Source organism: Carcharhinus amblyrhynchos, chromosome 13, assembly GCF_965287045.1.
Source record: "Carcharhinus amblyrhynchos chromosome 13, sCarAmb.v2.hapA, whole genome shotgun sequence".
NCBI classification, from domain to species: domain Eukaryota; kingdom Metazoa; phylum Chordata; class Chondrichthyes; order Carcharhiniformes; family Carcharhinidae; genus Carcharhinus; species Carcharhinus amblyrhynchos.
In genome coordinates, this window is record NC_137336.1 from 56,851,387 (window position 1) to 56,923,475 (window position 72,089).

Genomic DNA, 72,089 nt, shown 5'->3' on the forward strand with positions numbered 1-72,089 from the left:
TGTGTGTTAACATGCAATATCCTTTGCTGCACCTCGAAAGTAACTGCACTTCTGTGACTCGGATACCTTCTTGTGCATGTAAGACAGTGAATTCTATGTTGGCACTTTCAGAGTCCAATTCATAGCTCTGTAATCTTGAGCAAAGTTAGAGTGCCTGTAGAGTTGAATGTTTCTGTCTCTCTGTTCTCTATGGATCTCATCATAGTTGTTTCCTCAACAACCGTCACCTATCCCTAACAGTTCCTGACTGATTTTACACAGGTTCCCATTTGGCTGGAAGAAGGAAACAAAAGCCATTAAGATCCAGAGACACTGGGGGCAATTATACCATTTTGATTCTAAGTGCTGAATCTGGGCACAATTCAGATCTGACTTGGAAGCCTGTTCTCAGGTGCCCCCAAGTGCGCACAGCCTGAACAAAAAAATCGCAAGTCTGAATCATGCTGTGGACAGAACTTATCACACCCAGAATGCTGCCTCTCTAATCAGAGCCTTCAATTACGCATGCGCAGTGAAAAAAAAATTTGAAAAACGCTCCCCATCACAGTGGCCTGGGATCAATGGCTCCCACAGATATCGCTCCACCACCACAACATAACTGTCCCCTTTACCCATCCGTCCCCCCATCTACGCAGACCGTTCACGACCTCCTGCCCCCTGCCCCCAACTGATCACCTGCAGAGTCGCAGCGGACTCCCCTGTCCCTGCCCTCTGTGCTCCCCCCACCAGAGACCCACCTGGCCCGCCTCCCTCCTCCCTCCTTCCCCCCACCAGAAAACGATCTCACCCTCCCTCCTCCTGCCCCCACCAGAGAATGATCGGGCCAGTCTCCCCTCCTCCCCTCCCACCAGAGATACATCTGACCCCACCTCCTCCTCCTCCCCTCCCACCCCCACCAGAGAATAATCTGGTCTCCTCCCCCCCCCACCCCATTCCCTTCCCCCCCACCAGAGAACAATCTGGCCTACCTCTCCCCCCCACACCCACCAGAGAGCAATCAGGCCACCCTTCCCCTCCCCCCCCCCCCCACCGCCCCCATACCCTCCCACCACCAATCTGAGGTAGACAGCCATTGGAAGCTCTGAACTTATCTCTTCAGAAGCTGGACACATCCGAAACAGACCTTTGCCGAGCATGTCTGTTCGCGCTGAATCTGGACGTGCGAACGCGATGGTAAAAGGGAAAATGCAGCTAAGATTGGGCGTCCAGCTCATTCAGTCCTCACGCCCGCTTCAGGCACGGTTCCAATCGTGGCCATTTTTGGGACACGATAAAGTGGGAATCTGTGCGGACACAGGCGCGGATCGCACTATTCACCTCAAGCCCGATTTTACCAAGTCTTCGCGCCTGAAAAAGGGAACAACGCAATGGTAACGTCAGGCCCATTGTGACCTTTATCTGTTGCAAGCAGTTGCTTGTGCACTGAGGTCTTCTTCCAAAATGTCCAGGCCCATGGTTTCTTTGGAGAGCCCCAGTTTCTTATCGCACGGCTCCTCAAAATGGTCTTGGCGTGACCTACATACAGTGAATATCCACTCTCTGCCAAGGGGACAGCGAGCGGACTACTTACTGCCGTCTACCACCATGTCTCACTCACTCTTGGAACTTCTTCCCTCTGCTACTTTCCTCCCTCCCCCATGAGAATCAAGTGCATAGACATTAGTTCGTTCTTGCCAGTTGGTCAATCATTCTCTACACGGCGGGGCGGGGGGAGGGGGGATGCTTGACCTCCCAAATCAATCTTGTATGCAGTAAATGGTGAGATTAACATACCTGTACCTGTGTACAATGCAACTCAAAAATAAAAGTATATTTTTATATACCACTGAAAAGCTCGAAAATAAACTGCCAACTGCCTATACCCAATAACGAGGAGCATTAAATTCCTCCGTTACATCAAAATATTATCATATCCGGATGTATATGTCTCCATTGCTCACTTGTGACATTAGATGGCTGGGGTTATGTACTTGTAATGTTGAATATTAATTAGAATGAAGGGAGTGTCTGAAGTCTGTAATGTATGTGTCTGTCACAACGTTCAGTCAATAATTACACACATTAATTTGTCCAATATTAACGCACAGTCCACGGAACCAACCAATCGATTGGATGGGTCCAGCACTTAGAAATCACGCTGTCTTAGTGAATTCTTGGACATTTGAGGACTCCACTGACAATAATTTCGGGAAGTTGTTAGAAATCCTGATTTTCATTTCCTTCTGGTGTTTTTACAGGACCTGAAACGAACCCAGAAAATGTATCTGTGCTTGTGAAGATTATTAGAACGAAAATCTGGATGTAATAATCTCCGGCAAGTAAAGCTTTAGCACAAAGCTCAGCAAATACATACATAAATACAGCGAGACATAAATACAGACCCCGTGGACACACACGTGCAGAGACATTTATATAGTACATATAATTAACACTTATTTGCAAAATACACATAGCAAGTGCGTATGAAGTATGATATGAACAACACTCGGCATCAAAGTGCTAATGTTGTCCAGGAAACGGCTGATTTTCTCATTACATTCTAAGTATTAATTAAAGAAAACTAATTATATCAATTGAAAAAAAAGCTGATGCAAACATAAAATCTAAGTAGCTGCAACTTTTGAAACTGTCGTGTATGATGAGCAATTTAGGGTGCAGTTATAGCGTCACTTTCCATGCAAAGTGGCTTTGACTGTGAAAGTTCCTGTATAACTCGGAATTTACACTGGCTGTCTTTACACTGAGTGCACTAAAACTCTGTTCACAATTGAAACACATCAGCCGGGTGAAGAAGTACTTGGCCAGTGTGTACCATGTTTAATGTTAGTGGAAAGTAGGCGTTCCGCCACATTCGTCCCCCAACATTCAAAATGGGCTAAAATCCAGGCGCTTATTTGTTGAATTTGAAGTTAACCTAACAGCAATCTTCGCAAGGAACGTGACACTTCACAGGTACCTGTCTCTGTAGCGTTGCCTAAGTAACAAAAACAGAAAATGCTAAAAAATCTCAGCAGGTCTGAAAGCATTTTTGGGGAGAGAACAGAGCCAACGTTTCGAGTCTAGGTGACCCTTTGTCAGAACGGTTCTATTCTCTCCCCACAGGTGCTGTCAGATCGCCTGACATTTTCCAGCATTTTCTGTTTTTGTTTCAGATTCCAGCATCCGCAGTACTTTCCTAAGTAATCCCTGATTGTACCTTACATCTTCGTCGTGTTAGAAAAACAGTTATCCGTCTCGCACCACCAGCCCCACCCCCCGCCCCCCAACGGAACCTCCGGAACCCCCGTAACTGTAACTTTACAATTCTGCAGCCAAGACTGTCCTGGGAGTTTGAGGTATGTTGAACATGCAAATTAGAACTTCGCCCTTCTCATATCTGAACGGCGCAAGTTGTAGAAAGCAGAAAAGTTCCAGTTTGGAGTCCCCCTCTGTCGCCTCCCCCACAGCGAGTATCAGAGCTGACCTCGCCACTCCTGCGATTGGAAAGAAAAAACTCACCACAATTTCCGCGGCGACCCCTCTTAATTCTCTGGATTGTCAAACCAACAATATTAGCCATACAATCTTATCCGAGCTGCGCAGAAACTGTCAACCCTGGAATCACTGCTACTCCAGCCCTGACTGCACTGTAATTCTCTATAATAATCACAATGTTAGTTTAAAAAATCGTTTATGAACAGTGAGTGTGTTTTTAAAAAAACTTGTTTTGTACACGTCTTTATGCAAAATACCTTGTTGTATCTGACTACGATTATTTTACCCGCATTCAATACAATACTAGAAATTGCAGAAAATGAAACGATATTATTGAGATGTTTGGAATGGTTGCCGCTAAAACAAAATGTAAACTGCAATATTAAAGGCTTCCCTTTTATTAAGTGGAATATTAAGGACTCGCAGATATGTAATTAGTGACTGTTCCTCCAGTATATTCCAGGCATCTTTCTGTTACTTCCTGACAAAGGTATCAACCTTGGCTCTGTGGTAGGTAGCATTCACCTCTACTTTCTCAGGAGGCTAAGAAAATTTGGCATGTCTGCTACTACTCTCACCAACTTTTACAGATGTACCATAGAATGCATCCTTTCCAGTTGCATTGCATCACAGTTTGTTATGACTCCTGCTCTGTCCAAGGCTGCAAGAAACTACAAAGGGTTGTGTATGTAGCCCAGTCCATCATGCAAACTAGTCTCCCATCCATTGCCACTTTCTACACCTCCTGCTGCATCGGAAAAGCAACCGGCATAGTCAAGGACCCCACAGATCCCAAACGTACTCCCAACTTCGGAAGTCAGGAAAAAAGTACAAAAGTCTTAGGTCAAGTACCAACCAACTCAAGAACAATTTCTTCCCTGCTGCCATCAGATTTTGAATAGATTTACTTTATATTAAGCTAATCTTTCTCTTCACCCTAGCTATGACTATCACATTATATTCTGCACTCTCTCCTTTCCTGCCCAATGAATGGTGTGTTTCATCTGTATAGCATACAAGAAACAATACTTATCATACTAATACATTGACAATAATAAATCAAATCAAATCAAATTGAAGTATGAAAGTTATGGCTACAAATGCTGTTCTAAGACACACTAAACATTAAACATGGATCCCATTTACCCTTTGCCCTTTTAGGTGGATGGCAAAGATTTCATGGAAGTGTTTTGTAGAAGGGGCGATGATTTCTCCCATTGTGCTCGTCAATCTTTATCCCTCAATCAACTCCTAACTCAGGAGATCTGGGAATGTATTCCAGTTATTGTTTGTGGGATGTTGTTGCGTGCAAATTGGCTGGCATCTTCCTTACTTGATGGACTGAATGGCCTCTTTCTGCACCGTAACTATTCTATGGTTCTATTACAACAGTTGGCAGACTTGTAAAGCCCTTTATCAGTTATAAAGATTTGAGGTAAATTTGAGGTCATGAAAAGTATTATATAAATGCAAGTCTTTTCTCTTTTATGACACATCTCTGGCTGCTTCATAATGTCAGGCTCACAATACTTAATGAGGTTCTGAAGAGCAGTATTCAGAAAAACCAAGACACTGATTATGTGGATTCACAAATTGCATGATTTCGTTCCAATTGCATATTTCTTTCAATTTATCAAACTGGCATGTGAAACTTTGCAATGAAATAATTGAAAAGCTTTGCTCTTCTGAACCAGATTTCCTTGTGAAGCTGTTTTACTTTGAGCTGCAGATTAACAAGAACTACATGCTTTCACTAATAGCAGAGGAGTCTCTTGGAATGTGAACAAAAATGTTTAATGATCTACAGATCTGGCTGGAAACCATACAAAGAGCAGAATGTACAGGAAATAATCTCTAACTTCAGTATGCACAGTGTTTGAACGTTATAATTAAGTGTTGTTGAAATGGAAATTAAGAATAGGTATATTTTGTATAAATAATGGCATCAGGCTAATGAGAAACAATTCCCAGTAAAGTGAGAATGTATATTACAGGCAGTGATTAATGGGTTTGGACCCACAGTTATCATTTATCGTCAATTCTAATTGAGTTTGTTTATTTGCATATGTAATTCCCCTGGATTTCCAATAGTTGTACCATACTTGGCTAACTTTGGGATCCAACAGTAGCTGAAGCATGACTGGCTATTAGGAGTCCATTGGTATCTCCTCCAGAACTGAAGTGATCATTTGGATATGCTTCAGGAGCAACACTTCAATAAAAGACCTTATCAAGGAGGGTAGGGAGAACACTTTCAATGAAAAGGAAAGCTTGCATTTATATAGCACTTTTCACAATGACAAGATGCCTCCAAAGTGTTTTACAGCTAATAAAGCACTTTTGAAATGTAGTTACTGCTGTAACATAGGAAACATGACAGCCAATACATAAACAATAAACTCTCACAAACAGTAATGCAATCATGACCGGATAGTCTGCTTTTGTACTGTTCATTGAATAATAAATATTGGTCAGGACTCCAGGGATAATTCCCCCTGCGCACTAAAAAATAGTGTATGTGATTCTTTTCATCAACAGAGAAGACAGACAAAGAGCCTAGGTTTAAAGCCTCAAAGCCCAAAGATGCCACCTCTGACAGTGCAGTGTTCCCACAGTACTACAGTGCGGCATCAACCTAAGTTTTTGTGCTGAAGTCCTGTACAGGTGAAGGTGCCAACAATTGAACTATGGCTGATACAACAAAGAATAAGCAGGTTGACTGCACTCAATGGGGATGGAAGAACAGATTGATGAAAGGAAGAATGCAAGAGTTAAGACCTGACCCTGAAGCACTGCGCAGACTTGGAAGGAGTTATAAAAAGAAAGTCATATAATGAGGAGAGCATAACATCCTTGGGGTTACCATTGACCAGAAACTCAATTGGACTTGCCACATAAACACAGTGGCTACAAAAGCAGGTCATAGGCTAGGAATACTGTGGGGAGTAACTCACCTCCTGACTTCCCAAAGCCTGTCCACCATCTACAAGTCACAAGTCAGGAGTTGATGGAATACTCCTTACTTGCCTGGATGGATGTATCTCCAGCAACACTCAAGAAGCTTGACATCATCCAGGACAAAGCATCCTGCTTGATTGGCACCATATTCACAAATAACCATTCTCTCCACCACCAATGCTTAGTAGTAGCAGTCTGCACTATCTACAAGATGTACATACAGCACATTTGAACTTCACCAAAGACCCTCAGATACCACCTCTGTAGGCACAGCAGGATGAGCTGAAGAGTTAAAGAGGAACTAAAATTTATGTAGACAGAGAAATGCAATGATTATAGGCTAGAAATTATTTTATGTCCCATATTAGTGGATGAAAGCTTGGTGCATTCAATGGTAATTTGTTGTCCAATAATTTAGCAGAGGCAATAACACATTTGAATTAATTAAGTGAACACATACTTTGAAATAGCTGAAAAAGAATGTTATACAGTTATAGTGTGTGTTCTCTATTATTGGAACCAACAGTGCCTGATATAGGAAAGGTAGTCAGTATAAACTAGTGCACTTGAGCCTGGGATAGGGGAGATGGGGAAATGAATATCTAGCTAGGGATTTGAAAAAACAAAACAGGAACATTTAAACTATTTCTTGTGAAAAGTCTGTAAAGCGAGGGAAAATAGGAATCACAGAGCACTGAGATTGAAATGTTTAAAGGAGAAATATTTTTATTGTCTTCCTTCTGTCAACAATTTGTATAGAATAAAACAAGGGGTTACATGATAATTGAAAATATTTCTCAACAATAATTTGATTTTTAAAATAGTTTTATACAATCAAACTATCAATGTGTTACCACACTTCATTAATTACTTTGTGAAAGTTAGTCACACAAGCAGGCGTTACAGTGTAGCTATCACTCTTCTCTACTGAATAGATAGATTTTAAAACAATTATTAAAAGGTAGCTGAAAAAGTGCAATATGAAAGTGGAAAATGTTCCGCAGAAAAGACTCAAAATAACATAATAGAGAAAGCTACCTTCCCTTCCCCTACCTGTTTGTTTCTGTCTTACTCCTTGCAAGTTAGTTATAATAAATAGCTCGTACCAACAAATTTACATTAGCTGAAACTATTTAGTGTGATGTAGATGCGGAATAGAAGGAATAGAACGCATGTGACCACATCCTGAGGCAGTGCTGATGCTGCCAGGCTAGAGATACTTGCCTTTATGTAGAGTGTGATATGCATCAGACAGATACACAAAGCGCAGGTGCAGGGGTCACCAAGCTCAGTGACAATGACAGTGTCCAAATGTATATTTGCAGCACCTTCAGCATTGTGCACTTAATTCTAATATTATTGAAAATTGTGTGTTGGAGAGTCTACTGTCTCTATTTTTTTATATTCCATACTAGATTTAAACAGTTCTTGTGAGACTACCTTCTGAAATCAAACTCACACCTACATGATTAATGGTTCTCTAGATGATTAAGCATTCACTCACTACTAATGTTGCTGTTTCTTTATAATCATTTTATACCTAGACTGTTTTACTTAGTGATCATCAAATGACATTCCAATAGCAGCATTGTGGTTTTACACTGGCTACAGTAATTTTAGTTTGGCACTTCCTGCAACATATGATTGCATTTGGCCACATTACTGAGTTACCTGTGTAATGCTATCTGCATGTTTCTGTGCATATTTGTGTGTATGAATGTAATGTATGCATTTTGTGCGTGCATATATGTGTAGGAGGAAAGGTTCTTGTATTTTAACACTGAATACAACAATCAACAAATCAAATACTGTTGAATAGTAAACTTGTCACAGGATGAGATAATCAAACTGCACAGTGCACTTGTCAGCCCCTAATTTGAGTACCTTGTACAATTTTGGTCATTGAAACACAATAGGCAAAGCTTTGGAGATGATGCAAAGAAGAACCACAAGACTAATCAAGTGTTAGAGGTCTGAATCATAAATGATTGAAAATACTTGGGCTTTGCAACTTTCAGTTATATCTAAGTGGAATGAGTTAGTCAATGGTACCGGAAAAGTAAATCTAAAATGTTACTTTAAATTGCAATATTATCATAAATTATCATAAATTTGAACAAGTAAAAGACAAATAGGCATTGTGAATGGAATTGATTCCGTATAAACCCAGCCCTTGTCACCCAGCATTCTGCCCCTGTAATCTCCTCCTACCCTACAAATCTGCCAGTACTCTTCATTTCTTCAGCTGCGTGGGCCTTCAACTCTGGAATTCTTACCTTAACCTCTTTGACTTTCTGAATAGCTCTCTACTAAGAAGCTGGTTCAAAGCTACTTCTTTGACTGAGCATTTGGTCATCCATCCTAATGGTTCTATTTTGGGGTCTGTGCCAATGATTGTGCTATATATAAAGGCAAGATGTTGTTGGATGATTCTGTAATCATCTCAGAAGGAATTCAAAACTGCAATGGGGGAGGGGGAATTCTGAATGAATTAATTAATTAAGTAGCAGGAATTTACTGTAACTAGCTGGTCATTTGCAATGATACTCCTGTGTTTTGTGTGTGTGTTGATTAAAATACAAGCATGTGATCTGGTAGATTATTCTCCCTTTCTGTCAGTAGACCAGAGTTGGAAATCCCACTGATTCCAGAGATAACTTTCAGTCTGATTTGAATTCATGCAAGATGACCACTGTAGGTATTGGAGATTCTCCAAACGGTCACAAGGTTTATTATTTTTCATAATCCTATTTATGTTTTGAGTGAGATTGAGTTTGAGTGTGTATGTTTTCTGCAAGACTGTGCGCATTTGTGTGAAAATGTGTTTGTATATGTTTGTGTGAGACTGTGTTTGAGTGTGTGTTTTGTGTGAGACTGTGTTTATGTGTGAATATTTTGTGAGACTGTGTTTATATGTTATATGGTGAGACTATGTATCTGTCTGTTTTCTGTGAGACTGTGTTTGTGTGTGTGCTCTTTGTGAGACTGTATTGGTGTGTGTGCTTTCTTTGTGAGACTGAATGTCTTTTGTATGAGACTGTGTTTGCATGTATATGTTTTGTGTGAGTCTTTGATTGTGTATGTGCTTACTTTGTGAAACTGTGTTTGTGTGTTTTATGTAACTGTGTTGTATGAGACTGCTTCTGTGTGTATGTTTTGTTTGAGACTCCTCACTTTTTGTGTGAAACTGTATTTCTGTGTATATATTTTGTGTGAAACAGTGTGTGTGTGTTTTGAATGAGACTGTTTTGTGTGAGTAACTTGTGTATGAGTTATTGTGAAACTGTACTTGTGTGGGTTTTTGTGAGGTTTTGTGTATAAATGTCTTTTGTGGTTTTATGTGTGTTCCATGTGAGATTGTGCTTTGGCTGAGATTAAGTTCTCTATGCATGTTAATGGGTGCGAGAGAGAGAGAAAAAGAGAGACTATGTGAGTATTTTGTATGTTGGGTCAGATTGTGTGTGATTTGAGTTTGATTGGGTTCAATTGTATGTGAGTATTTTGTGTGAAATTGTATGTGTCTTGATTATATTTATATGTGCTTTTTGGTGAGATTGTGTACGTTTATTTCTGCATGTTTTGGTTGAGATTGTGTTTGTGTGTTTTGAGTGAGACTGTGTGTGTGTGTTCGCTTTGGGTGAGATTGTGTTTGTGTTTTGGGGGATTGATAGTGTCTGTGTGTGTAATTTTGGCAAAATATTGTTTGTGTTTGTGTATGTGTTTTGGATGTGATTGTGCTTGTGCATTGTTCTAGGTAAGACTGTGTGTTAGGGAAAGTGTCATGTGGTTTCACTGAAATTCTGTTCTGTTCTGTGTATGTGTGTATTTTGGGTGAGATTCTGTGTGTGTTTGGGTGAGTTTCTGTGTGTGTATGTGTTTACTTTGGGTGAGATTTTGTGTGTGTTTGGGTGAGTTTCTGTGTGTGTATGTGTGTTTTCGGTGAGATTCTGTGTGTGTTTGGTTGAGTTTCTGTGTGTGTCTGTGTGTGTGTTTGTGTGTGTGTACGTTTTGAGTGAGATTCTGTATGTGTTTGGGTGAGTTTCTGTGAGTGTGTGTGTGTTTTGGGTGAGATTCTTTACGGGTTTGGGTGGGTTACTCTGTGTATGTGTGTGTGTGTGTGGTTTGGTTGAGTTTCTGTTTGTATGTTTCTAATGTGATAGTGTTTATGTGTGTATATTTTGGCTGAGATTGCTTGTGTGTTTGTTTTCTGGGTGAGATTGCATACAAGTGTTGGGAAAAGTGTTGCGTTTGTATTTTGGATCAAATTCTGTGTGCTTGTTTGCGTGCATGTGTTTTGTGCAATTGTGTGCATTTCTCCTGAGATTGTGTTTATGTGTGTGTATATTTTGGCTGAGATTGTTTGTACATCTGTTTTCTGGGTAAATTTGGGTGTTTGCTCTGGATGAGGTTGTGTATGCACGGCTGGAATTTTACAAGCTTGCCCACCACAGGAATCAGAGTGGGTGAGAGAAAGCACATGGGAAGGTCTATTGACCTTGGGTGGGATTTTACGGTTTTGGGACAAGCAAGGCAGAAAAATCCCAACCCATGTGTCTGCATCACTTGGGTAAGATTATGTTTGTGTGTGTCTGTTTGGATGAGATGATCATGTGTGTTTTGGATGAGATTGTTTTTGTGTGTGAATGTATTGGGTGAGATTTTATTTGTCTCAGTGAGTTTGTGTATGTGTACCCTTTCTGTGAGATTGTATGTGTGCTTAGAGAAAAATTGTGCATGTATGTGGGGGTGTGTATACCATCAGATTGTTATTGCGTTTAATGGGTGAGACTTTTTGCATGTATATTTTCAGGATAAGTCTGTGCTTGCTTATGTGTGAGTTTTAATCAAATTGTGTTGTGTTTCTCTGTGCATATTGTGTGTGAAGTTATGTGTATTATTTGGTGTGAAATTGCATTTGTGTATGTGTTGAGTGAGATTGTGATGTATCTGTGTTTTTTGGATGAGATTGTAGTTGTGTATTGAGTGAAATTGCGTGTGTTTTCTGCATGAGATTGTGTGTACATGTCTTGGGTGAGATTGTGTTTGAGTGTCTATTTTGGATGGGATTGTGTTTGTGTGTGTTTTGGATGAGATTGTATTTTGCGTGTGTTTCCTGTGACGTGTTTTGTGTATGTTTTTGAGTCAGTTTGTGTTTTCCGTATGTGTTTTGAGTTATTGTGCTTTGTGTGGAATTGTATGCATTTTGCGTGTATGTTTTGTGTGTGTTTCATGGGAATGTTTTGTGTGTATGTTTTGTGTGAAATTGTGTTTGTGAGTATATTTTGTGTGAGATTGTGTCTGTGTGTGCTGTGGGTTTCATCTTGCATGGAGGAAGTAAGATCGTAGCTTTTTTTTGATCAGTGCAATCGCCACAAACCTGTTGAAATTTACCTGCATGAAGAGGATTGGCCTAATGTTATGTTTGAATGAGTCTGTTTTGTTTCCATCTGACCACAGTCAAAACTGACCCATAGCTCTCTGTGTGTACATTGAAGACAAGCTGTCACTGAACAGGTCAGGCAGCACCTGGTCTTCCGAGTATTTTCCAGCATTTTGGGTTTTTTTTCAAATTTCAGATTTGCTGCATTTGTAGTATTTTGGATACTGATAACACTTGTTTCCAATTCCTAACTACTAGAAAGCATGTTTTTTTAATATATTTTATTGTGGAAAAAATATTTCCTTATTATTCTGTAGTACAGACACGCCATTCGTGACACACATATATTTACAACTGACAATGAAGACCATTATAAAACAGATCTATGGGAGGGGCGAGATCAGACATCAACAGGTACATCAAGAAACAGGAACCGCATAGTGTCAGTCATATACACGAGGTCCTCGGCGCTAAACTCCTACAGACCGTCCTTTTTCCTCTGTTTAAAAACCCGTAGAAACGTTTAAATCACTCACACTTTCACGTGTGTTTAGCATGAGGCCACTTTCAGTCCTTTAAGAAAAAATCCTCCGACCTAAAATGTGAAATAAAAAACACACCGACCCCGTGGCTCTATCTGAATGCTGGATACTACTTGTCAACTTTAATCAAATCCGTCTTTTAAAAAAAGAATTAAATGCTCAATGTGTAGCGAGTGGCGAGGCGGACTCCTCTCATCCCCCGCCTCTTGGTCCCAAGGCATTTCAAGAGGGGGCGACTCGTCTTCAAATTGCTGCAGTTTTTTTAATATAAAAAATCTTTTTAATTAAAGTATAATCACACGTTTGAAGTTTTGTTTTGTAGTCCGTCTTTTGTCCTAAGACTTGATTAGAAGTGGACTCGATAACTCCACATTGGGCCAGTATAATAAAAAGTGTTGGAATATATATATATATATTTATATATCTGCGTAATGATCTCTGTCCATGTGTCCGGCTGCATGGCGTGACCATTGCACGAATTATACTGAGAAGTTTGTCTGGCTTGTTCTTTGTGTTTTTTTAAATCCAAACACCCTCTAGTCTTCTGAGATGACATCAATGTCCTCTGGGCTGGTTTGTCTGGTGGCCATTCTCCACCTGTTAACGTGCTGTGTCCCTTTCCGTTTCTGCTGCGTGTCCGGGCTCTCCTCTTCCAGTTTCTGCCGCTTGTATTTAGTCCGTCTGTTCTGAAACCAGACTTTCACCTGTCGAGAGAAACAGGAAAATGTGTGAAGCTTTCCACTTCCCTTTACTGTGCATCGCAGTCAGGAGGTCACATCTGAAGACTATTTGTAACCCCCGTCCGCCACCCTCCCCGGTACTCTCTGTGATGCCGCAGTGCAGCCACGCGTGTTAACTTTACCTAAAGCTGGCTGGCTTTGAGCCCATTTTGACCTCATTTGTCCCCGTCACTTTCCCCATTCGCTTTAACGGGAGGACAAATTAGAAAAACAGAAGCAGTGTAGGCCATTCGGCTCTTTTGACCTGCTCTGCCATTCATTTTGATCATGGTTGATCAACAAACTCAGTATCTTAATTCCAGAAGGGGATAAACCCTGGGGCCACCAATTTCACCCACCCCGCAGTTGTAGCCACTCACATCCGCTTTATTTCACGCTACATCTTTAATGTTACTTCTGAAGAGATCCCACTCGCTCCCATTGACTCTCCGTGGTGAGCGAGTCCAGAAATTCACAGTCCTGGTAGCAAAGGAGAAGTGTTTTAAAAGTAAACCTACTTCTTTTTCCCATTTATACTTAAATCTCCTATACTCACATGTCAGTTCGAATAGGCTTGATTCTCACAACCTCGAGTCATACTCATCTGGCAACCTCAATCGTATCTTTCCTCTCCCTACCTTCTCATCAATGAAGGCTCCAGTTCTTCATATCTCTCCTGTTCTGCTCATCCTTTACCAATTAAGGTTTTTCTTCTCTAGTTCAATGGCATTCTCGCTGTAGCCTAGATTCCAGAACTGTGCACAATACTCCCAGTGTGCCTGATCAATACTTCATAACAGGATGCTCCATCGGACTGCTCTCTATCTTTTAGATAGCCTAACCGTCCATTCACTCTTTGTTTTGGTAGCAACCAAATATTGACTTGGTGTGCTGATGGACCATGGTCATGTACAGCACAGGAGGGGGCCATTCGGTCCATCGAGTCCGAGTCTGTACAGCAAAGCAGTCCAACCGACCTGTTCTCGCTTTCACATCCCTCCGTTTAATATATTCCCCCAATAATCGTGCATCCGTCCTAAGAACGGGGCTTTGCTATTCTACATGGAATTATCCACACAGCTCTCTACAAAGTCTGAGTCCCCTGCTGCTTCCCTTTATCTTTCACCATAACAATCAGTCCTGATATTTTCACAGACCCGGTTGTCTCGATTGTGCCGGGCTCCTCTATTCTGTCTGCAAATATCTGCCCGAGCGATAGGAAAAGGAAAGGATTTGTATTTGTAATGTAAGGCGGCACGGTGGCACAGTGGTTAACACTTCTGCCTCACAGTGCAACGACCCAGTTTGCACGTTCACCCGGTGTCTACGTAGGTTTCCTCCCGGTGTTCCGGTTTCCTCCCATAGCACAAAGATGTGTGGGGTTAGATTGATTGGCCATGCTAAATTGACCCTAATGTCAGGGGGGATTAGCAGGGTAAATGTGTGGGAATAGGGCCTGGGTGGGATTGTGGTCCGTACAGACTTGATGGGCCGAATGTTGTCCTTCTGTACTATAGGAATTCTATGATTCTTTTGCAACTGCAGAGTGTCCCGGTGAAATTTGCAGTAAATGGAAGGACTTTGGAGATCACTGTTGTAAAGTAGAAAACGTGGTAACCAATCTGTACGCAACAAGATCCCACACTCAGGCATGAGCTAAATCAGCAGAGTCATCTGTCTTTAGCGATGCTGGCTGAGAAATAAATGTGTTCAACGCATTTGAAGATCACCCTGATCTTTTGTCTTGGGTACCCTCTGGATAAGAGCTGATCTTAGCCCTTTGTGATATCTTCATATTCAACCCTGTTTCCATCTCACAATTCTGCAGATCGCCTCCTCCTTAGCCAGGTGAAAAACATTGTTATTTTTCTTCCTATCCTTTAGTTGACTGAGATTATGTATTATATCATTCCAGTTACCAGTCTCTTCTGGAATTTTCCCCAATTCCGATTCCAATCCCTGCACCCAAAACGTCAACTCATCCCGTCTCTCTACAGATGCAGCTCAAGCTTGCAAAGCTATTTTTTTTCAGATTTTTTTTTGGTTCATAGGGTGGGGCGTTTAAGATTCAACTATACTGCTGTGGATCTGGACTAACTTGTAATAGGCCAGACCATGTAAGGATGGCGGATTTCCTTCCCGAATGGGCATTAGTGAACCAGATGGGTTTTTACGACAATGCACAATGGTTTCATGGCCATCATAAACTACTATTTCTTAAATTCGAATTTCACCATCTGCCATGGTGGAGCAGAGCATTAGGCTGAATCTCTGGTCCAATGACTATACCACAATGCCATTACCTTCCCTTAAGGACTAGTTGGTTGAAACAAACATGTTTCAGCGATAAAAGCAAAATATTGCGGATGCTGGAATCTGAAACAAAAATGGAAACTGATGGAAAATCTCAGCAGGTCTGACAGCATCTGACAGAGCACTGACCAAGGGTCATCCAGGCTTGAAACGTTGGCTCTGTTCTCCCTCCAAGACCCGCTGAGATTTTCCAGCATTTTCTGTTTTTAGGGATTCCTTTTGTCATACTCTACATCCGGGATGTTTTCCTTTCGCACATTCTGTTTCTTATATCAATCCAACTCAACACACTGCTGTCAATGACCTGGCTACAGAACTCCTTTTCTCAGAGAGCATAAAACATCTTGACTAAAAATCCATCTTTCTCCGATGCACTTACTTACCCTCTATTTCATCTTTAATTATCAAGACGTTTATCGTCCTTTTCTGCAATGGAGTTTTATTTCATTAATCCATGTCAATTCTTATCAATCGACTTCCGTCTCCCTAATGACTCTTCTGCCTTGATCATTCCTTCTGGAGTGTCCTAAAATTTACTATTAATGTGAAACTAATCAATCTAGAGCAATCCAGATTCTCCCTGCTCGTTTTATTTCAGTAAGAAATCTCACAACACCAGGTTAAAGTCCAACAGGTTTATTCGGTAGCAAACGCTACTAGCTTTCGGAGCGCTAGCTGCTTCTTCCTCAGGCGAGTGGCTACCCCCAGTCCAACGCCGGCATCTCCACATCACATTTTATTTTAAACATATTATCGTTTCCCCAGACCCCCATAGCTAACCAGTCACTGTTTTTTCGTGCTAACGTTTCTGTTTGTAGTTCTTTGCGTTTCCGGGAACCGGGAGGGAGGGGGGTCGGGGCTGGGGGAGGGAGGGGGGTTGGGGTTGAGGGGGGAGGGGGTTGGGGGTGAGAAATGAGTCATCCCTCATTTATTTCCTTTTTTAATCAAGCACCCAGACCTTGGCTGGATATTAAGGTGAATTGCAACGCTCACCTCAATCTGTTCTGGAATATCAATGTTCTTGCTGATCCTAAATTGTTCCTTTCCCTCATGGAGCTAAATTATGTATTTTTTTATTTACTGGGTTTAGTCAAGCACTTGAAATGAAACTGAAACTAAGCGTTTTTTGCCGTAACGGGCGGGCGGTCGGGGATTGCGATGGCATAGTGGGAATACTTCTGGGCTAGTATCGAGTTCAAATCCTGCCATAGACTCTGGAGGAATTGAAATGCAATTACTTTCTAGAACTGGAATGAAATATTGGTCTCATTACTAATAATAATCTACTGGATTGCCACAAAAAAAGTCTGGTTCACTAATAGCCTTCAGAGGAGAAATAACAGAATCTGCCGTCCTAATAGGGTCTAACCTATCGGTGTCTCCAATCTACAGCAATAAACCGGCCTCTGGAAAGACAAACCATTCTGTTCCAGGCTGCTCACCTGCCACCTATTCAAAGGGCAATTAGGGATGGACAATAAATGCTGGCCTGACCAGTAACGACCACATCCCAAGAAGAATAAAATTAAACTTGCAATCCTAACCTAATAAAGAATCTTGTAATCCTAATTTTCCACCAAGTTTTTATTCACTTATGTGCTCGTTGTAAAGGTCGCAATGTACCTCCTCCATTCTAATTCGTTGTCCTGGACTAAATCCAAACACATCAAATCGTTCCTCATCCACTTCATTCAATTCGACCCAGATGAGATCAGAGTGGATACTCAAAAGTTCACACAATTTCCTTTTCCAGTATGCAGCATGCTGGAACTAATTGATCCGCGGCTCCCAACGTAACTTCGGCAAAAACCTTAGAGAAACGTCGTAAATTGAGGGAGCCATAGCGATATGTGGATGTCGCTGACATATATAACAAATAGTTTGTCCGCGGTGCCTCCCTTGTAAGGAACCGCCTTGAGTAAGATACAGAACGAATGTTTACGATTGGTCTTAGCAAAGTCGATGGGCTGAGTGGCCTACATCTGCTCCTATGTCTTATGGTCTGACTCTGAGGGTTTTTAACATGCCGTTTCCACAGGTCAGGTTTGTATTATTGAGAGCTGGCCATCAAATATGCAAATACACATGGTTCAGGAAGGAGTTTAAGATGGAGGAGTAAGGGGGTGGGGGGGGCGTCTCTTCATTGTTAACCAGTCTTAGAAAGCTTCATGATCGATCCAATATTAAGTAAATGGAAAGTAAAAGATTCACTCTCCCAAATCGACCCCTCCCGACCTTCAGTATCTAGTGTGAATAGTCTCATTGCTGCTAATGCGTTCATTTCACAATACATTCCTCTTGGACGTCACTTTCAAACAAAAAGATCCAAGTGTCACTTGAGATCATCTGAGAATTGACCAATCCTCCTTTGTGTCTGATATCACCTCCTGATTTCACTTTGCTGGAATTCTTGGTCCTGCCTTTTCCCCCGGAATCTGAGAGGGTTCATCAGAACCGCAGTAAACGGAGTTTTGCTAAACTCCCGAGAGTTCTGAAGCAGAAATAAATACCATTTATCTTCTGTACAAACATCTCACTCAGGGACCCGCAAGTACATTTTAATTAATAGCAAGCCGACATGTTTTCAGTTTCATTTGCACATAGAACCCAGGGCGTCAACACTCAATTTATGATAATCATTAAAAAAAATACCGCATCGAGGATTATTCGTACCAACATACACTAGTTTATTTATTTTCTCAAATAGGCAATCCAATAGTTGTATTCTGCTTTTGTGCGTCCATTTGCCCCATTATCTGACATAGCCTAGAAAGTCCTGCTAACTGACCGGTTTGAATGCACCGTTTATGTTTAGTGCATATTGTATATAAAATACTCTGGTACTTAACATCATATATATCTACCGTTGGTGAATCGGGGCTTCTATTCATCAAACTATACATAATATATATATCAAGCCCAATTCATATATTATCCAAGTGTACGTATATATAAATGCAGATCTGGGGCACTGTTTAATCGGGATTTCTGTGGAGAACGCCGAACAAGCCGAAACCGTGGAGTCAAACAAAACTCCGCACCGCAGCGAAATAATCCCCGCAGAATGCTGTGCTGTGGCGCTGGCAGCTTCAGAAGGAGATAGCGGCTCCTCTGCCTGCACTGAGAGGAACAGTTGAGAATGAGTAGAATGTGAATTAAGAGTTGTATCAAACAGACGCGTTTGAATTCCGCGTGCTTGAATTTCGAGAGTTGTACAGCTGGAGTGAACAATCTGAGTTTAGGCAATTTGCTGATCAGTTAGTGGAGGCAATACACGCAGACATCACGCTCATTGCAGGGAATAAATAGCCTGATTGTCTTTCCCAATTCAATCAGAGCCCGATTCATCCTGTAAATGTCTACCTGGAGAGATGAAAACGGAATCAGAACGGAACCGCTGTAGCTACCCGCGCTCAGTGAGAGGGCTCTGAGCTATTTTCTCAAATGTGTCGCGGAATACAAGGAACATGTGGAGAACCACACAAAAAAACTGCAGAACGCGTTGTGTGCCTGAACAATTTACAATGGACTTGCGCGGATGAGTTTTTATTACACATAAACATTTAAATATTGAACCCATTATAAATATGTCATTACACATTTACGGATGCTGTTTGTGTGGATCGAATGACACGTTTCATATTGTATTTAAAGGGCTTTGAAATTTCACGGGGGGGTGGGGCGAACGAAGTGTTTGATAAACGCACATATCCCTAAAGCCTTGTCCTGTAAATGATATTTTTCCCAGATATTAAAAATTCGAGTGTGCCTGCGCACAGTTATTGGTTGTTAATTTAGGAGAATTGTTCCACCGTTGAACAGAGATGGGTATTTTAATCGGCTATGTCGAGTGGTGGTGAATTCTCCTTAGAGTGTTTTTTGTACAACCATCGCTTCCCTAAAGGGTATTTTTTACAGGGTCTGGGAAAGACCAGGCCGGCTGGACTAGTGAAATATCCAGTAATATTTAGACGCTATTTGATGGAAGCCCACAACTGAAATAACAGCGAGCGGTATTATTGAAGGGAGGGAGGCACACAGACTGCTGCGAATGAGCCCTCTGGAACTGGCAGGTGATTCCGCAAGGAGCCTCCAACTTTATCCGAGTTACTTTCAACCTTCTCCCCCAGCCAATACCTTTTTTTATGACACGCGGAATTTCTTGCATATTATTTTTCTGTCAAAGCCAGCCAAAAATACATTCTCCCACCTCTATGCCTTTTAACTCTACTTTCTTCTATTCATTCACAGGGTCTTCCCACCCCCTCCGCAGTATCCGTGTTGTAAAGAAATTGAACTGCAGGGAACCCCGGCGTTTTATTTGAAGAAGGGCACATAACCATTGCACCGAGTGAATGGTGAAGGGATTAGCCTTATCCCCCCTCTTACTTTCATTACAGAAGGGATCTTTATTTCACACACTGCGCCGAGCATTTCTTTCAATCCCCGGTACTCATGCACAACTCGAACACTTTTTTTTTCTGTTCTGTTTAGGGGCTAAAACGCGATCGGCCTCCCGCTCCCAGAATTAACCGAATCGGAGCCACCTTTAGTTTGTTTTGGCAGACCTGAAGTGGGCTGTAAAATGAATGCGGTTAACAGTCAGGAGAATAAGCAGAGCTCCGGCCTGTGGGCTGCTTAGCGGTGCCCCCGATATAGACTTCAAGGTCTTTTGCCCCAGTCGAGTGGACACTGGTTTTCCCCTGTGGCATTCAGCCTAGAGTGAGGGTAAATTAATAACCCAGTGAAAGTTTTCCGTTCATCTTCTAGCGGCATTTCAGTTGCTCGTTTTATTTATTTTTAACTTGTCCCAGAAAAGCGGATTAAAGCATAAACCAATTGAAGGCGAGAAAGCCCATTCCTCTCAGGAACTTTGCTTTTCTCAGCAGCCGAACCGAATGCCCCTGATCCAATATCCCAAAACATGCCTATGTCCCATCCGGCATGTTCCTGGGCGACTGTGATATATCTGTAGGATATATGTCAAAATATGTGTCTCTGGTAGTGTTATCGACAGTACAGCCTTACTAAGGGAGTATTGTAGGCACCTTGAGACGGAACGCGCACACATGGAAAGTTTTGAAATCCGATTTGGGTTAGTTTCGTTCGAAGGTTTTGTAGCATTAGCCCATTTGCTCAACCGGTGGCAAGTTAATAAACTGGTGTCAGAGTGCTGGATAAGAAACTAGTACGTTGCTGGCCTGAGGGCAGAACGTCTGGGTTGATTAGTTTTATTTTGCATTGTACCGATTTTTCAAATAGAGATGAGTAGTGGCCGAGTTGGCATTGCGGCTGCACGTAGCAACTGTCCCTTTAAAGGGAACAGAAGGTCTATTCCGTAAATGCTGAGCCAGAACAGACCTGTAAACGGATACGCCCGACAAGATTAAGCACTTGGGGGTGGGGGGGGGGGGGGGGGGGGGCTTGATTCGTTCTTCAAAAAGGCTTCCAGATATTGTACATTTTCAACTAATCAGGGGCAGAAAGTGGATCAAATTTGCCCTCGCATGAAAGGAACCCCAGAATCTCTACAGTACAGAAGGAGGCCATTCGGTCCATCGAACCTATACCGACAACAATCCCACCTAGGCCCTGTCCCCGTAACCCCACATATTTATCCTGCTAATCTCCCTGACAGTAAGGGGCAATTTAACATCTTTGGATCGTGAGAAGAAACCGGAGCAGCCGGAGGAAACCCACGCAGACACGGGGAGAATGTGTTAACTCTACACAATCGAGGCCGGGTCCCTGGCGCTGTGAAGCTGCAGTGCCGCCCAATGGTCCCTCACCAGCTTTCTAGTGTCAGCAGCTTCCTGTTGGACTTTTGAGTCCATGACATTGCAAAAGTTCAACGTTTATTACCACAAATGCATGTTTGAACATACTGTTGTTTGACTTCCAATAACGTCGGCTCTTTAAAGCAAACATTCAGAGTGACCCCCGCGGTTCTGTATTCCAAATGTCATTTTATTTGGGGGTAATATTTATATTGAGTGATTGGGCCGACTCGTGTATGTGCACTCAATTCTGTTACAACTACAGGGGCAGTCAATAATATTCCTTGGTTGATATTTGGCCACACCACGTAAACAGCAGTGAAACAAAGGTGTCCCTTCTTTATTGCTGTACATGGCGTCCTGATCTCCTTTTATTTTGGTCATTAGTACTGGGTACAACAACCACATAACCAACCCCTTACAGCTGGACAAGTTGTTATAAGATCTCTGTCAGATGGGGTTTTCTATCACTCCTGATGCCAATAACTTATTTGACATTCGTTCGTTTTCCCTGACAACTGGTTCTAGTCAAAATTAAATACAGATAATTTATAAAATAAATGCTGAAATATTAATTAACCAGAAACAGAAATAAATGCTAAGAAAGTATTGGTGGACCAGTGGTTAGAATTGTAATATTTAGAAGCAATTGAGCCTTGATTGACAAGTGTGTGTTTGACCCACACGAAACACCGGAAAATAGACTTGGGCCTGACACCGAAATGGTCTGAACATCTGAGTTAGAATTCCTCATGAGTCCAAAGTCATTTCCTCCTTTTTCTAGCCCATGAGTTTGAAGTGATTTTGGATCTAGTTTGTATAATACAAGTATAAGAATAAATATGATGGAATTGAAACCTATAAATAAGGGTGTGAATAGCCATGGGCGGTGGTTTGATCTAGTGCTGACCTGGGATTCCCTGTCAAACGATAATAATCTGACTTCTGCTGTTAAAGCTAAAAATCCACAACATATCTGCAAACTGATCGCTTTTTGTAAATGTATTAAAATGAAAGTCATTTATTTTAAATATGTGCATTGCATAATACGATTCCCTACAACTGAATTTTCCAATTCGCTTTGAAGATTGGGGGGGGGGAGGTGGGGAAATGTGAATGAAATGAAATGTAATTCGGTTCCTGTGTCTGTGACTATGGACCAGTATATGTAAGTCAGTTCATTTCCGCCACTGTGCCTGGGTACATGTGTGTTTTGTGTTTCTGGATTTCTATTTATAAGTGCTTGTGTCTATACATCTGCGTCTGTTTATTCCTGACCCTGTCTTTGCGTGTTATGTCTAAGGATTTGTATTTGGACGTCAGTGTATGACTGTGCCCGTGTCTCAGTGTGTGTTACCGTGGATGTGTATGAGAGTCAGTGTCTGTCTGTACCTGTGACTCTGGCTGTGTTTAAGGATCTGTATGTACGAGTCGATGCATTTCCCTGTGTTCGTATTTTTGTATGGATTTCCATCTGTGTCAGTATATTCCTCTACCTGTGTTTGTCTCAATCGGTCTGTGTATGCCAGTTTATTTCTCTGTCTGTGTCTAGGATCTATGCATGTATGTCAATGCATGTTTATATCAGTATTTGTGTGTGTGTATGGGCTTCTTAAGTGTGTGTTTCTCTGGGCCTGTTTGTGCATGTCAATATATATTTAAATCAGTATTTGCGTGTGTACATGGGTCTGTTTGTGCATGCCAATATATATTGACATCGGTATTCGTGCGTATCTGTTGACTTCTATGGACCGGCATATATGTCAATAAAAATTTACATCGGTATTTACGTGGGTGTGTATGGACCTGCTTGTGTATGTCAATATATATTTACATAGGTTTTTTGCAAGTGTGCGTGTGTGTCTGTACGTTTGAATCTATATATTTCAGCGGCTGTGTGTGCACTTCTGACTCTGAACGGTTTTGTCTTTGTCAGAAAAAGTCTTTTTGAAAACCCCTTCAGCCTGGCAATATCCATTTGGGCGATGTTAAATTAACTTCTAAGCTCCTTCTACAAAGTACAGCCCTCCCAAAGAACACACTTGCAACATTTTGGCCTTTTTTCCCCAATTAGATTCCTTGGAACTACTATCAAACCAGAATTCTGGGATGGATTTTAATTTCTTTGTGAGACAGGTTGGGAGTTGGTTAATATTAGCATATAACTTTGTCCTATGTTCTCTTTTCTCTTCCAGATTCTGGATCGCCGACAAGGGGAGGTTAAAAGCAGCTCACGTCTCCTTCAAAAGGCGGCTGGTCTTTCAAGCTTTCATCTGAAAGCCGTTATAGACGAACTCGCGTCCAGGCCGTCACAAAAGGGCTGGGCGGCAATTTAAATAGATCACAGACAGACACGGGACCATCCCCACCCTCACCACCGCTACACTGTCTCCTCGCCTGGCTCATTCTATCCTTGATAGCCGCAGCTGAAAATGTGTATCGGAAATGTTCCATCGGACATGCCCTGCCTCTATTCAGAATACTGCTGACCCATTCCCAAAATGACTGAAAATCATTTACAAATTTCAACCCTCTTTGGGTTAGATTACTTGAAATGTGATCACTGTTAGTGATCCGCACGGATAGAGGATGGAAGCAATTCGCGGTGTTAATACATTGTTTTATGTATCCATTATCCTTTATTGATAAATGGAGAGTAGATAACTTGTTCATTTCACATTCCTAAATGCTGAAGTGCCCCCGGTATTAATATATTATGGTCCCCATGTCGTTGGCGCTGTGACTATGGTGTATGGAAGGTCCCTTTTACAATTACAGTCAGAATCAACAACCACTCGATCAGATTTTTTCCCCTAGTTGATCTTCATTGCACTAGCTGACTTGGGACAACTACTGCAGTGTTCATCATGCAGAGAACTGCTATCGATGTGTCCCTCAGTTTAGTGCAAGATTAAAGTGACACACTATTCGAATAATTTGGTCGTAGAATTGCGGGATAAATATTTCAGCCAATGTTTTTATACGGGCGCACAAATGTCACCAGTTTATATTAATTATCAATGCAGCTCACTCCAAACACAGGCAACCGTGATCTCGGCAACTATCACGCAGCTTTCTTTAAACAAAATCCCAATGGGCCACCCATGCCACATGGCATCATGCAGAATACCAGGGCAAAATCAATTGCTGTATTAAATTCCAATAAAACGAGTTATTTCCCATCCATCCTCATTGTAGCGAGAATGCTAAGCATTTTAACGCACAGTCTGGATACAAACAAACCTCTTGATTATTCATGTTTACAGTATTCAACACACTGAATATTCTAAATCCTCCCCCATCCCTTTCACTCGAGTACTGCAATGCTGTATCCAATAAATTTACACATTAGCGCCTTCTGCAACTTATCCTCTTTTTGGATCATTTTATCACACTACAGTTTTGATTCAGACCTTGTTGCAGAATCGCTGTTTAAACAGACTGAGGAGTACATTCTAACACATGTATTTGTTCATATGCAGTCTGTCCAAACGCCAAGCCAACTGATAAATACTGACATTGCTTTTGTCAGCACTGTACAATTCTAGGGATGCGGATTTAACTGTATCCGAATGTTCCACCCGTTTTCCTATTCTGACACTTGGTCCTTAGTAAGAGGCGAATCATTCCTGCTTGTCATTTTGATGGTTAGTGCTTTTATTTTGGAACATGTGACCTGTTACATTAGTAAAATGTGAGAGTTTCCATTTTACATCGGGCTGAGCATGGAGATGGCACAATGATCACAAGAAACCCATGCTACAGCAACACTTGCACATGTCGACAGAATGTTCCATTTATTACCACTGGTATGTAATTTGTCTTCCCGGTTTGTAACAGCGTTCACCATTAAACATGATACACACAGCGTCCACCATTGAACATGATACACTTCCCTCTCAGTTTAAATCGAACCGTCCTCATGAAGGGCATTTTTAAAAATCGTAAATGCAACAATCTGAAAGACCGCAGGTATTCGGGTATTAAACAGGTGCAACGATAAACTCGTTGCCTGACACTTGACACATTGCTGACAGGGTCTGTACATACTAGGTTAGTTCTGCGTTGCCCCTCCCATTAAATCCAATCATGCCATCGAACGGCAATGCTCGGATATTTGTGGAATGTTCTCTTAATTTAACGGGAACCCCCCGGGTATTTTCATTGAATTATTTGGATTTGTTTTATGTTCTGTATAAAGAATAACTATTTGATTAGTTAACCAATACCTATATCAAGCTGTCTGCAAACAACTGGGGAAGGAGTAGTGGAACATTTACTCAACAGGCAACTGCTTCACATTATACAAACCCGCCTGGGTGGGGGGGGGGCGTCTTTGTGTGGAATCATACAGCTTAGAAGAGGGGTATTCGGCCCATCGCCCACGTTAGCACTGAGAAAGAATTCTCCAATTAGTCATAGTCCAGTGCACTTCTCCCATCGTCCTGCCAATGTCTCATTTTCAACTAAACATCCATTCCCTTATGCAAGTTGTTGTTGAGTGTGCTGGCACCACCCCTTCTCCGAGTGCACTCTACAGCCACAAATCGCAGCCTGAAATAAACATTCTCAATACACCCTCCCTCCAACCACGTTTCTTCCTGCCAAACCCAAGTATCAATCCGCCCCGCTCTCTCTAGCTGTCTACTTCAACGTTCTTACCTGGGTCTCTGTAAGACACAAGCTGTTTGCTAATTGTTTTCTCTCGGCTCCCACCACATAGTGATTTTTCTCGAAGGCTCGCTCTAATCTCAGGAGCTGGGACGGAGAGAAGGCCGTTCGAATCCGCTTAGGTTTTCTGGTGAAAGGGCCGTGAAGGAGCAAGCCCTCGGCTCCCCCCTCACTACCTACAAACAAAACAACAACAAAAAAAATGATAAGTGTATTAGGAGGAATTCGTTTCCGATTGCTCCAGCGTGAGATTTTTCTTCTGCTTGGAAAATATGATCAAGAATAATGACTGGATATTTATTGTGTGTTCTGTACTCATAAGTGATTGTAATTGCACACAGACTGCTGTCACTACACTTTAACATATTGGGAGCCATACACTAGCAGAAATCGCACTTCAGCCAATATGCTTTATTTCTGTGCCAATCCGCGTGCTACTTTTAATTTATCACCTCAAATTGTTCCACAAGCATCATTAACGACCGACCTGTTAACAGCAATACATCGCTCTAGTGTTGTACGGTTCAAAATGCTCTTTCCAGGTATCAGCCACCTTTGGAGGGACAATATCGACAATTACATCGCTGAGTCTTTCCCGGGGGCTAAGTGGATTTGATCCCGATTTTTCACGCGCTGCGCTTCACTCAAATCTCGAGTGGGCGACACTGATATAATTAACTCACCATCGACCTGATATTAATATGTATCTATGAATTCTAAACCGCTAAGCTTATTTACGTAGCTCTGTATTAAGCTGTCCTGTCAAGGAGACAAATGAAACGGGTCCAACCAATATACTTTTTGCAACAAAGCAATTAGCATTAAATACGAATGGTTATTAATTGTATGGTTATTAATATCTGGGCCGTTGCTGTACCATTATAAAAGTGTTATATATTAGATATGCGCAGTGTAATTAAACACTATTACACTGCAATATGCCAACAAAATTCACACCTTAAAAGGAAAAGAAAAAGAACACTGGTATTGGCACAGTTCCCATTTAATCAACAACATCACTACCAGATTTAAGATCAGCAGAAACTGTAATCTTACTTTGGACCTAAACTTAATTAAATCCGCAACCGTTTGTTTAGTGAATATAGTTAGGGCTCCGTTTTGGATGAGTATAAATTATGTCTCAGTTTGTGAGTTCAGAGTTGTCTCGTTGAAAATTATCAGGGAGTACAGGATTGCATTGGGATTATGATAAAGAATAGCGGTGCACATATCTTTGGAATTCGTTAGCTCTAAATTTAGGGCTAGCGGAAACTATAGTGTGGGAATTAGAGAATAGCTTGACACAAGGGTTGGATTCGGTTTGAAGGTTGGAGTTGGAGTTAATGCTTGATTTAAGAATTGGCATTACGGAATGATTTAAGGGTTAGGGTCGGGGCTGGTTTAATGGTTAGGGTCGGGGCTGGATTAAGGGTTAGGATTACGATTGGTTTAAAAGTTAGAGTTCAGATTGGTTTAACGGTTAGAGTCGGGGCTGGTTTAAATATTAGGGTCAGGATTGTAGCTCATTTAAGTTTGAATGTTAGGGTCAGGGCTGGTTAAGAGTTAGGGTTGGGGTTGGATTAAGGGTTAGGGTGCGGGCTGGTTTAAGGGTTAGTGTTGGGGTTGGTTTAAGGGTTTGGGTTTGGGTTAGCTAATGGGTTAGGGTTGGGTTAAGGTTAGGCTGATTTAAATGTCAGGATTAGGGTTGGTTTAAGGGTTAGGGTTAGGATTGGGGCTCATTTGAAGGTTAGGGTTTGGGTTGGTTTAAGGGTTAGGGTCGGGGCTGGTTTAAGGATTAGGGTTGGGTTGTTTTAAGGGTTAGGGTCGGGGCTTTTTAAGAGTTAGAGGCAGGGCTGGTTTAAAATGTCATGATTAAGGTTGGTTTAAGGGTTTGGGTTAGGGTTGGGGCTTGTTTAAAGGTTAGGGTTGGGATTGGTTTAAGGATTAGGGCTGGAGTTTGTTTAAGGGTTGCAGTTGAGATTGGTTTAATGGTTAGGGTTGTGGTTGGTTTAAGGGTTAGGTTCAGGGTTAGGGTCGTGGTTGGTTTAACGATTAGGGTCAGGCTGGTTTACAGATTACAGTTGGGGCTGGTTTAAGGGTTAGGGTTCAGATTGGTTTATGGGTTAGGGTTGGGGCTGGTTTAAGGGTTAGGATTAGAGTTGTTTAGGGTTGGGTTAAGGTTTCTTGTTGGGCTGGTTTGTTTAAGGGTTAGAGTCGGGGCTAGTTTAAATGTTAGGGTCAGGGTTAGGGTTAGGATTGGAGCTCATTTAAGGGTTAGGGTTCGGGGCCAGTTTAAGGGTTAGGATCAGGGCTGGTTAAGAGTTAGGGTTGGGGTTGGTTTAAGGGTTAGGGTTGGGACTGGTTTAAGGGTTAGCGTCAGGGCTGGTTTAAAGGTTAGTGTTCAGATTGGTTTATGGGTTAGGGTTGGGTTAAGGTTAGGGTTGGGGCTAGTTTAAGGATTAGGGTCAGGGTTGGTTTAGGGGTTAGGGTTAGGGTTAGGGCTGGGTAAGAGTTAAGTTTGGGGCTGGTTTAAGAGTTAGGGTCAGGTTAAGGGTTAGGATTAGGGCTGGTTTAAGGGTTAGGGTCAGGTCTGGTTTAAAGGGTTAGGGTCGGAGCTGGTTTAAAGGGTTAGGGTCGGAGCTGGTTTAAAGGGTTAGGGTCGGAGCTGGTTTAAGGGTTAGGGTCGGAGCTGGTTTAAGGGTTAGGGTCGGAGCTGGTTTAAGGGTTAGGGTCGGAGCTGGTTTAAGGGTTAGGGTCGGAGCTGGTTTAAGGGTTAGGGTCGGAGCTGGTTTAAGGGTTAGGGTCGGAGCTGGTTTAAGGGTTAGGGTCGGAGCTGGTTTAAGGGTTAGGGTCGGAGCTGGTTTAAGGGTTAGGGTCGGAGCTGGTTTAAGGGTTAGGGTCGGAGCTGGTTTAAGGGTTAGGGTCGGAGCTGGTTTAAGGGTTAGGGTCGGAGCTGGTTTAAGGGTTAGGGTCGGAGCTGGTTTAAGGGTTAGGGTCGGAGCTGGTTTAAGGGTTAGGGTCGGAGCTGGTTTAAGGGTTAGGGTCGGAGCTGGTTTAAGGGTTAGGGTCGGAGCTGGTTTAAGGGTTAGGGTCGGAGCTGGTTTAAGGGTTAGGGTCGGAGCTGGTTTAAGGGTTAGGGTCGGAGCTGGTTTAAGGGTTAGGGTCGGAGCTGGTTTAAGGGTTAGGGTCGGAGCTGGTTTAAGGGTTAGGGTCGGAGCTGGTTTAAGGGTTAGGGTCGGAGCTGGTTTAAGGGTTAGGGTCGGAGCTGGTTTAAGGGTTAGGGTCGGAGCTGGTTTAAGGGTTAGGGTCGGAGCTGGTTTAAGGGTTAGGGTCGGAGCTGGTTTAAGGGTTAGGGTCGGAGCTGGTTTAAGGGTTAGGGTCGGAGCTGGTTTAAGGGTTAGGGTCGGAGCTGGTTTAAGGGTTAGGGTCGGAGCTGGTTTAAGGGTTAGGGTCGGAGCTGGTTTAAGGGTTAGGGTCGGAGCTGGTTTAAGGGTTAGGGTCGGAGCTGGTTTAAGGGTTAGGGTCGGAGCTGGTTTAAGGGTTAGGGTCGGAGCTGGTTTAAGGGTTAGGGTCGGAGCTGGTTTAAGGGTTAGGGTCGGAGCTGGTTTAAGGGTTAGGGTCGGAGCTGGTTTAAGGGTTAGGGTCGGAGCTGGTTTAAGGGTTAGGGTCGGAGCTGGTTTAAGGGTTAGGGTCGGAGCTGGTTTAAGGGTTAGGGTCGGAGCTGGTTTAAGGGTTAGGGTCGGAGCTGGTTTAAGGGTTAGGGTCGGAGCTGGTTTAAGGGTTAGGGTCGGAGCTGGTTTAAGGGTTAGGGTCGGAGCTGGTTTAAGGGTTAGGGTCGGAGCTGGTTTAAGGGTTAGGGTCGGAGCTGGTTTAAGGGTTAGGGTCGGAGCTGGTTTAAGGGTTAGGGTCGGAGCTGGTTTAAGGGTTAGGGTCGGAGCTGGTTTAAGGGTTAGGGTCGGAGCTGGTTTAAGGGTTAGGGTCGGGGTTCATTTAAGGGTTAGGGTCGGGGTTCATTTAAGGGTTAGGGTCGGGGTTCATTTAAGGGTTAGGGTCGGGGCCAGTGTCAGTTTAAGGGTTAGCATTAGGGTTGGAATAAAGGTTAAGGTTCAGCTTGTTTTCAAGTTTTGAATCTGGGTTGGTTTAATAGTTAAAGAGTTATGGTCAGAGCTGGTTTAAGGGTTAGTGTTGGGGCTGGTTTAAGGGTTGAAATTGGGGTTGGTTTAAGGGTTAGAATTGGGGCTAGTTTAAGGGTTGGGGTTAAGGGTTAGTTTTGGTGTAATGTTCGGGTCAGCGCTGGTTTAAGGATTAGGGCTGGGGTTGGTGTAAGTGTGACGGTTGGGATTTACTGAAGGGTTAATGTTGTGGTTGGTTTCAGGGTTAGGAGTTAGATTTGGTTTAATGGTTAGGATTGGCTTGTTTTAAGAGTTGAGAGTTGAGGCTATTTTAAGGGTTCTTGATGGGTTAGTTTATACCATAGTTTCTGTTCATTTTGTATCCATAATAGGTCGATGCTCTATATGTATTTAACCTGTACACTAAACTCTGTCTGCAGACTACAAAATTACATTTCACATCCAGTGATTGGCATTTGTTGGTCACCAAAAAGTTCTCAAATCAATGACCACAATCACAGATGTGATGTAAATAAGAGCACAACGCTTGCATCATTGGCAAACCTCTATCATGTTAGACATTCAGATTTGTTTGGCTGGTCAGCATTCTGCATAAAGAGGCAAAAAGAATTGCTGCTAATTGCAGGTCTGATATTGTTCATAACATAAAGCATCAGGAATCCATATACATTTCAAAAATACATTTTCTTCTACACATTGGACAGCAGACACACCACATTTCTTAATCATTTACGACCTGCTCAGTAAATAGTGGAAAGTCCTGCTCCTCATCCTTCCCCAGACTACCGTTTGACCTATGGCATAAATATGATAACAGTCATTGACGACCACCAGTAAAGAGTCTTTAAAGCTTCTCAAATCAGTTTTCTAGTCAGTTAATCGGGGACATCATTCATTCATTAATCCAGGAATGCAGTGCAATTTTTGAAGGAAGTTACAAGGAATTACTCTCATTTTATCAACCAGATGCTGGCACCCAAGTAACCGCACTGTGGGGAAATGTGACCTGGTATTTTTTGGGGGTGAGAGGGAAAAGGGGATGAATCCTAAATATGAAAATGTGTAAGGGCAAGAATGAAGGTAGTGTGCCAGCAAAGCTGAATGACTGCTGGAGGTTGAAATGAAGATTGAAAAAAGCACACCAAGACATTGAGAGTAATGCAGGGTAACAGGACTGAATATAGGTAGACTTGAAAAAAGAAAATCATAGAATAGAATCCCTACAGTGCAGAAGGAGACCATTTAGTCTGACAACAATCCTATCCCCATAACCTCATGTATTTACCCTGTTAATCCCCCTGACATTAAGGGGCAATTTAGCATGGCCAATCCACCTAACCTGCACACCTTTGGAGCATGGGAGGAAACCGGAACACCCAGAAGAAACCCACGCAGACACGGGAGGATGTGTAACCTCCACACAGTCACCCAAGGATGGATTGAATGCGGGTCCCTGGCACTATGAGGTAGCAGTGCTAACCACTGAGCCACCATGGTCAAAAAAACTATGAAAAGTGCTGCACTGACACTGAATGATATATGAATGAAATAAAACAGAAATTTGAAAATAACCATATATAACATGATGGGAGAAATAGAGTATAGTCCATGGGTCACATCATTCCGTCTATTCCTTTATGTTTTAACCTGCATATTAACAGAAAGTGGAGCAGGGAAGAAGTGGTGGACAGTTAAACTAACCCAGTCCTTAACATTTATTCAAGAAGCGGCGTTTGGAAAGTCTTGCGTTTCTGGAGATTTTAGAACTCAGAAGTGATATTATGTACTATATTATTTGAAAATTCAAAGATTTATGTAATAATAACATCACCAGACAGAATGATTAAGAATTATTGATAACATACTGGTAAAATGCTGGACGAGGAATCAGTGGTTCTCCAGTCACACCTGAACAGTAGTAGCCAACAACACATATGATGACCTTGTATAAAGTATGCACCAACGTAACTATCTACACATTGTTAATAACTAGTGACCAAAGAGGAAACCAACAAGCATTGGTGAGGAATGGATTGCAGTGGGATGCTAAAGAATTGATCAGCTGATCTGGAACAAAAAGCTATTTTGCTGAGGAACATTATATGATGCAGCAGCACCAGCCATATTGAGAAGACATATACCTCTGTGTATATTGCATTGGAAGTTGCTTTGGAGAATATGGGAGAGTACAACATGCAAATATGCCACTTCCCAAGAGTAATGACATGGAACAATTACAGATTGCCACTCAGCATGTGACATCTGCAGAGGCCTAAATTATACAAACCATCAGCACAGTATCACAGCATCTCCTGTGTAAATTTCATCACTGCTTTGAAGACGTGAGAGTCCAAAGTTCCAAGATAATTGGCTGAACTTATATAGTTTTTGCAGAATGGGTCCAGACTACAATAGGAGAGGAATATGAATATTTCAAAAGGCAATACATAGCCTCTCACTAGGCATAGTATTGAATTTTATGAGAAGGAGCACTTCAGGAGATGTAGGTGAGGAGTTTAAAGTGACTGGTAGATATTCACATTCATCAGATCATGTAATCCTGCGTGTGTAGATGCTAACTCTAAAGATACTGAAGTCATAGTAACTCCAGTAAAAGAGCCCTAGCTGTGATCCAGGTGTTTCAGAATTGCCCAGAGAGACAGGTAGGAGGTATTCTGTATCCTTTATAGCTTATCATTGGCTGTGCCTTCATACACAAGTGCTTTCCCTTCAACTACATAAAATTAGGATATTGTCACAACCAGCATGATAATGTTCACACTGCATAAAAGACAAGCACGTATAAACCATACATATGCATAATTGAATAAAATTCATTCAGGTTTAATTTTTCTTTCTAGCTACAAACTCTTAAACTTTGGAATGAAGAAAATGTCTGAAAGACAAAGTGGTTAACTCCTGAAGGTGTTTGTCAAGTAGACTGCTGATCTTCACAGGCACTGGTCAAAAATTGTAGACAACTGATTTGCTCCTCAGCAGAGTCTCAGTATCTTTACACATTGGTCCTATGCTCTGCTCCACAGCTAACTGTTGTACACTCACTTCCCAGACCAGTACTCACTGTGAATCTGTAATCCTACAGTTCTTACCCTGTTTATACTCCTCTCCTACATGTCACTACATTGCAAGACCATTTGTCAACTTTAAATACAGCTTTGCTGATGGATAAAAGAAAATTTCGTTTATCTTTCACTTCTCCACTAGTTGATGATAATTTTACATTTTCCCAATTCAGTAAGCTCAGTAACTCCAAGGCTGGACTGGAGAGAAATATACACTTCTATATTTGACTGTGCAACCGCACATTCCTTTATGCAAAGTGCAACACATTTTAAAAATTGCATTTTTCTCAATTTTCTTCTACTGCTTGTTAAAACAACTCTAGAGGAATAGAAATATTGGAGCAACACTAAAAAAAACAGATAGCTGCAGTATTTTTATTTGCATTACTCCTTGTTTTCCTCTACTATTATTTGTCATTGAAGTTAACACAACAAGAAATAGATGGCGTAGAGTGCCCCATCCAGCTATGGGGAGATAGTGATAGAATATTAAGCTGTTTTTGTTTATTACTGGATACAGATATCTGTTGCTATTAATTAAACTCTGTACAATGTGGCGTCATCAAATATCTACTGAAGCACCAATCACAAACAATAATCCTCTTGTTATGCCTGTTAGCTAAATAATTTGCAGTGCATTATTCTGTTTCTCATCAATTTTGCACCCTCTTTTCTATCCTCTCCTGAAGATGTTAACTCTTTGTTAGGATGCAGTTTCCTCCAGCACCTTCACCCATGTTTTCATTATTCCTGTGTCATCCTCGACAACAAGAATGTGCAAGTTCTTCAGCTTCAGAAGACATCACAGTCAATCCAATTCTGTTGTCATTTGATATCCAATCATATAAACTTTAGGGATGTAAGCTCTGGCTACTTTATTTTTTCTTGACCTAATGGTCATAAGGCTTACTAACAGTTTCTACAAGCACATGGTTACTCTCAGGTGACAACCAGACTAAACCTGGGATCTTCTGGATTTGATGTAGAAATTGGTATGTTTTAGTACAGTGCTAATTATATATAATCTGTTGAAGAAGAGATGAGGTCATTTAAATCAAATTTCTGTGCTGCCTCAGTACTTTTGAGAGACTCAAACTCTTGTCCTGTGATACTTCACTTTGCTCTATTAACTACAGGAATAGGAAAAGAGGATTGTTTGAAGATTGCTTTGTTAAAGTTATATGTTGGCAATTATATTCATGGTCCACATTAACAGCAATTTCATTGGAAATTATTGTCTGAACAGAAGGCTTCAGATCTCCTTTGGATTTACTATTTATATGCGTGCACATTTTTAGAAGAGACCTCAGCTGATGCTGAATCAAATACTTTGTAACTTAAATAATTATTCTTAATTGCATCAAGGAGGTCTGTGCTTGGTACAATCAAGCCGGTTCAGTTCAGAACAAATTAGGATTGAATCCAGATGCTGGATGCATTCACTACTGTGATGCTGAACTACTGTGAGTTTTATATATTGTGGCTACTGCTTTATTCAGACAGGTTGTTGAGTGGAGATAGTCATCTGAATTTGTTGTACCCCATTGACACCTGAATTTCCATTTACAAACAAAATGAATAACTGTGCAGGAGTTAACCAGAACTGTGCACCTGTAGCAGACTAATTACTTTTTCTCCAAAAATGTTATTTTAAATTTCCCTACAACTGAGACAGTACCATTTAAAATTTAGGGTTTAAAATGCTCCTATTCCTTAAATGTATCCACAATCCCAGGAAAATCACTAAATGGCTACTTCTTAAATAAATACGCAGTCTCAGGAAGATTAATTATTCCTTAATTGAACCATCACCCCAAGAGCACAGTATTTATTCCTTAATTGGGCCACCAATCCCAAAAAACAGTGGCTTTGGACAGCACAGTGGTTAGCGCCGCTGCCTCCAGGACCAGGCTGAATTCTGACATTGTGTGACTGCATGGAGTTTGCACATTGTTGCCATGTCTACCTGAGTTTCCTCCGGGGGCTCCGGTTTCCTCCCATATTCCAAAGATGTGCAGGTTAAGTGGATCAGCCATGCTAAATTGCAAGTGCCTAAAGATGTGTGGGTCAGATGGATTTGCTATGGTAAATGTGTGGGGTTATGGGAATAAGGTAGGGTAGGTGGGCTTGGGTAAGATGCTCTGTCAGAGAGTTGGTGCAGACTCAATGGGCTGAGTGTCCTCCTTCAGCACAGTAGGGTTTCTATGATTCCTTACATAGATTCCAAATCCAGGTGACAGTGCCTCTGTCAAATTTTTATTAAAACCAAAAGAAAATTTACAAGGTACAAATTTCAAACAACCCAGCCAAATCACATCCTACCAGAAAGTATCTCATTGTGTTTACTCAAATATAGAAATGTACACTTCAGATGGAGGCCATTTGACCTTCTCTATCAATACTGACTCTTTACTGGAACAATCCCGCTGTCCTGCTCTCTCCCTTTAATTCTAGAGCTTCTTCTGCTTCTAAAGTCTTTAGACTTCTAAAGTCTTACCTTTATGATATGTAACAGTAACGCTTCAATGAACTTACATGGAAAAATTCTAATAAATTTGTGTAGATAAATTTCCCCTAGCTTCGCTGTTTGCTACTTTGATAACCCTTTAGCTTTGACTCCTAAATTGCAGAAAATAATCAAAATTTTTCATGATTTGAAAAGTCCCTAATAAATCTCATAGGCTTCTTTACTCCAAAGGAAGTAGTCACAGTACCTTAAATCTCTGGACATAGATTGAGTTTCTAATCTCTGGTACTATCCCAATAAATCTGTGTAGTATGTACATTCTCTTTGGTATTATGTCCTTCCTATAAAGTGTCCCAAATGTACACCATCCTCTAACTATCCCTGAACTATTGCCTTCTACACATGTATCATTATTCCATTTTTTTCTATGACCTCATTTAGAAAAAAACTAAAAATGTGAATAAGTGTTGTGGTTATGTGTTTAAATTGTTATAAGTACTACTAGATTTGTGGTTTTCAATTTTTTATTAAATTGAAAAGCTATCTAATGTGATTCATCCAGTTAGGCCTTCAATGGATGACCACATTATAGTTTCATTTTAAGGAGTTATGTTTTTTTAAATCATCAACCTTTAGTCTGTAACTGTTTAATAAGGAAAATCCAAATAGGAGGGAGAGTGGAATTAATTGGCTACGGCCATCAATGATGCTTCAGAGAAAGAGCTATTCTCTGAATCTTTGTGCCAATTGCAACATCTTTCAGAGACTTATATGCTTTCAGACCTTATACTAGTATTATTTAATCAAAGAGTTGCAGAAGTAAACATCTAAAGAAATTGTGGGAAAAATACTTAGGCATAATTTCATAATTGTATTTTTAAATGACTTAAACAATACCATCTTTGCCTAGTATATACATTGCAAATTTACTAACTTTTTTTAAACTAACGTATGCAGTGTGATCGTGACAGAAAGCTCATAGAGGTTACAATATTTGATCACACATGGCCTGTCAGTAACAGGAGGTCAGTCACTATGACCATGAGGCTTACCAGTCGAGAGGTACAAAACCTGTACAAGTCACATAAACTGTCATATAACGTGCTCTATGTAAAAAACGTGAATATTATTGCACGTGATGTGACGCCCACTTTAAAACGCTTGTAATTTACAATATTTTACGAATAAAGTATATTTTTTGCAAACAAAAAGTGCAGTCATACATGGTTCAACTTTAAGGTTACAGGAACTGTCTAACAGTCTGGAGAAACCAGCTCCTCTGCAAAATAATAATGAGGTCATTGGTAAATTAAGGACATTCAATAAAATGCTTGAAATGTGCATATGTTGCAAATGTGAAACATTTGTATAACTGGTTGGGGTTAATCGTGGAAAGCAAGATTACATCACCCATATTAAAGGTTTACTCAGAAAGACCTCTAAATTGTGTCTTTCTAATTAATTTGTTCATCAGTTAGATGGCAACCATCAATAACACATATGATATACATTCAACATAATGTTCAGAAAACATAGTTCTGAGAATAAAATTCGATACTGGAGAATTGTTTCTCCATACAGACATCATATACGAAAATCAACATATATCCATTTTCAATCTGGTTAAGGTTAAGTAGCATGATACCACTTCAGTCAAGGGGTCCAGGTCATGTCAGAAAGATCAGAATGATAAAGATTTTCCTTTTCCATTTCCATTATGTAGAATCTTCAACTTTGAAGCACCATTAGTGCCTCCCCTTATCGAATTAAACAATATTTAAAAATTCAGCTTTTTTTTTCCTGTGTAAGGAGTGTATTTTCAACAACGTCATCGCAATGTCCCTAATGTGCGTGCGAGTGGAAAGGTGAGTCATGGATCTAAACATTTGCAATTTACAAATATTGATGAGATTGAAATAAAGCATGTACTAAGTACTTCGGAAACGATTTGCTTATATCACACTTTAAATGACCTTACACGTTCAGGAAATTGCACTTACTTTTGAATGTATTAAGTCAATCACACGGTCACCTCAAGCCTAACCACTCTTAATGGGTTAGCAATTTCAAAATGTTTGCATTTCCGTGGCACTCTCTGCATACTCTCCCTCCTAAGATTGGTGAAGTATTTACATACTTGTCGCATTCTCTGCGGAAGTTTAATGTACTTTATATGGATTTAGCATGCAGCGCGCTGGGAAGGTGTTTCCCCTGAATCCAGCATGCTGTCAGTGCGCGAAATACCAAGTACTGGATTCTTTTCACCTTATAACATGCCTTTCAATGTGCTTGTTTAATCTGCATTGTACTGAATTCTATACTCTGCGTGAACTGTCTACTATGTGCAGTATATAGTGTCAAGAACAGTATAAAACATGCTCTACAGATTGCGGACCTGCAGTGGACAGTCTAGTCCATGCCTCCATGTTCTCATCCTCTATAATACGCTCTGTAGCATGCTGTGCAAGATAAACGTCCGCCGACCACGGTACCCATGCTGTATAGCCTGCTGTGTGTGTACGGGCCCTACAAGTAATTAATTTACTCCGTGAGGTGCTTGCGGTAAAGTTAATGTGAGGGTACAGCTGAAATATTCCAGAGGAGTGATACCATAGGTGTTCACTTCTGGTTTGGTTGCATTTCTGTAAATAGACTGTAAATAAAAAATCGTCCTTTAAAATATTTCTAAATCAAGTTTCTCTAAGCAGATGTTGCCTCGAAACAACGTGCGAAAGAATTTTTGCCTTTTCCGAAGCGGTTACATTTTCCCTCCCACCCTTCTCAACACCAGTTACCATTTCTACTCCGAACTGAGCCGCGGGCCCAAATGCTATCCTGTCCCGCCATCTTCCTCTGAGACCCAAACTTAATGTCCCCAAGGAATGGGTAGAGTTTAGAACTAATTTGTATCACTTCGTCCCTCACTCCTGGCTGGAAATGTATAGGTCCAAGAATGATTCAGCTTTGACAAAGGGTCATCAGGACTCGAAACGCTAGGTCTTTTACAGATGCTGCCAGACCTGAGATTCTCCAGCATTTTCTCTTTTGGTTTCAGATTCCAGTATCCGCAGTAATTTCCTTTTATCCAATGATTCAATAGAATTTTGCACCCAATCTATTTCCCTTTTTTCAATTTTTGCGTTTATATTCGAAATAAATAATTTAGACACAAGTTACATTAAGCAAGAACTTTAAGTTCTAAAGCGCCTCCCACGTCCCAAGAGTCGTGGTAATCTTTATATTGATTATCACATATCAAATGATTCTGGTGTATAAATTTCAGAAGACAACTTTAAAATGTCTGCGCATTTAAACTGTTACGCATAAATTCAATGTGTTTAACCTCAGCATCAGGCAACTCAATTATGCGAGTGGTGTAAATTAGTTACATCCATCAAATTGCCACTTTAAACTTATAGAATTATACTTGTGGAAAAAATGCAGGTTAATTTATACACTGCGCACAAATTCTGCTTTCCCTTTGCACTGCGTATCGTCGGAAATTCAGGGAGGGAAATATTTGCACAATTCACTTCTTTAATGATTTCTGCCGTGTCATTTTGTTTTAATTCTAAACGGTGACTAGATGAAAAAAAGATTACGTCCATTTGCAACAAGCACTTGCGTCGTAATGGCTAATGAAGTTTCTTTTAAAATTGGGTGGTGGACGTAAAGTTATGAAGGCAACGGACAATTAGACCAGGTTCGTTTCTTTTTTTAAATGATGGTGTTTAATAACACTGTTCAAACAAAACAAACAGTGATTTAAATTTAACCTGACTTTCCCCTCCTGATTGGTATGCATTGGCTCAGACTTAAGCAATATACTACCAATGCTGCCACTCTGAAATGAAAACACGATGGAGGGTCGTCGACTGGAGCATTGACTGTTTCTCTCCCCACAGATGCTGCCGGACCTGCTGAGTATCTCCAACATGCTTTGTACCAGGGTTTACAGAGACTGTGAGCCACAAACAAGGTGCGCCTGTCTCTGGAGTAGGAAAGCATATTACAGATTAAATGCCTCACCGTGGACTGTTCGCAACAAATAAATCGATTTGCGTGTAAAAAAAAACTACACTGCAAACGGGATTTAAAAAATAAATCCAATCCTCTTCATAAATTCAACTGTAGTTTGCAAAAATAAAGGTGCCCCGTTCACAGAAGCACATTTCGACCCCCTCTCCGTATTTTCATACCAGGTTAAAAGTTGTTGTTCAGAGTTTTAATATTTTTAATTCAACTCTGCAACTGGATTCGGACAAGGACAAGGGCAGGAGAACGTCCGGACCACACTTTCTAAACTTAAACTGAAATCTGCAGCTGGGAGTGACTGAGCCCAAACAGCGCTTGAGATCCCCTCTTCCTCCCGCGGGCCCAATGCGCAGAAACTCCCCGGAAGCTGTGACAATCAGAAGGGGTTACAGTGAGGCAGTCTCTCCAAAAGAAGTGAAGGTAGAATTCCTGCTAATTTCTGACTTACATTTTTAAATCAGCTCCCAACTTTGCTTCAGATTGAACCCTTTACTCATTCCCGCAGTATTTATTATTGAACTCAAGCTGAATTGACTCGTGGTTTTGGTTCTTTTTTAACAGGTATTGTACACTCCATAATCCTGATTTACGTGCCTAATGGTTTGTTTATGTTTAGAGAACCAAAAAAAATCAAATAAAGTGTCTACACAAGGGTAATCTAACGATGTAAAATTGGTCGTTTTTTTGCTTTTAAATTAATCCCTTGCCAGAGTAAGAACAAACGCCGCTTCGAGTGTTTACAACATAATCTCTTAGACACAGGATGCAAAAAAGATTAGATGTTCGCCTCTTCATTATGAACATTAAGAGTTGGGTGAGTGAGTTTTATTCAGATGCAATTTAACATTTTAAATCTCTCCGCATAGCATTGGACACGATACTTACAAACTGTTATCACTTAAAATGCTATCAAATTACCTTGAAACCTGTGACCCAGGTATCTGTTCCTTAACACCCATGGGTAAAAGCTTAGCGCTTCCCTCTGCTGCGGTGCAAAGAAAGACTGTGCGGGGAGGTGGTGCGGATTCCCCGGGTGCATAGAGAGAGCGGGGCTGGCCGCGTGTGCCACCGGCTCAGGGAACAGGAGCTCGGGGCTGCCGTAGAGAGTCCTGCCGGCGTTCTGAAAGCCGCTGCCAAAGGGAGAGGCGTGCACCGAATCAGCGTATCTGAGCGCGGTGGGTCGAAGGGGCTCATCCCCGAGTGTGGAGGGGCTGTCTTTGCCTACCAGAGCCTCGATGGTGAAGCATTTCTTGGTCGCGGGCTGGAACATGCCTTTCGCCAGAATGTGGGTTGGCTCTGATGGCAAAGATCAGGCAGCTTTGAGAAAGTCCAAAAACAGGTTCGAAAAAAAGGTTTTTGGTTGTCCCTCAGTAGTAGGCACAATTCCTTAGATCCAATGTGGACTCCAATCCATGTAACAATCCATATGCGTACCTGGCAATGTGTGATTCGGTTTAAAAAAAACTTGTGTTAACGATTTGGAGCTGGATGATCTAATTAAAAGGGGGCTGACACTAAACAGCCCATTGATTGCCAGCAGTTTCTCACCGATTGGCTCCATTACCTGCCCTGCAGCTCCTCTCAGTTACAGGCGTGGTGGACATGCGCACAATGTGCGAGAGGAAAGGGTCCAACCTATTTCCCAGTGAGTGCTGACCGAGAAACCCAAAAAAACAGACAGCATAGCACAGGTCTGGCTGTGTGTGCAACCTACACTGGGGAGGATGCAAACTCGCTGGGAAAGCGACCAAATCCTGCAGCAACAACCAAATTCACCAGCTTCCTAGAGGCTGTGGCCTTAAAAGAATTAAAAATTTGCTCTTTCGAAATAAATTCGAAGTACTTCTCCGGGTGAGATACAGCAAATACGGCATCTCTCACTCTGCAGGAATCCAGCGAAAGATTTGCCTTCTCTATATCTATTCATCTATATCTATTCACTTCTATATGGATTCAAATTCGTTCATTCATATTTATCTCGTAAACGATATACACTAATCAATTATTTAATTTATATACATATATACCTAGTAATTCCCTATATCAATCTACCTATCAAATATATCAATCATTGTGTCCCTATTTATATATCTGTTCATTAAGGTTTCTCCAGCTATGGTCATTCTCTCTCTAAGGTGAATCAGGAGGTTGACTCCCACCTTTGCCTCTGTGTGCCCGAACCCCCAGCACCATAAGGTTACACCGCCAGCGCTTCCTTCCCGCCTCCTGGACGGACCAGCCGCGGGTTTCCCCCCTCAGTCAGGTCGGCCACCAACAACAGCGGCGGGGGTTACAGGGCCTCGGGCAGTGCCGGAGCCGTGAACTTTAATCCACTGGAAACTTTCACTCTGACCAAAGGAGATTTAAGCGGGGCTTAAATATGGGCAGACCCAGGAATATCAGAGCGAGAAAGTTGGAGCTGAACTGGAAACAACAGTTCCAGAGGTGAAGAAGTAGCGCTGATCCAAGTGCTTCCGAAACCATTGAAACCAAATATATTTAAATTAACCCTTTGCCTCCTCCTGCTGGAGGAAGACTGCACATTTCACTGGGCAGATTCCAAAGGAAATTAAGAGTGATTACAATTGAGAAAATCTCCTGAATTGAAGTCTTGTAAATGTTAATTTACCACCAGAATTGGGTGAACAATCTGCTTTGTCGTGGTACAGCTTTACTCTTTACCTAATTTTTAAAATATGTTCGATTTGATGAGGTCCTGTTAATAATTCTTATCCATTGTTGTAATAATTAATATTACTCCTTCGCTTTTTAATCCTGGCCTCACATCCGTACAGGATTGGGCTTGAGTGCAAGTTCCTCCCAGCGGTCTGGTCATCGCCTGCAAACCCTAATAAACTTTTTGATGTTCAGTTTGTAATATTCCCAGCCTGTTTCCTTGGATTTTTAAGAAGCGAAGCACTATCAGAGACACCATTAGATTCCTGTCTGTTTCCCTCACCGGACAGAGCATAAAAACACCTTCTCGCCACATTGGGTCCGTGATATTTTCACCCTAGAAAACTCTACTGGAGAATGTAGATATGAGCCAACATGAAGCAACCCCTTACATATCCAATATTGCTATTAATTATTCCGCAATCACAGAAAAGTGCAACCGGCTGGTATAAATAAGGGTAGGGACAGACTGGTCTGTTGTGGACATTTATTTGAATCCTAAACTCTGGGATCCATTCCCCTCCATGAGACTCGGTGACAGGTGATGACACTTCCCTCACAGCTAAATGTAACGGCATTTTTCTCTGATGGAAGGTTGCTGCAGGTAAATGCAATTACCCCCCCCCCCCCCCCCCCGAAGCATTACTGCAGGTTAGTGCTCTTATCGGTCTACTATTGCTACGAGTAATTACATTTCCTTATCAATCAAAGGTGCTACAAGTAACTGTAATTCCTCTCGAAGGAAACATTCCCACAGGTAACCCGCTTGCCTTTCTGGCGAATCCATTTTAGCTCAGGTTACACTCTGTGTCTCACTAATACTGACATTACACTCACTATTTCTCTTTCAAATGGCCGCTTTCCTATTTATTGTTTGCCCAAAATAATAAAGTTGAAATAGAAACAAATCGATTGTAATAAGGGATATTGCATTAGCAATAGACCATGTTCACCGTCGCCTCTGGACAGGGTTAACTCTGAATGGGCTATTGCTAAGGGAATATTTAACATCCGAATTTGCAGTAAGCATGACATTCACTCAACGTTGCAGATTGTTCCATGTGTACATTTTTGGACTCGGTCTGAAAGTTCATGCATAGAGGTCAGGTCAATGACAATTCGAATGGAAACCGATTGTATTCAGTGTTTGTGTTTTCTTCGTAGTGTTGAATATTGGATCAAACATAAAAGCTGCATGTTTCACTGCTATGCGTTTCACTGAGCGCACCCTGCAGTTAATATTCTGAAGCAATGTTAGTAAAACTCTGACATGGAACCCGTGTCGGTGGCTTTCTCTGTTTCGTTTTGTTTCCACAGATTGAAGTGTCATTTTATCTCTGTCACTTTCCCTCAACAGTTACCCAGGGTCACGATCTGAAGCCGTTTCGAGAGGGGGAAAAAAGCTGATAGGACGGTTTTTGAGAATGTAACTGCAGCACAAAATATCTAACCCAACGATGGAATTGTGTTTAAATTCTGACGGCGGATACGCCTGCAATTTTTGGTATTAAAGCGACCGTGCGTGTTAATGTTCGCTGGATAAATGCAGACGGAAATTAGGCATCCAGGACCCACTTAATAAACGCGCCCGGGAGTTCAGTTATTGATGAGGCACGAACAAAACTCGAGTGGAGATCAAGTCGTGTTCAGGGAGTGCAATGCAAACATTCTAGCGGGAGTGGGTGCACCTATACAGTATATTCTCAATGTATAACCACATTGCAGTGTACAGTGTTGGAAGCAGGAGCTGGGCACTTTGCGAGTTGAATAGGAACTCAAAGAGTCGCTAAAACATCACTCATGGTCGGACACAGAAGAGAAACAGCCAGCTCCAGCACTATCTACTGTACAATGATGTGCTCCTAACAAGCTAATACTTCCTGATGGTGTTACATTCTTGACTGCCAGAAATGTCCAATTCAGGCTCCAGACCACTGGGGTTGTTGAAGCCAGCATATCAATTGAGTTTCAGGCAGCAGCTAGTTTATGCAGTGATACATGTTTCTGGTTTGGTGCCACTTTAATGGGCCAACACACCTACAGTCGATGTCCAATAATTCACCTGGCTTTGCGCGACATTACCTTTTTATTTAGAAGCTCTGTCGATGATTCAGTTGTACAAGCCGTAAATTAATAAACACAAACATCCTTTCAGAAAGTGAATTTTAAAAATCACTGACGAAAAGCAAAAAACAATTAAAAATTAGTATGAGCTAACCGACATCTGGAAGATGGAGTTTAGTGATTTCCCGTTTGCGGAATTTCACAATGCACATATTGCCCGTGCCTTCTATGTAATCCATGGCTTGGCCAAAGCCTTTGAGCCGGCAAGAGAATAGAAAGGGGTTTCATTATAATGTGCAAATATTATAATTTCGATATCATTTGCGAATATTTGCAGTCGCATAGAACGTCTTAGTTACAATAGCTGCCGCCGTTATCAATCCAAAACTAAAATTGTATCCTAATGTTACTTTTTCACTACATATTTTAGTTATTAATATTGTTTCACAGATACGGCCGATTGATACCATGTACCCCCACCACCTGAGTGGCTAACCGCATTCCAAACGGCAGCTCAATCTTAGTTGTGCAGTTTGTAATTCTCTGGCCTGACACGCGGGGCCATCTGAAATTATTTTTTTGAAGACACATATTTGAGATCAAACAAATCGAAACGGTTGAGGTGGGAAAACAAAACAAGTCAAATCTGAAGGAAAGTCAGTCCTAAAATTCAATTGTTACACTGGATCCTGATTAAGTTTAAAGATTCTTGCGATTCGAGTTGCATTTCTGACTATGTGAATATCGGTGATGGAATAGGTTAGCAATTGAGAGAGTTGGACCTGTTTGGCTACATAACAATAATCGGGGCGCTTCTAAAGTAGTTCACTGTCGATTAATAGCTTCGAAACGTTTGTGACAGACCCGGTGAAGCCATATATAAAAGGCAATCTTTTTACGTACTGTAAAGTTAGCTTAAAAGGGTTCGATCACTGTAACTTTGTGATTCTCCTTATAAGGTACGAATAATTCAATATCTGCTTATTGCACGAAATCAATTTTCTCATTATCGAAACTTAATAGTGCAATTAATTTAAATAGTTAAAAACGCTTTTGCAACTCTGCAACTGATTTCCCTCTCAAAGGAGTTTCCAGTCTGGCTCCGGCTTTTAAAAGAATCCTGTTGGGGATTCTATATTGTTAATCCTCTTAACAATATAATGCGGTACTCCTTCGCTCCAGCTTCTATTTTAGATGCTATTTCAGTGTTACAGATACCAGCAGAATCCATGCCATAGAAGGGTCAAGCTCATTCTCGCTCATTCCAGTGGCAGTGATTGCTTACATTTAATATTGCTGTAAAGTGGTTTCGGTTTCAGATTTGCACAGGAGTTCAGAGTTGGTTCAACCTGACATTCCTCACGCCATGGGTTCCACTCGAATGTCAAAACGGCCTGGAAAAGTGCGCAAGGGTTTCATTAGATCTCCTGCGTGTATTTGAAAAAACACTTGGTTAATCGAAACGTTTACAGATTGACGAGTACCACAAAAAATACATTCGAAACACCGGGAGGATTCTCTGCTGAAAAGGCGGGGTTCCAGCCAGGTAATCGAAATTGAATCAATAATGAAACTACCGTTCAGGGACGGGTAATTACAATAAAGGCAGCATAAAAACACAATTCCTCTCAAAGTTACCCATCTACTCAGCCAATAGCTGGACCGTGCAACCCAAACCAAGGGCAAAATTCAGTCCATGAAATGAGCAGGTTCCAGGTTCAAGTTCCACTCCAGGACTTGAGCTCAAAATTCAAGGCTAACATTCGGTGCTGAGCGCTCAGTTTAATATTCATACAGGTTTACAATCGATATTAATGACTTAGATGAAGAGCCAGAGAGAATTGTATCTAATTTGCTGATGATAGAAAGTTCAATTAAAAGGTAAGATGTGAGGAGGACACAGAGAGGTTGCAGACAGAGACAGGTTAAGATTTAATTTGATTTATTACTGTCATATGGATCAGCATATAGTAAAAAAAAAGTCGTGCTATACAGACAAAGAATATCCTTCATAGAGAAGGAAAGGAGAAGGTGTAAAATGTATTGTTACAGTCATAGCTGGGGTGTAGAGAAAGATCAACTTAATATCCAACTTAAAGTCCATTCAAAAGTCTGATGGCAGTAGTGAAGAAACTGTTCTTGAGTCATTTGGTATGTGTCCTTAGACATTTGTATCTTTTTCCCGATAGACAAAGATGGAAGAGAGTATGTCTGGGATGCGAAGGGTCCTTGATTATGCTGGCTGCTCTTCCAAAGCAGCAGGAAGTGTACACAGAGTAAATAAATGAGAGGCTGGTTTGAGTGATGGATTGGGCTTCGTTCTCAATCTTTTGAAGTTTCTTGCAATCTTGGACAGAGCAGGAGCCATACCAAGCTGTGATACAACCAGAAAGGATGCTTTCTATGTAACAAAATGGCAGGTGGAGAATAATGTGGAAAAATGTGAAGTTATTCACTTTGGTCATAGGAACAGAAAAGTAGAATATTTTTTCAAAGATGAGAAACTTGTAAATGTTGATGATCAAATAGATTTAGGTAGGTGTGCTGGTACAAAGAATACAGAACATTAGTATGTAAGTGCAATAAGCAATTAGGAAGGCAAATGGGATGTTGGCCTTTATTGCAAAGGGGATTGTAGTACAGGAATAAATAAGTCTTACTACAATTATACAGGCTGTTGATGACATTACATTTGGAATACCGTGCATAGATTTAGTCTCCACATTTAAAGATATATTTGCAATGGAAATGGTACAGCAAAGGTTCATTAGATTGGCCCCTTAAATCAGCAGTTTGTCCTATGATGAGAGACTGAGTAAATTGGGTTGATATTCTCTGGAGTTCAGAAGAATGAGAGATGATCTCACTGCAAATTCTGAAGGGGTTTGATTGGGTAGACACTGAGAGAGATTGTTTCCATTGGTCAGAGAATCTAAAACACTGGGGCACTGTCTAAGGATAAGAGGCCTAAACATTTATTATTGAGATGAAGAGAAATTACTTCACTCAAAGGGCTGAAAATCTTTGGATAAAAAGCAAAATACTGCGGATGCTGGGAATCTGAAATAAAAACAGAAAATGCTTGAAAAAACACAACAGATTCTGCATTAGGGTCACTTAGATCCAAAATGTTAACTCTGTTTCTTTCCACAGATGCTGCCAGACCTGCTGCATTTATTCAGCATTTTCTGTTTTCTTCTCAACCCCAAAGGTGCTCCATTGTTGAATACATTTAAGATTGGGATAGACAGATACTTGGTTTATGGGGAGTTAAGGAATATGGAGAATGGTTGGAAACCCAAGCTCAGCCATTATTATGTTGAATGGCAAAGTGGACTCTATGGGTTGTGTGGTCTACCTCTGCTCCTATTCCTTGTTTAAAGTTTTACAGTTTATTTATTAGTGCCACAAGTAGGCTTACATTAACACAGCAATGAAGTTACTGTGAAAATCCCCTAGTTGTCACACTTCAGCACCTGTTCGGGTACACTGAGGGAGAATTTAGCATGGCCAATGCACCTGACCAATACATCTTTGGACTGTGGGAAGAATTCGGAGTATGTGGAGGAAACCCAACAGACACGAGAGAACATGCAGACTCCGCATAGACAGTGACCCAAGCTGGGAATCGAACCCAGGCCCCTGGCGCTGTGAGGCAGCAGTGCTAACCATTGCGTCATCATGTTGCCCTCATCCCTTGTCTGTTCTGGTGCTCCTGTTAATGTAACAAGATCTGCTTTGAAGAAAAACAGAACAGTTAACGCCGGTGTCCTGGTTATTACATTTTGTGGTCTTGTTGTGAGCAAATTGTCCACCTCTTTTCCTACAATAAAAAAGTAACACTTCAGAAGTGCATCATCGATTAGAAAACACTGTGGGAGTCCCCAGACCTGAGAATTGTTCCAGAAATTTAAGTGCTTATTTTAAAACTGGGTTAGAGAGAGGAATATTCTCCAGTTTTCCCACTTCCCAGTGCAATCCAATGACTTCTACGACTTGAATTGGGTCTGTGGTTTTTACTCATTGTATGGATGTCAGCATTAATGATTAGGCCAGCATTTATTGCCCATCCTAATTGCCTTTGAGAAGGTGCTGGTGATTTTGACCCAGCAACAGTGAAAGAACAGAGATATATTTCCAAAGGTACATTTGTGTACTGCATACACTAGGATATCAGGCAGGAACAGGAACAGAGACACTGCAAAACAGAAAAGGTTGGGAATAATCATCAAATCTGGAGGCATCTGTGGAAAGAAACAGATATAACTTTTCAGGTCGATGATGACTTTGCGTCAGACCCAGACTCAATTGTGATGACTCTATTGGTCATCTTGTTTGCTGGCATTGAGTCAAGATCCAAACTTCAATAATACCCAGTCGGGTTGATCCTGTAACCCTAATCCAGGATTCTTGGAGGAAGGGAAGGACAAACTGGTGAGAAAACAAGACAGGGAAGAAAATTCCTCATCCAAAGAAAAGAGATGGCAGCAACAGACAGATTATAACAACAGCATATAAAGTAAGGAGGCAGGCAACATACATGGAGAAAATTAATATTTTAAAAAATTGCACAAAATGAGGAGATGAATGAAAAGGAATAGCAGAGAGATACCGAAACAAAAGGTTGAAAAGCTAAGGCAGCAAGAAAAAAAGGTGAGAAATAAAGTGTGAAATGAAATGTGAAATATAATGGGAAGACATGAAAAAAGTATTATAAAAAAAAGGAAAAGTGGTCCAGATGGGAGAGTAGAAAATAACAAAATACAGAGACAGGAGGAATGCAAATAATATGGGATTAGCACAGAAACAGAGAGGACAGAAGTGTGAAGAAATTAACTACATCACTGACAACACAACTGCTGTATCTGGAGTAAATCCCAGAATTTAACATTTCAAATTGTACCAACAACAAACAGGCAAGCGGCAAGATTTAAACTAACCATTCCATCATTCATTGTGTCAGACCAATGTTGACCATAGGAATCTCATACATATATTACCACAACAACGGTAAGGCCTCATGGACAAATTCTATTCAGCACGGTTAATAAACACAGGGCTGTAAGTTGGAGAAGTTACATCATTTAGATCAATGGGACCAGAGTGATCATTAATCACCTAGGGGATAGCAGCACTCTCATCTTTACACAAACTGTATCAGAAATAGACGTGAGAACTATATATTTGCTCTTTCCTTCTGGTATGACAAATAAACAGCAGATTACTTCAATTCCACACACCCAGGAGCAACCTCACTGTGGATCCAACTCAATCAGTGATGTATTTGGCATCATAATTCTTGGGTAGAATTGGTTTGATGGACTGAAGGGTCTTTCCCTGCTTTTTTTAAAACATGCTATTTAAATTGTTATAATTTTCTGTTTTTATTGCAGCACTGTTAATAGGTTTTATGGTATAATTCTTCAGGCAGGCACCTGGCATTGAAAACTGTTATTTCAGTCCAAGAATTTTGTTTCTTGACCTGTATCCAGGTTGTATCCTTTGATCAGTATGTAGCTGGCAGACAGGAAACCACCTCCCCAGTGACTTGATTGAGTTTCCAAATCCAGTTATTGAGAAATCTACAGTTTGCCCAATGGGTTTCCATTTGTTCAACAATGAGAACATGCATTCACTCCCCCTGTTAAGGACACTTCCCACTTCCCCAAGTCCAGAAAATCTCCTCACAAATTGAGAGAGTCAGGGCAAATGTACTCAAGCATATGGGCTGGAGTTTTATTAAGTAAAATTCACCTATTTTGCAGCTGTTGCTATTGTTCGGATTGCTTACTGGACTGTTACTTTTTGGGAGTGCCATGCTCTTGCTACCCTACCCCTCTTTCCCTGCTTTAGGAACTCAAGAACAAGATCAACAGAAAGTTCTCACTCAGAAATGCCCAAATTTCACAGCAATCTTAAATCCTAGCCTGGCTTCTCCTTGTCCAAGCTGATAAATTATTATTTTCTATTTGTTCATAGGATTGCTGCCCAGAGCAGAAATTATTACTCACCTCTAATTGCTCTTGTTTTGGAGCAGCCTTTTTGAATCACTGCGTCTATATGTTGTAGGTATGTCAAGTGCTGTTAGAAAGGGAGTTCCAGAATTTTGAGTCAGTGACAACGAAGGGAAAGCAACATATTTCCAAGTTAGGAAGATGTGTGACTTGGAGGGAAACTTGCAGGTGATGGTGTTCCCATGCTGTTCCCCTTGTCTCTCTAAGTGGCAGAGATCACAGGTTTAGAAGATGCTGTCAAAGTTACAGCAATGCATCTTGCAGGTGGTGCATACTGCTGCCATTTGGATGGAGTGAATGTTTAAGATAGTAGCTGAGGTGCTGTTCAAATTGGTTGCTTTGTCCTGGACAGTGGGGGGCTTCTTGAGTCATAGAATCACAGAATTCCTACAGTGCAGAAAGAGGCCATTCAGCCCATCAATTCTTCACTGACTCTGCGACAGAGCAGGCCCAGCCGCCCCCATCCCCGCCCCCCCCATTCGATCCCTGAAACTCCATGTATTTACCCCACTGATCTCCCTAAACTACACATCTTGGGACACCAAGGGACAATTTAACATGGCCAATCCACCTAACCTGCACATCTTTGGACTGTGGGAGGAAACCGGACCATCCAGAGGAAAAGCAAGCCGACACATGGAGAACGTGCAGACAAACCCTAACCCTAATCTTAATCCAAGGCTAGAATTGAACCTGGGTCCTTGGTGCTGTGAGGCAGAAGTGCTAACAACAATGCCACCATGCTGCCCTCATCCTGGCAAGTGGAGAGTATTCCATCACCTTCCTGAATTTTGCCTTGTAGATGATGAGGAGCCATTTGGGGAATCAGAAAGTGCTGCAGAGTACTCAGCTTCTGACCTGCTCTTTCAGGTGAAGCATTTATACGTCTGGTCAGATTAAACTTCTGGTCAATGTTAAATCCCAGGAAGTTAATGGTGGGAGGATTCAGTAATAATAATGTCAGAGATGATTAGATTCTCTCTTGTCATTTTGTCCATTCAGTAAGTGAATCTCACATAGCTTCCACATCCTTCTCAAGAAAACAGTGTTTCATGTTATGGGGGAGACAAGAATTTCTCCAGGACAACTAGCAACTCACTGTTAACCCCCAATTACAGCAGCAACATCAAATTTCTGGCAGTCCACTCTGTAATATATACTTGAGCTGCCATTTCATTTAGATTCATAACTGAGTTGCTTCATTTTCCAGATTAGCTTTAAATGTTACCGGGAGGTGAAATCACAGCAGTGCTACAATTGGGAACATTGCAGTGGTGTCTCTGTGTGAGTCAACGACACATTCAGATACAATCCATTCTCATTACAGCAAAATTATCACATTTCTCAAGCCTCAGATTAAAGGTGTGAAAGCTGGCTGCTGTTTGAAGTTTCTTTAATCACTTGGTGGGTAGGAGGACATGCTGTACTGAAATTCAGCTTTTAACTAATGAGGTCACTTATTATGAGAGATTCAACAATATTCCACTAAACAGGTATCAAAGCAGAGCATCTCATAAAAGTACACAACTTTACAAGCAATTTACACCTTGAGTTTAAAATTATTATAGTAAAGATTTTTCACTTCACTCAGTCCTATTTACATCTCTGCCGTTATTTTTCCCCCTTTGAGTTTGGAGTGTTCTCTCTTTCTTATTTTGCCATCTTGCCTTCTCCACAATTTGTATCCTTTCATTCTCTGTTCCTTGATATTCTAAATTTCCATTCATATCTTTATTATTTCATTTATCGAGATCCACTGCACACAGCTTTACCGCCTCAATCTGTATATCAAACAAAATTGAAAATATCAATATCATTCAATATCAAAATAATTAAAGTCTATCCCATATAATTACTTCCTAAATGTATCCAACACCACTGTACACCAAGAGTATCATGTGCACGTGTACTTACATATATTCCATGCAATGTATCTCATACCAATGGATGAGTATCATTTTAACTCAAGCAAGTCTATCCCAGTTGTATCCAAAATAATTATATTCCAAGTGTATTCCTTTTAAATAACTCATATCTCAGCTGTATTGTATACAAGCACACCTCAGTTACTGCATTTTGAGTTCTTCAGCATCAGCTGTCCCTTGATTCAAGAATGATATCTATTCAGGGCCATTAGGTTTTGCTGTGGCTTTTCATGTGCTTGAACAGGCCAAATCTCAATCCACACATCTGCACATCCAAAGACATAGTGTGATCTGGAGTGCAGGGTTTTCTTCTGCTTCTTTCCTTCTCTGCTATCACTCTGCCTCATCATTAAGACTTTGGGACTTAAGCCATGATGGACAAGTTGTTACCATACAGAATAACTGACAGCAATTTTCTCCCAATCATTAATGTCAATGCTTCTGTTCTTCAAGGAGAGCTTCAAAGTGTATTTGAATCATTTTCTTTGACCTAGTACATTGGCCGTTGAAAACTGTAAGAAACAGGACCTGATGAGGGTGAAGGTTTTTAGCATCCAGACGCAAGGCAGGATTTTCTGACTGCACTCGTCCCTAAACCAGAAAATCCCACCTGAAGTCAACGGGCATTTACATGGTCCACCCACCCCATTGCCCGCTACGAATTCCGTGGCAGATGAGAGGGGAAAATTCCCTCCACTGTATCCAGTTCCTGTTGATTTTTTAGGCATTTTGCCTGCGTGGTTTTGGAGATTGCTTCAAGAAGAACACAAGTGTTTGTGCAAATATACACCCAATGATTCCAGAGGATGTGGCAGAGGCATTGCTGATGGAATTCCTCATGTATTCATATGTATCCATGATACACAGTCCAGGTCTCACTGTAGTACAAGAGCATTGTGATAGCAACTGCTCTCACTTTGTTCAATGTTTAGCAGGTGGGTTTCATAGAATCCCTACAGCACAGTAAGAGGCCATTTGGCCCATTGAACCTGCACCGACTCTCCAACAGAGCATCTTACCCAGGCCCTATCCCTGTAACTCCACATACTTAGCCTGCTAACTGGTCTAACCTACACATCTTGGGGCATCAGGTGGCAATTTAGTATGGCCAATCCACCTAACCCCACACATCTTTGGACAGTACACTTTGCTCTGTAGACTAGGACCTTTGTTGATTTTGCTGTCAAACACTTGCTGCCATAATTTATAAAAGGCTGAACTGATTTATCTGACCCAGTGTTAAATCTCCTCATTAATGGTGGCCTTTTGAAGAGGTGGTCAAACTAATCTTGTGTGGTGCGGAAGTGGCAGGAATCAATCATTAAGGAGGAGATGACTGAACATTTGGAAAGACAAAGCTCAATCCACCATTGACAGCATGGTTTTATGATGGGAAAGTCATGCCTTGGCAAAATTGCTTGAGCTCTTTGAGGACATAACCAGCAGGGTGGATGATGGAAAAGGGAACCTATGGACGTGGTACATCTGGACTTCCAGAAGGCATTTGACAAGGTGCCATGTAAAAGACTGATCCAGAAGGTGAGATTGCAGGGGACTGGGCATAGAGTACTAGATTGGATTGAAGATTGGATGATTGACAAAGAAAAGGGTTGGGTGAAATATAACCAGCAGGGTGCTGCAGGGTTCAGTCCTTGGACGTCAACTGTTTACAATCCATATAAATAATCTGCAAGCAGGGATACAGTGTAACATAGCAAAATTTGCAGATGTTACTAAAATAGGTGAAGAAGCAGGCAGTGAGAATATTACAAAAAGACTAATAGATAAAACTTGGCCGATGGAGTTTAATGTAGATAAATGTGAGGTTATCCAATTTGGCAGAAAAAACAGAAAGGCAAATTATTATCTAAATAGAAAGCAGATTCAAAATGCATCCAGACAGAGGGATCTGAATGTCTGTGTTCATGAATCGCAGAAAGTCAGTATGCAGGTGCAGCACATAATAAAAAAGGCAAATGGGATGTTGGCATTTATTGCAAAAGGACTGGAGCATAAAAGTAGAGAAGTGTTGTTGCAATTGTACAGGGTGTTGTTGAGACCACATCTAGAGTATCGTGTCCCATTTTGGTCTCCTTATTTAAGGAAGGATGTGATGGCATTGGAGGCAGTGCAGAGCAGGTTCACCAGATTGATTCCAGGGATGAAGGGGTTGATGTATGAGGAGAGATTAAACATTTTGACTTGTATTTGCTGGCGTTTAGAAGGATGAGAGGGGATCTGATCGAGATATATAACATTTTAAAAGGGATTGATAAAGTGAATGCAGACCAAATGTTTCCTCTTGTGGGGAAATCTAGAACAAGAGGTCACAGGTTAGAGGTTGAGAGGTGGTAGATTTAAATCTGAAATGAAGAGGAACTTCTTCTCGCAGAGGGTGATAAATTTGTGGAACTTGTTGCCCCATAGTGCGATGGACTCTGAATAGTTAAATGGTTTCAAGAAGGAGATATATATATATTTCTAATTTTAAAAAGGGATAAAGGGATATGGGGAACAGGTAGGAAGGTGGATTTCAGACCAGGGAGATATCAGCCATGATCTGATTGCATGGTGGAACAGGCTTGAAAGGCTGAATTTGCCTTCTTCTGCTTCTAATTCCTGTGTTCCTGTGTGCCTCTGATGCCATGTGTATGCAACATGCATACCATTATCACTAAGGCAACTCTCCTTTTTAGAATTCCTACAGTACAGAAAGAGGCCATTCAGCCCATCGAGTCTGCACCAACTAAGCATCTTACCCAGGTCCATCCCCGTCCTATTCTTGTAACCTCAAATATTTACCCTGCTGATCCCTCTAATCTACACATCTTTTGACACTACGGGGTAATTTAGCATGGCCAATCCACTAAACTTGCACATCTTTGGACTGTGGGAGGAAACCGGAACATGTGGTGGAAACCCACACAGACAGGGGGAGAATGTGCAAACTCCACACAGACAGTTACCCAAGGCCAGAATTGAACCTGGGTCCTGGAGCTGTGAGGCCGCAGTGCTAACCATCATGCCAGCTTCATCTAAGGATTGGACTTTCAGCATCAAATGTGGAATGGAATGGAAAATGGAGTAGAAGATTGCATTGATGGACTTAAATAAGGAAGGGTGAGAGGAGAATCAAGTGAAGCATAAACAATAATATGAACTGATTGGGTTGTGTGGCTTTTTCAGTGGTATCTATGCTATGTGATATAACGTAACTGACAATGTGAGCATTAGTTTGAAGTAAGTCACCACTGAACATGTAAGACGCTCAATTAAGGAAAGTATGAACAATTATGCGTGGCAATAGAGATGGAATAAGAAAGGGATAAAAGTCTGCATCACAATACAAATAGCTTTTTTAATCTGAAATAATTAACTCTGAAGTAAAATGGAATATATCTACAGTCTTGACATTGACTACAGCCATTTCATTAATAAATTACTATAATGTAAACAATGATTTGAAAACATGAAACAATGCAAAGAATCCAAATTTTAACATCAAGTATTTCAGATTTCAGCTAGACTTTAAAATAATTTGTGTTTCACAATATTATGGTGATTATGTGCCACTTGAAACATGTGTTTTAGGCAGTCAACACATTGCAGCATACAATTCATTCACCAAGACTTTAATTATACCTTTCTGTTAAAGTTAATATCATGGAAATATATTTTACACTACCTTACACATTTACACTACTCCAACACTGCATTTTTAATATTTAAAACTAAACATTCTTTATATTTTTTTCTGAATTAACTGTGGGATTTTTCAGACACTAATTTCCAATGCAAATGAAGAATGAAATAAATCCCAAATCAGCGATTAAAAATTAAATTTGAATGTTCCTTATTTTTAACTGGATTGAGTGTATTGATCAGAAGTGCATTCCATATTGAGATAAACTAAAGGTATTCCCACACCAATGCCCAATACTAGACTGTCCCATACAAATGTATCCAGAATATATGCTATGCAATTGCACCCCACATGTATCCCACGCAAATGACAATGGCTGTGAATTTAATATCCATCAGATTGGATTAATTTGTGTTTTTGTAGTGGTGATAACATGGGCAGTTCTCCCAAAAAAAAAACAAAGTGCCCAACAGGTGGGATTTTCCAACCTGCTTTTTTTTGGCATACTTAGTTTCATGAATCTTTGGCACTCTGCGCTTCACAGAATAATTGGGGAGGGTGGAGGGTAGAGGCCTGAATCAGCATATTGAGCGGGCCACTGTGCATGTGCCAATCTGTCAGTAGATGCACTGGCCACCCACCCCATTGCTGATCTTCTAATCACCAACATTCTGATTGCATCCCAGGCTAATAGCTGGCCTCCTGACCACCTTCCCAATCCTGATCACCGGCCTCCCAGATACTCCCCCCACCCCACTACCCCGCATCCACCTCCCTGCAGCCCCCCCTCCCCACCCACCCAACCCCACTGCCCCGGGCCAATTCCAATCGCCAGCCCCCTTTGGCCAACCCCAACCCCTGCCCCCCCCATGTGCTGTCCTGACCCCCCCCCCCCTCCCAATATGCAGTCACAGATCTAGCCCCACCCCCATATGTAGCCCAGATCTCCCCCCGCCATGAGCAGCCCCAATCTCCTCCCCCGCCCAAAGTGCAATCCCGATCACCCTCCTTCCTCTGTCTCCCAAAGATCCCACTGCACAGTGCACAGTGGATCCCCCCCACCATCACCAATTGGCCCTGCCCCCTCTGACCCTACCCTCTTGGCACTGCCCAGTGCAGTGGCAGAATGCCAGGTCAGCAGTGCCAAGCAGGCACTGCCCAAGGGGCACATCCCCCTGCCCCGACTTCCGGGGGGGGGGGGTGCTCAGTGGCCTCTGTTCCCACCAGCGGGGTGATCAGTGGGGTGGGGGGGAACACAAGCAAAGTCCCCACCGTCCGGGGCTCACTAATAATAATGAAATGGAGATTTCACAAAATTCACAAAGCCATCCTGTGCACACAATTCAACTTATGCAGAGATAATTTGCACACACAAACCTGCAAATACTGGCAGACATATAAATTAATTTGTACATAAGTGCACAAGCATATAAGCAAACAGCTACACACTAACACACTCAACACAAAGATACATATTAAGATATATTATCTTCTTCAGCTTTCTCCCTCCCTCTGCTGAATGCATACGATGCAATGGTCATTGTTACCATCCATTTCACTTTTATTTCACTCCCGAAGCCAAGACCAATCCTGTTCTCACCCAACAGTCACAATGTATGCTGCTGGAACATACAAAAGTGTAGAACTTGGGTAAACATTAGGACAAATTCTACTGTGGTAACCCAGTGATAAAAACATTGAACTATTGAAGTTCACACGCAAAATGATGACCACTTACACAGATTACTCAGAATAGCTGGCACCATAGAATCAAACCCAAGCTTGAGTTGGTGTTCTGAGGGAAACAAGGAAAGAAATTAGTAGGGGAAGGAGAATAAATTTTTAAAAATTATCAAAATAAATCTGACATCATGGTCAGAATTTCACACTCCCCTGCAGCAGGATTTTAAGTGGGGTTGGGGAGGGAGGACAGCATGAAATTGAAGGGATGGGATTCCCTCCATGTTCCTGTCTATCCCAACCCTGCAGTGACTTTACTCTGGGGTGGGTGAAATCTCAGATAGGAAGCCCACCCATGGTCCAATTGAGTGGCCAAATATTGCCACTTTCCTGCCCAGCCTCAATTTTTCTGCAGGAAGATTTACCTGGCATGGGGGAAGTCCAAAAGTAAAATTTATTTATTATTCACAAGTAAGACTTACATTAACACTTCAATAAAGTTACAGTGAAACTCCTGTAGTCGCCACACTCTGGCACCTGTTCAGGCCAACGAACCTAACCAGCACAACGTTCAAGCTGTAGGAGGAAACCGGAGCACCTGGAGGAAACCCACACAGACACGAGGAGAATGTGCAAACTCCACACAGACAGTGACTCAAGCCAGAAATTGAACCCAGTTTCCTGGTTCTGTGAAGCAGCAGTGCTAACTGTGCTACTATGCCAACTCAAAAAGCAATGGCTATTGACTTTGGTCAGGATGGGGGTGTGGTGCCTCCATCAGAGGCTCCTTTCTGACTGTGGGAAGTCCTATTTAATGTCCAGTGGACTTTTCCCACCCTGGCCTTACCCCAGTCACCTCTTTTACTCCTCCCCCAGGCCTTCCCCACTGTCCCCACACCATGATCCCTTAAACTTACATTGTCCTTCAGCTTCAGGGCTTAGGCTCAGGCATGTTGTTCCACTTCCTTTTCTGTCCACTGAAGCTATTGTCACTGCGGGGACTGAATTATCATGACAGTTCTATAAGAATCATAGAATCTCCACCATACAGAAGGAGGCCATTCGGTCCTTCGAGCCTGCACCAACAACAATCCCACACAGTACCTACCCCTGTAACCCCACATACTTACCCTGCCCATCACCCTGACACTGAGGGGCAATTTAGCATGGCCAAGCAATGTAACCTGCGCATCTTTGGACTGTGGGAGGAAACCAGAGCACTCAGAGGAAACGCACACAGAGATGGAGAGAATGTGCAGACTCCACACAGTCACCCGAGGCCAGAATGAACCCGGGCCCCTGGCGTTGTGAAGCAACAATGCTAACCATTATGCCACCATGCTACCCTTTCTCTATGAAAAAGATGGGACTTCCTCCCAAGAAAAATGTGTAAATCCTGTCGGCAGCCACTTAAATGCTCATTTGAGTGTGAAATGACTACGGGGCAGTCAAAGTTTCTAAGTGGGCAGTGAAATGCTGCCGTGCGAAAAATTTAGATCATAATTTAAATGCAACAGTACACTGTTAGACAATGACACTGATAAGTGAAACAAGTAAGAAATGGTGTCCTGGGCCCCATGCATAGCACCTGTTGTTATAAGGACTGGTTGTGACCAAGCCGTGTACTGAGTTTTCATTGACTCTAAACCCCGCTCATCTAGAAACTATGAGGACGATTCTCCCAAAATTGGTGAGAAAACTGTTCTAGGTCATGACTGTTTTCTCAGTGCCAAATCTCCCCACCAATGCAGCGGTTGAATTCATGAATATCATTAAAAAACCCAGGGCGGGGAAGGGGCCTATTCACACCAAAGAGGCTGAAATCAGCAGGATAAGCAGGAACGCATGCATGTGCATGTCACTGGGAGATTTCTGAAAAGACCTCCCAGCACTGCCCATCTAACCCCTACAGACATCTCTAGAATCATCTCAGGCCCCCACAAGCGCCCCCCCCCCACCCCCCCAGATATAGCTGGCTCATTGCTTACCCCCACAACCCCCTCACAGAGACATCATTGGCCTCATTGCTTACTCCCACAACCCCTCACAGAGACATCATTGGCCTCATTGCTGGCCCCCACAACCCCTCACAAAGACATCGCTGACTCATTGCTGACCCCCACAACTCCCCCACAGATCACGTTGGCTCTCTCACAACTCCCTCACAGACATTGCTGGCCTCATCGCTGGCCCCCACGACCCCCCAAAGACATCACTGGCCCCCCTCCCCCATACAGGCATCGCTGACCCCCCCCCTCCACTCACACACAGACATGACTGCCCCCATGGTTCGAGATAATGTGGGTACCCGATCCCTCCATCCCTTGAACATACTTCATCTTGTGTTGTGCTGACATGCACAACCCCAGCTTGCGATCATTCTCTCTCTTGAATGGGAGCCTTTAATGTTGCAACCCCCCTGGACACAGCAGCTTATTGATTAGGAGCCCTGAATATTGCGCCCCCCCGCTCTCCCCCCCCCCCCCCAACAACCTGGACACAGCAGCCTATTGAACAGCAGCCAATCAGTTCCCCAAGTGATGCATGACACACAACTGAATGCAACCTTCAAACTTTCTCACAAGTGTTTGTTGCCAATGGGCCCTTGACTGGCCACACTCACTGCACCGGCACTCCCATAATAAGTCAGGGCTGTATATAAGCTGCAGGAATGGACACACAGCCACAAAGATGTCTGTGTGAAAACCTGCACCCAGATTTTCAGAGGTCGACCAGGAGCTCCTGCTAAATGCTGTGGAGGAGAGGCATGAACAGATCTTCCCTGGCCAGTGACCTCACCCAAGGGGTGCACCTGCCACAGCATTGTGGGAGAAGGTGGCAGAAGTAGTGAATGCCAGGAGCCTGACACCGCACTCTGGCGGGCAGTGTCGGAAAAAAATGTACGGCCTTCTTCGAGCAGCAAGGGTGAGTGAGCATCCCACTTGGAACCCCGTACATGCTTGGCACAGATCTCCAACCCTGCTTAGACACCTGAAGGGCATGCAACAAGTGACACGTCCCCCAGGAACAGAATCTAACCCCTTCCCCTGACCGCACAATGAGCACCCTTCAGTGGTGACCGCTTTCCCCGAAACTGCCAGCGCAACATCCGAGACGCAGGTATGCATTGCGCACCATTCACTGCAATATGGTAATGCTTGCTATCCACCTTATGTTTCCACAGGAAAAGAACATTCACAACGTGCAAGAGACAACACAGATTGGTGGTGGTGTGCCTGACCTGTGCCAGCTGACCAGCATGGAGGAGCATGCCATGGAGCTAGCAGGGGGTGATGGGCCTTCTCAATTGGTCACCCAATTGAGCCAAGTCAGCGCCCAGCATGCAAGTGAGCAGAAGCACACCCTCAACCTAGATCCTTCTCTAAGTAAGTGCGATGCTGCATGGAATGTTTTGCCTCCTTCCCCTAATGTGTGTTCTTTATTGCTGCTCTGGACCCAGAGGAACCCGGCCCTTCGGAGTTGCCACCACCCCTGCAGCTCGGAAGCAAACTGCCTACGACCCCTTGGATGACATCTTGGAGGGAGGCACTGAGGAATCCTCCAAGGGCAGCACCACTATTGTGGCAACGGCATGTACCACACAACCCACCAGAACAGAAACTATCACCACGGTGGGTACCTTCATTGTTGAGGCTTCTGGGTCACATCCTGGTGAGCACATCATAGACACTGCCGCACATCAGGTAGAGGCACATCTGAGGGCTCGGGCACACAGATGTCTGGCCAGATGACAGGATTCAGCTGTCTCCAAGCCAGCTGCTGGACCTCTGGGCGTGTTCCTCCCAAGGTTGGTGGAGATGCATCAAAAAACCGAGGAGTTGTGGAAGGACTATCAGCAACCATGCTGCAACTGCAAGGCTGTTTAGGGGAGTCAAACAGAGTGCTGTTGCAGGAGGTGGTACTGACACAGCCTGAAATGTAGGCCAACACTGCAAAGGTGGCGATCGCAGTGGAAAGTCTGGCTCAGGGGTCTGTTCTCATGGTTACCAGGTCCTGGCCATCATGGAGACACAACAGGCCATGGGCGAGGGTGTTTCTCGCATCCAGGAGGCACAGCATTTGATCTGTGTCCCATCCACTGCTCCCTGCACATTGGGAATCCCGGCGATGGAGGCGAAGCCGAAAGCCCGGGCCTCCTGCTGTGCACAGCCCACATCAAAATTTATACAGTGCCCTGCCCAGGCATACAGGGCATCTGTGATCTGCCACATACATCAGTGCACAGAGGCCTGGGAGATCCCAGGTAGGTCACCACTGGGCACCTGAAATGATCCGCAGGCATAAAATTTCAGGGCATCCATAACCACCACATTAAGAGGAAGCTTAACGAAGGTGTCATACCATGGAGTTGGAAAGGTGCAGCCAGCAACGATACATCTCCTCTGAGAGGGCCTTAAATGAATTGCAGGGCCTCTACCTCCTTGGCCTCAGCACTCTCCACCTTCTGTGAACACTCACGTGAGCCTGCTCACCCACCTCCTGGCCCTCAGCAGCAGGCCCCTGCCCTCCTTCCTGAGGGTCTGGTAGTGGCTACTCCTGCGGTGGTCTCTCCACACCTGCCACCTCCTGAGCCCTTCATTCTCCTTCTCCTCCTCCTCCGCCTCTGCTGCCACCATCATGGCCAGCTCCAGACCAAGTAAGCCGAGATTCATCTGCACAGTGGGGTTTGGAAAGAGCATAGAGTGATGGAATATTATCATTGGCTGCACAGACCCAGCACCATCCCAATCCCTCACTTGGGCCAGAAACCCCACATATGAGAGATGGCGACACCACACAATCCATGGTGCCATGTGTGGCCCAATTAGGGTTGACAAATGCAGGCACAGATTATACAGGTCGGTGTGCAGCCGTGGGCAACGCACATCCTTGAGCCATTGCTATGTGTGCAACTGCAGCATCTGTTACAGGCATGTGTTGCTGGTCTGTGTCACAGGGCAGGGTCACACTGCAAAGCAGCATCAGATGTGCACCCAGTGACAGCAGATCCCATACAGTCCGCGTCTGAACCTCTGCATCCCGGCCTGGAACAGCAGCTGCTTCATCTGGTTCGGCCTCAGTCAGCACATGGTGCACTCCTCCCCTACCCCGGAACACCAGTACCCAGTCGAGTCCTTGATTACACCCCGCGGCAAGACAATACCACTGCAAAGTGCCCTGGAGGGGAAAGGTAAACAGGACTCCTTGATGGGGCCTCCTACACTGAGCTACAGCGCTGCCATGGAGGGGAAAGGTCAGCAGGACTCCTTCATAGGGCCTCCTGTACTGAGCATTGTGAAAATAGAAGCCCCCCTTCCCCAGTCCCCCACCGCAGATATCACTGGTCCATGGCCAGCACATGTAGACAGCAGGAAGAAACCCACCAGGCAACTCCAGGGCCTGTCTGCATCATGCTCGTGCTCCGCTTGCTGCACTTACCTCCTCACGCCAGTTCAAGGCTGCCATGCCAGGTTGAGACCTTTATATACCTACTGTGATTCGCGCCAAAGTGACATCACGCCAAAGAGGTGGGAGATGCAGACATGGGTGGAGATTGCTATGTCAATCCCGATAATAGCATGCTAAGATATGGAGAGTAATGCAAATCAGCAGACTGCCAGTTTTCTGCCCTTTCCTGCCGGCGCCTTTTTTTTCTGGTTGGGAGATGTGCACGGGTCATAAACATAAGAAATAAGAAATAAGAAATAGGAGCAGGAGTAGGCCATCTAGCCCTTCGAGCTCGCGGGGAACCCAAAAATGGCCAGAAAATTTGTGGGTTGCGATGGGAGAATTGCATACCCCCTGTGTCTCACTCCAAGTTCCAAAAAAACACATTTCAAATGCTTTACAGAGATCAAACTCAACACCTTCCAGATTATCGAGATTCCAATTTGACCATAAATCACTATCTGGCTATAATCAGCAGAATCTGCTGGGTTCAGTTATTAGATCATTGATCAAAGGTCATAGATCCTGCAGTACAGAAGGAGTCCATTTGGCCCATTGAGTGTGCGCTGACCACAATCCCACCCTGGCCCTATCCCCACAAATCTAGCTAACACTAAGGGGCAATTAAGTATTGCCAGTGCACCTAACCTGCACATCTTTGGACTGTGGGAGGAAACCAGAGCACCTGGAGAAAACCACGCAGACACGGGGAGAATGTGCAGGCTCTGCACAGATAGTGACCCAAGCCCGGAATCGAACCTGGGTCCCTGGCACTGTGAGGCAGCAGTGCTAATCACTGTGCCACCATGCCGCCTAAAATTGCTAACTTGTCAGCAAAACTGTTTGGGGAGGGGGAGTTCAGCTCACAAAAGTTAAAAAAATGATAGTGGTGATGTGTGGAGCCAGATATCAGAAATCAATAAAATCTGTTGGAACTGGTAACAATTGTTAGAACTTGGGGGTCTCAGAAGCCAGTAACCTGTAACTACTGCTGGGATCCATCAGTTCCAAGCAGAACCTTCCAATTTGATCATCGTCTATTAGTGGAATCTTCTTGGTTCAGCAGTTAAACCCCTCAGTATTTCTCCACTCCCTTGTGTGTGATATATATGCTTGTGTGTGATCAATATGCTTATGAGGGCATTACCCTCAAGATGGAAACTTTGGACAGAGTGCAAAGGAGGTTCACCAGTATGTTGCCTAGTCTCGTGGCTGTTGGCTATGAGGAGAGGTTGAATAAACTAGGATTGTTTTCACTGAAAGGATGGAGGCTGAGGGGAGACCTGATAGGGGTCTACAAAATTATGAGAGGCATAGACAGGGTGGATAGTCAGAGGCTTTTTCCCAGGGTGGAAGAGTCAATTACAAGGGGGCACAGGTTCAAGGTGAGAGGGGGAAATTTTAAGGGAGATGTACAGAGTAAGTTTGTCACGCAGAGTGGTGGGTGCCTGGAACGTGCTGCCAGAGGAGGCAGTGGAAGCAGACACATTAGCAACACTTAAGAATTTAAGCGGAATCTGGATGGGTGTATAAACTGAGAGGGAATAGAGGGATACAGACCAAGTAAAGGCAGAAGATTTTTTTATTTAGTTTAGTTAGAGTATCATGAGGGAGGATGAAGGGCCTGTTCCTGTGCTATACTTTTCTTTGTTCTTGTTCTTTGTTCACTACAGTGGGGCAAGGCTTCTCTGCTTTTGAAAGTACTCTAATATATTACTGAACTGGGCATTATTCTCAAGTAAATTTCATAGCCAAATACTGATGTGGTTATTTGACACCATAAGGCTTCACAGCTGGACTTGCTGCTTACCTTATTCGATGTCTAGAGACATCTAGTCATGACCTCTGGAAAATCAACAGTAGTTGAATATCTCCCTCTTTAATCCAGTGACACAGAGTGCAGTTGTAGCACCTTTAGGTGAAATAGTGTCCACAGGCCAGGTATTGTTATCCAAGATCACAGTCACCCCCTCCTATCTTACCAAGAGCAATTTGCCACATCAAGAGTTGGTGCAGAATCCACCTCTTCCTAAAGTATTCTGACTGGCTCAAGATTTCATTGCATTATGTTGTCGTATGAGCTAGAGATGAACTGGAGGCACCTCCTGGAATCAGATGGTTACAGTCACCGGAATCCTCTACTATCAAGCATGTGTAAATGCCAGTTTCTGGCTAGGATACACAGTTTCAGAACTTGCATGTGTCCAAAATCTACAAATCTCACAGATCAAGATGAGATATCAACAGTTTCAGAGAGTCAGCTGAAATTTGACTTCTACAGTCTCTGAAATCTGCAGCTTAGCTACAATCCCAGAATTTACTTCTCCAAGTCACAGCAAACACTGGTGTCTGTTGATCCAGCCTTAATTTGGCTCATTCTGAAATCTGGCTTCTTTAATGTTTTTTTTCTCTCCCCCCACCTCCCACCCCCCATCCCTCCCTTCTTCTGAACAAAATGCTATGATTCCCTTGAAAAGCGCCTCCCCGCTGTTGTTCACTATTTCGGCTCAGCAATCCCATGTGAACCTGGCAGGAGAGGGATTGTCCGGGTGACCAAGTAGGATTACAATCTAGCTGGCTCCCTCTGTCCACATCCCCTTAATTCCCAGGTATTTAATTAATACCTAACATGCTGGCTTTATATCAGCCATTGTCCCAATCATCAATTAACATTCATTACTTTTGCCTCCAGCAATTAATTATAAGCGAAGAACTGGTAGTGCGCTGAAAGAAAGCATTATGCAGGGTTTAGTGGTTGGACTTTGCAGGGAAGTAAAGGCGAACAGAGGCTGCGGTTCAGTTAAAAGTAATTATTTCCCCTTGTATGAGCAAAGCCTCACAGAACTAACTGTCTTTTAGTCCCTGTACAAAGAGGACACCTTAGACAGCTATTACTGGGACCCTTGGTGGCAAGAAGCCATGAAGGAGGAGATTACAGGAGTTACAGGGCCTGTAACTGGCAAACAAATGAGGGCAACTGCCATGGGTTTTGGCATTAACCCCTTCCAGCAACAACGTACTTCTGTTTACTCAAGCACACCTAGAACGCTGGAGGCCTGATCATAGTCAAGAGGCCTGACTGTTGAAAATTCCTTTCTTGTGATGAGGGTGTCGCTGTCAGGGCTGGTATTTTGGGGAGAGAGGGTGGGAAGGGAGAGGGAGGAGGAGAGCTAGGAGTTGGGGTAGGGGACAAGTTTCCTTCACTAAAGGGCGTAAGCAAACCAGTTCGGTTTTTAACAATCTGACAGCTTCATGGCTAAGAGATCGAAAGCATTATTTAAATAAACCCCAGGTTTTAAAGAAACCAAATATAAATTCTCAAACGGCTGAGGTGGGATTTGAACTCGCATTAGTACAAGTCTACTGGATTGGTAGCACAGTAATTATTATGTTACCTGACTCTTAAAAAAATCCTTTTGTTTAAGTTGCCAATTTGTCATTCATTCTGAGGAAGCAGTGCTGATTTATTGGACATACCACTTAATGATGTTAAGTTGAGTCACTCATAATTGTTTCAGGATTGAGTAAACCTGATGCTGACTTATTTAATGATTTATTTCCCAATAACCAGTGCTCCTCATTCAATATGAGATTGATTTGACACAATCTGCAAACCAACCTGTTTTTCTCTAAACTTCTCGCTATATCCCCAAAGGCACTTACACAGGGTGGGGTCCAGCTCATTAACCCTCAGTCATCCTCCAGTAGACCTGCGTCATTTCTGAGCTTTATACATATTTGTGCAAAGACATAGCCCACAAGTGCCAAGTCTCTTCCTGGCCTCACCCCACATCCATGTGATGAAACTTTCCAGGTGGAGTCACATGATGTCAGATGCAGGAACCCAAGCTGATCTTTTTCTCTCCCTTGCCCAAGCCTGCCCAAGACTAATTTTAACTCTCCATGTGCCATCATAACTGCAATCAGGTAATTGAGCACAGAACAAGGATGAAAGCTGGAACACTCCTTGCCCTCAGCCCCAGAACTCCCCATGTCTGTGTGGCTTTCCTCCAGGCGCTCCAGTTTTCTCCCACACTCCAAAGGTGTCCAGGTCAGGATAACTGGCTGTGCTGAATTACCCCTCAGTGTCAAGGAGATTAGCAGGGTAAATACATGAGGTTACGTGGATAGGGCCTGGGTGGGATTGTTGTCAGTGCAGGCTTAATGGGCTGAAAGGCTTCCTTTTGCACTGTAGGGATTCTATGATTCTATTCTATCAGTGATTTAACTAATGATGCATAGACACTAATTACAATTCTGAAGGTGAGCAGTGAAACACATTGTGCTAGATGTCCCTGGCTTTATCGGAAACGGTTGTTTAAAAATTCCCAGGTTCACCAGCTGGCCTGTTGAGTATTCTGTCTCACTCTGGACAGAAGTTGCTCAGTATCGTTGACCTCAGTGCCCTTTGGGGCAAGCAGCAGGAAAGTCAGCCAGAATTCCCACTCCTGATCAGCACCCAATGATCACTTGTGGGAAGAGTTTTCAATGCAGAGACCAGCAGGGGACAGGATTGGGCTCAATTGTGATGCCTTCCATAGGAACATAGGTCATTCAGCCCATCGAGCCTGTTCTGCAATTTAATGAGATCATGGTTGATCTGTGGCCGAACACTATGTACCTGCCACTGGCCCATATCCCTTAATATCTTTGCTTATCAAAAATGTACCTATCTTAGATTTTAAATTAGCAACACATCTATCATCAACGGCTGTTTGTGCAAGGGTTCCAAACCTCTACTGCCTTTTGTATGTAGAAGTGCTTCCAAACATCTCTCCTGAACAGTCTGGTCCTAATTTTTGGTCTATGAGCCTGAGGTCACATTAACCTGTCAACACGCACTATGTTGGCTCACGTGAAGAATGGCCATAGAAAGTATGCAATGGCTAATAGAAGGACACGGCAAAGAGAGTCAGTTCCTTCAAAGAAAGAAGAGAAAAAAAGTGGAAAAAGCTGAGGTAAAACACATCACAGAATATTCACAAGGAAACAGGTTTTCGGCACAGTGGCACAGCGGGAGGGCGGCACGGTGGCACAGTGGTTAACAATGCTGCCTCACAGCGCCAGGGGCCCAGGGTCATTGTCTGTGTGGAGCTGCACATTCTCCTCATGTCTGCGTGGGTTTCCTCTGGGTGCTCCAGATTCCTCCTACATTCCAAAGATGTGGGGGTTAAGTCGATTGGCCATGCTAAATTGCCCCTTACTTTCAGGGGGGTTAGAAGGGTAAATCTGTGGGATTATGGGAATAGGGCCCACATGGGATTATGGTCAGTGTAGGCCCACTGAGGCAAATGGTCTCTTTCTTCACTGTAGGAATTCTATGATTCTATGTTTCTTTTGAATTAAAGATAAATGGTTGATTCTAAAATAAGGTTCACATCAATCAAGCATTACTGAGCCAAATTCATCATTTCACAAAACACACCAACATCAACTTGCATTCATATAGCACCTTTAACTAAGTGCAACATTTTTGCAAGCATGTAAGCAGACAGAAATTGACAACAAGACAAAGACAGAGATATTAAGATAGGTAGGTAATGGCTTGGTCAACAAGGTTGTTTTTAAGTAGCACCTTAAGAAGGAGTGAAAGGCAGAGAGGCGATGAAGATTAGGGAGGGAATCCCAGAACTCTGGCAAGGCAGTTGAGATGTACAAAAGGCCAGAGTTGGAGGAAGGCAAAGATTTCAGAATATTGTAGGACTCTGGAGGTCACAAAGATAAGGAGAGGTGAGACCTTGTGAGGGTTTAAATGCAAGAAGAATTGTCAATGTATTGCCTCCACTACAATTACAGTGCCAATAACATGAAGGAATGAAATAGCTCATGTTAAAACGTCTGCTGGAATCTCAAGTTCAGTCAACCAGATACCAAACCAAAGTGATTCCACTCTCTTCAGTGCCTTCGCTAATATCCAGTGACTTAAACTGAAGATGAATAAACAAAACGGGTTTAACTGTGGTGTTTTTTGTGGTCAACTAAACCTAATAACATTCATCATCTATGTCACTGATGATGGATGGTCATTGCAAGAGGTACAGTAGGAGGATGGGGTTGCATTATTCCAATGACAGCTCAAGTTCCATTTTGTTTTTAGGGTTCTTTTTTGTTTCCTTCCCATGTTACTGCCACATAAAACAATTACAAAATATACCAGTGGAAAAAAATGGTGCGAAAAGAGAAACAGCCAGTGAAAATGTACTGCTGTAAATATAAACAAAAATACCAGAACTTCAGCAAACATCTTGCAGTATAAAGCCAAAAACACTTTGAATTGGAGGTACAGACCTAGACTGCCATCTGCTGGGGGTTATCATAACTACTAGTGACTTATGTCACAATTTCAAATAGCTCAACTGCTTTCCAATTCATTTTTGTTCTTTGTCTTCTCTTACCTCCTCATCTGAATGGCTAAAACACAGCTCCAGTGGGCATTCGTGGTTCTCTTGGACTGTGCTGTACTGGTCATTCTATATACACAAGCCCAGTCAAAGAACCCAATTTAGTCCAGTTGACGCAAGTGGATTATGATCAGAACTTGGAAATATGGTTGATCTTTCCATTCCCTGTCCCAAGGAACATAAGGCTAATTCCAGGCTGAGATTAGCTAACCCAACAGACTAGCTGTCAAACCTTGGAACTTTCCTAATCGATCTGGTTCACTAGTGGACAGCAGAATGGCACAGTGGTTATCACTACTGCCTTACGGCGCCAGGGACCTGGGTTCAATTCCCGGCTTGGGTCACTCTCTGTGCGGAGTCTGCACGTTCTCTGCATGGGTTTCCTCTGGTCCTCCAATTTCCTCCCACAGGCTGAAAGACGTGTTGGTTAGTTGCAATGGCCATGCTAAATACTCCCTCGGTGTACTTGAACAAGCGCTGGAGTGCGGCAATTAGGGGATTCTCACAAAAACTTCGTTCCAGTGTTAATGTAAGCCTACTTGTGACATTAATAAATAAACTTCCAAACCTCCCATTGCAACATCTTTCAGCCTGGATACCCTGTGTTGATCACAACCCTGTGATCCCTGATAAAAAGGTTAAGTTCATGGGTCAGAATCATCCTTCTTGCTCCTGTCTGGGATTACAGACAGAGGACGGGCATTTGGGGAAGGTACCAGGTGGTTTCCTGCAGAATCATCTGTCACTCCAGTGAGAAAGGAAAGCAATAGTTACAGAAAGGAAAACTGCTAAACCAACAACAACAACCGGACAGAGTCAAAGAACCTAAGATATCCATCAAAAGATCTTGAAGTACAAGCAGTCTCCATTCAGTGATAAGGAAATGCAGCTAATCATTGACATGTTGCTTGACACCAGAAAAGAGTTACCACTGCATACCAGCCTAAAGAATAAAGAGGTTGTACCAGGTCCTCTCTGAAGACACTGAGCTGATCACAGTGACTCAGCTGACCCATATGCGGAGAAGGACAGTGTAGGTGTGCAAAGCAGATTGGGGGACTATAAAATAACTGAACAAATTAGTATTGACTGGGAGGAGGTTTAATCCATTTTAGCAGGCTTAAAAGTGGATAAATCCCCAGGCCCAAATGAGATGTATCCTAGGCTGTTGTGTGAGCAAGAGAGGAGATTGCGGGAACTCTGACGTTAATTTTCAAATCCTCTCTGGTCACTGATGAGATGCTAGATGACTGGAGGACAGTTAACATTGTATCATTATTCAAGAAGGGAAGTAAGGAAAAACCTGGTAACTATAGGCCTAACATCAGTGGTCAGGAAATGATTGGAAAAATTTCTGAGGAACAGGATTAATCTCCATTTGGAGAGGCAAGGATTAATTCAGGATAGTCAGCTTGGCTTTGTCAAAGGGCAATCATGTCTAATAAATTAGAATTTTTCAGAGAGGTGACAAGGTGTATAGATGAGGGCAGTGCAATTGGTGTCGTCTACGTGGACTTTACTAAGGCTTTTGACAAGCCCCACATGGGAGGCTAATCAAGAAGGTGAGAGCCCATGAGATCCAGGGCAATTTGGCAAATTGAATCTAATATTAACTTAGTGGCAGGAGGCAGAGGGTGATGATGGTCAATCGAAGTTATTGTGACTGGAAGCCTGTGTCCTATGGTGTACCACAGGGATCACTATTGGGTCATATGCTATTTATAACATATATTAATGATTCAGATGTCAAAGATATGATCAGTAAGTTCACAGATGACACAAAAATTAGTGATGTGGTAAATAGCGAGGAGGAAAGCCTTATGTTACAAGGTGATATAGATGGACTGGTCGGATGGGCAGAAAAGTGGGAAATAAGAACATAAGAAATAGGAGCAGGAGTAGGCCATCTAGCCCTTCGAGCCTGCCCCACCATTCAATAAGATCATGGCTGATCTGCAACCCTGAAAATTTGGCAGGTGATGTATTTTGGGAGGATTAGGAATGCAGTGTTAGGAAGTACAGAGGACCAGAGGGATCGTGATGTGTCCAAAAATCCCTGAAGGCAGCAGGGCAGATAGATAAGGTGATAAAGAAAGCATATGGGATACTTGCCTTTATAAGCCAAGGCATATAAACAGCAAGAAGGTTACTATGTAGCTGTATAAAATACTTATTAGGACACAGGTGGGGTATTGTGTGCAGCTCTGGTCGCCACACTATAGGAAAGAATTGATTGCATGAAAAAGGATGCAGAGAAGATTTGCCAGGATGTTGCCTGGGCTGGGCCATTTCAGCTATGAAGAGATACTGGTTAGCCTGGGTTTGGTTTCCTTGGAGCAGTGAAGGCCGAGGGCGACCATTTCAAAGTGCACAAAATTATGAGGGATATAGATAGGGTAGATGGAAAGAGACTTTTCCCCTTAGTAATGAAGTCAATGACCAGGAGCATAGATTTAAGGTAAGGGAGAGGGCATTTAGAAGGGGTTGGAGGAAAATCATTTTCATCCAGAAGATGGTGAGAATCTAGAACTCACTGCCTAAAAGGTTAGTAGAGGCAGGAATCCTCATTACATTTAAGAAGCGTTCAGATAAACATTTGAAATGCCATAGCACACAAGGCTATAGATTAAATGCTGGAAAATGGGATTAGAATAGATAGGTTCTTGATGGCTGGTGCAGACATATT

The 72,089-nt window shown here is 42.5% G+C and overlaps 1 protein-coding gene across 1 annotated transcript; it reads right to left on the reverse strand.

The window, feature by feature from the left end:
* Nucleotides 1-12,108: 12,108 nt before the first annotated feature.
* Nucleotides 12,109-41,100, reverse strand: emx3 (empty spiracles homeobox 3). Its single transcript, XM_080201126.1, has 3 exons — nt 40,471-41,100; nt 25,826-26,010; nt 12,109-13,058 (listed from the first exon to the last, which is right to left on the reverse strand). The coding sequence occupies exons 1-3, from the start codon at nt 40,820-40,822 to the stop codon at nt 12,891-12,893; spliced, it is 705 nt and encodes a 234-aa protein (XP_080057252.1). The 5' UTR covers nt 40,823-41,100; the 3' UTR covers nt 12,109-12,890.
* Nucleotides 41,101-72,089: the final 30,989 nt, after the last annotated feature.

What these genes read in the sequence shown, in the direction of transcription:
- emx3 (XM_080201126.1), bottom strand. Translation starts at nt 40,822, where the DNA reads ATGTTCCAGCCCGCGACCAAGAAATGCTTCACCATCGAGGCTCTGGTA. An exon ending in CCTGGGTCACAGGTTTCAAG is followed by an intron (nt 26,011 to 40,470) that starts GTAATTTGATAG and finishes TTTTGTTTGTAG; the next exon opens with GTAGTGAGGGGGGAGCCGAG. An exon ending in TGTGTCTTACAGAGACCCAG is followed by an intron (nt 13,059 to 25,825) that starts GTAAGAACGTTG and finishes TTCTCTCGACAG; the next exon opens with GTGAAAGTCTGGTTTCAGAA.